Genomic DNA, 71,552 nt, shown 5'->3' with positions numbered 1-71,552 from the left:
CTGCAGCTGAGGCCGAGAATTCGATGAACCTGGTACGTACGGAGGCTCTACCATATCCAACACAGGAGAAAAACCTACCAGGGGGAAAAAAAATGTGACCAGGTCAGTGCAGACACTCCGGCAAGCTTGGTCAGGGATGCAAATGGGTAGAGGCAGCTCAGAGATGTAAACACAAAATAGAACCAAGCTCTAAATAAGACACTGCCAGACTTTCCAGTGGCGTTTATGCTTTCTGCCACGTTTCCGAGGTGAAGCAGGAGAGACGTGACTCTCTATGGGACCCTGTGGCTTCAGCCCTTTTTGATGTGACATAGAATCTTCGTTTCTGGGGGAAGGTAGAGTTTAGGGGCTAGAGTGGCCCCTGGCCCGCAAATGCTTTCTACGCTTGGAAGCTCATGAGAAAGAACGCTGACTGGGCTGTCTCCCTGGGGTTGAGAGGCGCGTGTTCACACCCGGTTGTAGGAACTAGTCCATGGCCAGTGTTCATCAGGGCTTACTGGGCAAGCCAGGCATGAATCTGACACCCCTTAACACTGATTCCCAGTTAAAGATAGTGATCAGGAGGTCACACAACTTGCTCAAGGGCCCTCAGCAGGAAAGTGCTGGAGCCAGGATGTGAACTGTGACAGCCCCTCAGACCCACCCCCAACCCGAGCTACCTCCTCCCACTTTGCTGGGCAGCTCCTCCAGGATTCCCTCCATCCATGATTTCAAATGACCTTTCTTCCTGAGCAAGTTGGTCTGGGATCAGCTCCTACTTCCACCCCACTAGCTGATGTGATCTTGGGTGAGTTAGTTAAACTCTCTGGATCTCAGTTCTCCATCTGCGAAGAAGGATAATGAAAGGACCTAACGGAGAGGATTGCTGTAAGATAAAACCACAGTGGGGCGTAGTGCATAAAAAGTGCTTAATAAACATCAGCTATTTATAATGCAAACCTTACCCCACCAACCTCTCCACCTACAGGAGGGGTGGAGGCTGGGTAGGGTGCTCAGAGACAAAAAGGGTCTCCTCCCTACTCCACCCCTGGAACCCATCTTCTTCATCCACAGTTCCCACCTTGGACAGGAACCTGTTGAGTCCAGGGAAATCCTCCGAGCAGGGCCCCCATAGCAGCACCTGAATACTTATCTGGTGTGCTGGATGGATTTTTGTTGGTTTTGGCTCTGTGTGGCAAGTTAACAGAAAGAAACAGTGATGGTGTTGGTGGCATTTCATCAGCTGTCTCTCGGATCACTGGGGCCAGCTTTCTGTCGCCGACGGTGGAAAGCTGATGAGCCATTAAGTCACCTCGTCAGAGGGTTCTTGCTCTTTCCCCAAAGAAGGCACAGCCCACAGGCTCCTTGCCATGGCCTGGTTCTCCTGGGTGTTCAGGAAGGTCACCGAGGCCTGGGGTGCACCAAGCAGAGACAGCAGCAGTTTGTGGTGGCCTGGAGGGCGGAGCAACGTGTGTGGCGGTGAGCTGTCAGTAAGGCAAGCTTGGCCATGGCAGAGACGGCTTTCTCTTACGATATCAATTTCTTTTAATTATTCCGTTCCAACAACTTTGAAAGTCACTTTGTAAGCTGACAGATGATTTATGTCTTGCATTAGCTCCTGGCAATGGCTGTTGAAGGCCTCGACTGCTCCCACCCTCCCTCCTGGCCACACACCCGGCATGTTCCTGAAGCCCACAGGGAGTCACTGTGCTCAGCCACCTGTGTCCAGAGTTCCCAGGGAGGTCTTTGGGATGACAGCAGGAGATCCCCTTGGTGATCCTAGGTGGCCACTTGAGATGCAAATTGCAAAGAATTGCCTGTGGTCAGTTCCCTGTAATGGAAGTAGAACCCGCTGATTTTTCCTTTCCTTCTCTCCTTGTCCTTCTTTGCTTCCCTCCTTTTTCTTACTATAATAAAGATCAGACATTTCTCTCCAGGGAATGAAGGCCGCTAGACAGAGCATTCTGAGATACTGCCATGCCCCATTGCAAGAGACTGCATGAGCAGCCCCAGCCAACAGGGAAAAGGGATGGGAGCCGCAGCCGGGCGGCAGAGGGTTACCCAAGTCCTGACAGCAGTGGCCAGAAGATACCCAACTGGCTGAGGAAAGAGGAGAAGCCATGGCTGTAAAGATCCACGCAGAAACACGCACAGCTTCAGCCTGGACGCCCCCCAAGAAGGAGGTGGACGACAGGTTGCCCTCCTCAATGGTGATAGCGCACCGTCATCAGCCCCAAAAAGGCTCCCTGCCCCGGAACAACCCCACATGAAAAGGGCACCCCCTGAAAACTCAGTCTCTCTGAAGGTCAAGACTGCATTTTGTGGGCCAAGGACATTTATAGAGCTATAAAAGGAATCATTTTTACTAATGCTATGAAATTATACTCCGAGTTGAATAACAACGGCCCACGGCAGGTACAGAAGTAATTTCCTCTTGTGCGAAATCTGGCTTTCAGAGAAGTCAGAGGCGGCCCCAGTTGAAGTTGACAGGGCCTCTTTTCCTGTGCAATTTAAGTGACCTAATGGGAGCTGTGACTTTGTAAATGTGTCCCTCTAATAAAGTCCCCTGGGAGGGGTAAACGATGCAGGCCTCACGAAGACATGTAATAGGAGTGCCAGGGCGGGAGGGAGACCTGGCGAGAAATTCTAAGAGGCCTCGTCCTGGGCCCATCCATAAATTCAAATGTGGCTGCATTCTTGAGCATGGGTAGGCCCTGTCCTTGTCACCGCGGGGTGGGAACAAGGATGACAGGCCCCTTGGGATGACAGCCTGGTGCCCATGGTGTGCTGAGGAGATGGATGCAGGAGGGGCTGCTCCCATCAGAGTGGTAACAAGGGCTTGTTTCCAGCGCTTTCCATCTGCCAGGCATGCTCCTGAGTGGCTTTGTGTGGATAAACTTCCTTAACCACCTCAGTAACCCTGTGAGGAAGGTAATAAGATTATCCCCGTTGGACACAAGAGGAAATGGAGGGCCGAGATCACCCTGCTGCCATATTCCCAGGCCTGGGTATCCCCGTGGGTGCGGACGTCCGCTTGCTGTGGACACAGTCGTGATTAGCCATGGCAGCTACCTCTGCCTGTCCACTGGCACCCCTGCAGACTGGAGGGTCTCAGTGCCACTCAGATACGCTTTTGCTGGGACCTGGGCGTCACCTTGGCTGTTCCCATGCTGTCAATCCAAACCTGAGCCCCTCCCCACTCCCCCCGACCCCACCCGCTCTTCCATCCCAGCAGGAATAGAAGCTACAGAGGAACATGAACGTTCCCGAATCCTCTTCCCCAGACCTGCCATCTTGACCCTTTCCCCCGTCTCCCATGAGCAGTGGATTCTCACCTCGAGGCCGGGTCCCCCTCCCCTGGTCCGGGGCCTCCCTCATTCCTGCTCTGCTCCCCTGAGTGCTGCTGCTGTGTTGATTCTGTTTTCCAGCCCTGCTCTTCCATTCCTTCCTGTGACCCGGCAGGCTGGGGTCTTCACAGGCCTCAGCGAGTCACACTCTTACCCCATGCCTCACCACCAAACTTCTTCAAAGGGTCAAAGGGCAGCTTAAGCCTCATGCTTAATTTCCACACCAGCCATTCCCTATTTCGTCTAGCACAGACTGATAATGAGATCACTCTGCCTAACAGGGGTGAGCCCATGCCCATCTCCTTGCAAATTCCTTCTATTTGGCTTCTTTGCCAAGGCTCCCACCACCTTCCTGGATCTCGGTGCCCTAGATTCTGGACACCACTTTCTTTTGGTTCTTCCTCTGCATGTGTCGTAAGCATCAGGCCAGCATTTCCACCTGCTCAAGAGCTCTCTCTCACCCTGCAAGACCTAGGCACATGACTTCCCCTCGCACCTGGAACTGGCTCCCTCTGTGCTCTGTGGTCTTTGCCCATCAACAGCCTTATTCCAAATCTCATAGAAAGTCTTCACCAGTCATGTGGTTCCTGGTGTGGAATCCCAGGTGATGTCGTTACTTTCTTTTTTTTCCTTACCCACCATGTCCAGGGGATGCTGCATGCTGGGGGCTATTTTGGGAAAGTCTCTGGGTTTCAGGCCTGTACCCACTGTGGCCCTGAGTCAGAGCATTGTTGTCTCTTCTCTGATCGCTCAGTGACTCTCCACTGGCTCCAGCCTCTCCTCAACCCAATTCGCTCTTTAAATTGACCCCGATTCTTCCCATACCTGCCCTTAACTCTTAGCTGTCCTACCTCTGGAAGAATGAAGTCAGATCACGAAGGATGAGAACACCTCAGCCCAGCCAATGAGGTCCTTTGTGATCTCAGGGGCTTTCCATTCCCCAAGCCCCATGTTCTTTGAATTGCACAAGATACAAACTGTGCCGAGAATGTCCATTCACCAGGCTTCTCTAGTGGGAGGGTGAATTAGTCTATTTTCATGCTGCTGATAAAGACATACCCAAGACTGGGCAATTTATAAAAGAAAGAGGTTTAATGGACTTACAGTTCCACATGGCTGGGGAAGCCTCATGTTGGAAAGCAAGGAGGAGCAAGTCCCATTTACATGGATGGCGGCAGGCAAAGAGAGTGAGCTTGTGTAGGGGAACTCCTCTTTAAAAAACCATCAGGTGTCGTGAGACTTATTCACTATCATGAGAACAGCGCAAGAAAGACCGGCCCCCATGATTCAATTACCTCCCACTGGGTCCCTCCCATGACCTGTGGGAATTGTGGGAGTTACAATTGTAGATGAGATTTGGGTGGCCACACAGCCAAACCATAGCAGAGTGGTTTCCCCTCATCCTCGAAGACCTAACCCAGCCTCATCTCCAGGAAGCCTCTCAACTTCCATGCCACCTTAGATGTGACTCTGCCCCAGGTACTGTGCCCTGGGTCCTGCCTTTCACTGGGGCTTCTGTGCCTTCCCTAACCTGTGAGTCCTGTGGGGAAAGAGGGCATGGAAACCCTCTTTGTGTCTCTGCAGTCTAGTTCAAGGTCTAGAACGCAGCAGATTTTTGGTGTTTGCTGGTAGACTTGTTAAATCAATGCAGTCTTCATTGATCATGCAAGAATAAATCTCAGACCATCCCAAGTGATTGTGAATTCCAGATGGGAAGAGTCTAGAATCAAAATTCACGAGGTCTTTTAAAAAACATGTAGAATGCCCTTTGATGCAAATGTAATCAGTTGGTCATTGAAGGTTTTAAAAAATGATGTCTTAAGGGTCTAGGGAGGTCAGAGAGATGGTGATGCACAGTTGATGTGGGCCAGCCAGGAGGGGCCAAGGCATAAGCAGGGAGAGGAGAAGGACCCTGCCCCAGGAAGGATGCCTGGATGGGTAGCTTCCCTTGCAGATAATGGGCTGGTAAGTCCAAGTGGTACCTTGACAGCCATTACATCCCACCTGTTATACCTCACCTATTCGGAGAGTCAAAAAGACCAGCAGCTCCAGCAGAAAAGCTCCCTTCAAGAAGTTGCCAGCTAGTGATCTGTGCTTTAAAAGGCAAGGAGTATCTGTAACCCAGGTTAGGCACCAGCATGTTTTTCTTATTCAGTCCGGCCGCCCAAATAGTTGTACTTGGATTAGGAAGTTAAGCTAAATGGTGTTATGCTGTATACTCTCCAATACAAAGCAAATGGTTCTTTGAAATTTGATTACTTGTTTGAAAATACTTTACTCAATAGAGAAATTGTGAGCAATTGAGCTTTTTTTTTTTTTCTTTTTCAAATCACATATTTTTTTTTAAATGCCTCTAGGGAGTGCCTGTTAAATGGAAAACCTTGTGGCTGAGTGCTCCAGGAAAGTAAAAAATTGCTCCCTGTGTAGAGTTTGAAAAAAATCGAGGATTATTTTTACCTATCGGTATTTCTTGTCTGGGGCTGTAGGCCTGTCTTTCTGGGACTCATGGCAGGGTTACTTCGTCCCCTAGCATGTCCCGGGATGAGGAGCTGAGCAGCTGGACAGGGTTCATGGGAGCCTGCCACGCCTGGTGAAGCTGGCCTTCGCCTTGCTCCAGATGGCCGTGTCCAAGTCTGAGATGCTCTGCTATTTGGTGATCATTCTGAACCACGCACTCTTGGCTTCCATCCTCTTGATGTTCTCACCATCTTGTCTTTCCTGTGGGCCACGCTTTCAGTCCCAAGGCTCTTAAAACAGTTTTGAATGGCAGCAATCTATTACATGGAGGTAGGTACCAAGGGGAGACCCCTCCAAGACCCAGCTCCTGCCAGTGGATTATGGCAGCAGATGAGACACTCCGCCAACCACCATCCCAGCCACCCACACCCTTTGAGGTGACTTTACAACAACACTGCCACATGTCAGGTGCTGGAATCAAATCACCTGACTTGGTGGAGCCAGAGAATGCAACCCCTACTGTTCTCATTGTCTCCCAAGAGTGCGTCAGCTTTCACAAGTCAGGTGAAGTGATAACAAGTACTTCCACCTGCCTCACACATAGTAAATACTTATACAGTGGACTTAAGGAATGCATGCTTCTGTTTTTATCTTTTTTTTTTTCTTTTTGCATCTTGGACATAATTTACTGCCAGCTCTGGTGCTCTTTCTGACTCCAGTGCCACATTTGCAAACTTAAAGACAGGCTGTCTACGAAATTAATTAGAGCAAAAGTTAAGTACCAGTCATTGGGTTCTTTCTCCCACCACATCATTTTTATAAGCCTGTCAGCATGAACTATGTTTCCTCTCCTGTCACTGCCCCTCCCCTCCCTTCCCAAGAGTTCTGGTTGGGGAGGGAAGGAGGGAAGCCGCCTAGATCTGTGTCCCCTCCTTCAGAATCACTGAAGAGTCCTGGGGGAAGAGGCAGCTGGCCAGAGTCCATTCTGGTTACTTTTAAGCTCTGATATCCCAGGACTGTACGAGCTAGAAAGAAAGATTTGTGGGTTTTTTTGTTTGTTCGTTTGGTTTGTTTTTTTGTTTTTTTTTAAAGTAAACATCATTATAAAGAAAATTTTAATCCACTGGAAATAATGCACTTTTAAAAGTCCTTGTTACTTTTTTTTGTGTACAAGTAGATCCTCCCAATTATAAATGAAACAGATTGGTTTTGATTGACTTCTTATAGCTGAGTCCAATAAAATTTGATGCCCCTTACACTTTCCTCTAATTTGACCTTCTGTTAATACCATCTCACATTTGGATGGCTTGATCTGGGAGGGTCTATACAACTTTCCGTCTCCCTTCATATCCTTCAATCCCTAGGGGCCTCCAGAGAGGCCAGGCCCTGCAAAGGGAGGGAACATGGGCCGGGAATGACATGCCTGAGTGATTGACAAGGGCCCACATCTCCTGCCTCCATGTTCATTGACATTTCCTCTACCAGGAAAGGAAAATACCCTTTGGCCTGCATGTGGCTTCTTCCATTAGGTGCTCATGGCAGACATCCCTAATCTACCCAGGCCCTCTTCCCCATGGTGCCTGGTGACATCCTAAGGGTCATTCCCAACTCCTACAGAGTCCGAGTTATTTCTCAGGGTGAGACTCACCTGTTCTTGCCTCAAGCCTTTGAAGCTCCAGCTTTCATCTGCAGAGCATGGTTTTCCATGATGTGCCACATTTGGGGTGCTTTAGAGAAAACCACACACGCCAGTGTCTGAACTTGTCCCTGCCGATTGAATTATTTGGAGTCATGAAGTTGTGCTGGGATTCCAAAGGTATAGACCTTGTGGCTTCTCCATGAGTAGCACTCGTACCTAGAGGGTTGGCTCTCCTTCTCAGTTCCAATTGATTAGTAAAAATAGGTTCTTAAAGAGAACTAGAGAAGGTCAAATTGGAGAGTGCCTTAAAGATCATCTAGACCAACCCCCTAAATTTTACGGACAAGGAAACCAAAAGGGCATTGGTCCAAGGCAGAATTGGAGATGAGAGCCCACTCCTGAACCCTCTTCTGCATCACGCAGGGAGATTCCCCATCAGCCAGTTCCATCCTAGCTGCCAGGATTACTTTTGACAGATGTGGGGGATACTGCCCACTCCCCAGGACCAGAGGCATCTATCTGTGCCCACTCCTCCATTATCTCCCTGTGTGAACCAGCTTCCACACAGGAGCATCAACAGCCAGCCCCCAAGGGGGTCCCCACGAGGCACGAGGCCATTTATCTGACAGAAGAACTTGTACTGTAAGAGCTGGTGAAACAGAAGCAGTTCTCTGTCCTGGGGTGACACCCAAAAATAGCATTAAAGAAACTGTCTAACATGACGCATTCGGCCATTCACTTTCTTGTCTCAGAAAACTGCTCTCCCTGATGTCTGATAATCTATCAGCGTTAAAAGGATGGGGACTTTGCGTGACCTTTTCCTCTGGCCAAAGGAAACAAAGCCATTTTTGAGCATTTTCAGCATAAAAAGACAATCTCTTAAAACCACTATTCCTCGACTCGCCAATGAGAAGGGTAGGCTGGGAGAGCCATCTTCACCTGCCTGCTATGCATCAAATTGATTTAGCAGGCAACAAATGTCAGGAGAAATTAAAAAGGGAGTAATAGCTCAAAGAAATTAAAAAGGCTGGCCAGCCTTCAGCAGTGTCACATGGGGCCAGCTTATGTATTCACGGTGGTTTCTGGTGTTTTATTTCCTTTTAATCTCTAGCCTCTGATGATGACCAGAACAGTCTCTTACATTTGTGATGCACATTAGCATACACTGAGCGCTTTCCCAGGCATTCACTTGCTTTATGGGTGTGTGCGCGCGTGTGTGTGCGTGTTCATCAGACCGTTTGCAACGGCTTTCCCTCTCTGTTTCTCCTGCCTTTCTGGAGGCCACTGTCGTGGTCAAATAATTTTGCAGTTTGGATTATTTCCCTGGACCACAAAATGATACACTGGCATCAGTGGGGAAAAGCCACTTTCCCTGCCAAATATAATTGGAATGGAGAAGAAGGACAGCTGTGTCCTCTGCGATCTCCTGCAGTTACTTGTGCTGTTCACCCACCGCTCTACCATGAAGGGACATCAGCCCCAGAGCAGGGGGGTTGTGAAATCTCGTTCCATTTCCTAGGAGACATCCTTTGCCCATTTCTTATTTCTAATTAAACGGAGAGGGGATTGGCCAAGGCCATAGTAACTGTCCCCGTTTTCCAGATGTGGAAACTGAGACTCCCTGTGGCTGCTAGAGCCTCGTCCTTGGCCAGGGATGTCACAACAGCAGAGACTGACAATGGAATTTTGACTTCCTGGTTCAGCCCCCAGTGGTAGTTGCCCTGCCTTCTGTTTGAGCGTGCTTTCTTTTCAGTGAAGTTTAAATCATTTGGTTTCGGACTTTCTTGTTCCCTGGCTAACCTCCCTGGAGTTCTGAGCCATGGCTGCAGTCCTTCCTCAGCAGTGAGCCCCACTGTGTGCCGGCTCCCTCGCCTCTCTCACCACAACTTCAGGGAGCCCCCCCAAGTTGTCTTCTCATGCTCCTGCTCTTGTCCCGCTCTGCAGAAACCTGTCCCCATCACTTTGCCTGTCCTTCCCTAGAAACCTTTCTTTTTCATCTTCCTGCCAGGGATTTACTTTATACTCCTTTGCCTCTCTCCTGCTTTCTCCCTGCCTCCAGGAAGCCACACCCACCCTCTCTCCTGTGCTTCCCTTCCTGCCATCTGCAGAGACTCCAGCACCTTCTCCAGTCCCCATATCCTCCATCTGGTTTGCTGGCCGAGTGTGAGTTTGGGGAGGCTGTGTGGCCATGGGGATGGGTGGAAACTCCTCCGCCCCCTCCTCCCTGCCGGCCTTGCCTCTCTAGGGCTTGGGACCTGTTCATTGCAAGGGGAAGAAAAAGGGCAGAAAGCAATAAAAAGCAGCCAAGGGGTTCCGGGCTGTGGCCACCTCATGAGATAGGCTGAGCAGAACCCCTACTCCTAGGAGCTGTCTTTGCAACTGCCAGCCCACTGCTGGGTGTGCTGAAGAGTATTGCAGAGTAGGTTATACCCTACTTGGTCTAGACCCCAGGCCCCTGAGGAGGAACCCCCCATAGTCTCAAACCAGCTGCAGAATCTGGCAAAGTGTGGGCCATTGGGGTTCCCGAGTGATGGAACTGGGAGAGGGTCTGCTGGTCATTGTTCCCAGGCCCACTACACACTTCCTCCTCACCCAGGGCCCAGACCTCCCTGCTGCTCCCCACCCCACCAGGCTTTCTCCTGTCTGGCCTGGGGCTCCAGACCTGGCCCCTTGGGATCAGGGAACACGACAGAGCAAACCCCCAGCCTGAGCTCAGACGCTGGTGGAAAGCACGTGGGACTGGTCATGGGGATGGGAATCAGTGGAGGAGATGGGCAGGGTGTTCCCAACTAAAATAGCTTCTGGGAGAAAAGGTCAAGGAGAAGTCCTGTATTATTGTGTCTTGCCAGGGGGTCCCCAAGACCCAGAATCCAAGAAGAGATGGAGCCTACTCAGGAAATTCCCATTCAGCCAAAAGCAACTCAGCCAAGGGATGCTGAAGAAACAGCTGGAGAAAGCCAGGAAGCAGGTCATTAAAAAGTAATTAGGAGACTTCATTAGAAGGAATGGGAGAGGAAGGCCGTGAGGTGGGTGCCTTTCACCCTTCCTCACAGACCAACTCTTAGCTGCAGGTAGAGCTGGCATGGATAAGGAGGGCCACATGGTTAATGTGGGATTATGTGCCCCTGGATCCACACATGGTGGGGGCTAGAGCTGGGCCTTGGGAGGAACACTCATGCAGGAGTCAGATCCTAGACTTGGATCTGCCACTTCTAAGAACACCCTTCCTTGCCCTCTCCCTGGTCTGTCTGTAGAACTGCAGGAGATTATTTATTCATCCATGCTTTTGCCCAAGCATTTGTCAATGCATACTTTGCTCTTTCCTCTTATCTGCCAGTCCAATCACTCATCCACCTAACTAACAATCTTTGCACCTACCCAACCAACCCTCTTTCCATTTTTTATCTTTCCTTTTTTCCTTGTGTCCAGTCATCATCTCTTGATCTAACTATGCTTCCTTCCTTATTTCCATCCATCCCTTTATCTACTCATTCACCCATGCACTCATCCATCCCCCCACCCATCCTTCAACCCACCCATCCATCTACCCACCCATCCATATACCCATCCATTCACTACCCCATCCTTCCACCCACCTACCTATCCACCATCCATCCACTCACCCATCCACCCATCCATTCACCCACCTACCCACTCATCCATCCACACACCTACCCATCTATTTACCCACCCATTTGTCCATGCATCTACCTACCCACCCATCAAACCACCTACTCATCCATCCCCCTACCTACCATCTACCTACACATCCACCCACCCACCCATCCACCCACTCATCCATCCACCCATCCATGCATCTACCCACCCATCCATCTACCCATCCATTCATGGCCTATCTTTCCATCCACCTACCTACCCACCCATTCACCCACATACCCATCTATTTACCCACCCATCTATCCATCCACTTACCTACCTGCCCATCAAGCCACCTACCCATCCATCCACTCACCCATCCGTCCATCCATTCACCCACCCACCCACTCATCCACCCACCCACCCATCCATCCATCCATTCACCCACCCACCCACCCATCCATTGACCCATCCATATACCCACCCATCTATCCATCTACCTACCTATTCACCCATCAAACCGCCTACCCATCCATCCACTCACCCATCCATTCACCCACCCACCCACCCATCCATTGACCCATCCATATACCCACCCATCTATCCATCTACCTACCTATTCACCCATCAAACCGCCTACCCATCCATCCACTCACCCATCCACTCATCCATTCACCCACCCATCCCTCCACCCTCCTCCATCTATCCGCCCACCCATCCACCCCCTATTCACCCAATCTACCCACCTCCCTACCTTCCCATCCTCTTTGCCCAACTGTGGAGATAATCACACATGCCCATTGCACTTTCTTATTCCCAATGTGGCTTCACATCGACTCCAATGTTTCCCCTCAATGCCGCCCCATGACATAGTCAGGCTAGGGCTCACCACTGCCATTCAGTGGGTGAGAAACCTGAGGCTTAGAAACAGAGCAACTTGCTCAGTGTCACACAGTGGAGACATAAACCTGGTACCTGTTCTACTCCACCAAGCTCTTCCCCAGCTGCACTGGACTAACCCTGCAGCATCTGTGTTTGTGTTAGTGCTGTGCACCTGCACTCATGGCAGGAGGAATTCAGGTGTTGTGAGAAAGAAGCCCGGTATTCCCCTGAAGATCGGTCCCTGAACACCAGAGTACTTGCCTTCAGTGCTCTTTGCAAATACAAGCTTGGGAAAAATAAACACATGTGCCGTCCTCAGCTTCCCCATCTGTCAAACCACGGAGTCCTCTATGGCATCCTCCTAGAACCTTCCAGCTGGTTGTGAGGAATTGTCCAAATTGGGGGTGGCCCACAGCATCCTCCTCTGCCTTCAGGACCTTCCAGGTCTACCACCCCATCTGCCAATTCTTCCACAACTTCACCCACCTGCAGGCCAGCCGGAGGTTAAGTCCTCACGTTCCTGGTGGACGTGTTCAACCTCTTTGGGTACTGACTAGGCCTTCACAGTAAGCAAACAAGCCCCGGGCCCATGCAGCTCCCCTCAGACTGCCAAGCTCAGCACTTTGGTTTCCTGGGAATCACTGCCCAGGGCTCTGGATTCATGGAATTTCCTTCTGCAATTTCCTTCTGTTGTTGGGGGCAGGGGCAGCCATTAGTTATCCTTAATAACCAGGCAGACGACAGGATAGCATTGCCCTCGGCTTTCTTAAAAGCAGAGAGTGGTCACTCTCTCTCTTTAGAATAGCAATTCCACTGACTCCATTACCGAAATGGCTCTTGCCTTCTGTGCCCCGTCCAAGTTGCTATGTTGTTGTTTTATTGCTTCTCTGAAAAGCTCCTACGAATTAAGGGGAAAGCTGGATACAAATCGGGCTGGGGCTGCGGTGCAAAGGACAGGTCCTGTGCTAAGCTGGCTACAGGGGCTTCTCAGGGGCCCTGCAGCTGCTGCCTCCTCCCTGTCCAGGGCTCCTGGTCTCCTTGAGAAGTCATTAAAGACTCCGAGAACATGAGATATTTGCCAGCCAGGATGGGGCTGGAAAGAGAGACCAGACTGCCTCACAATGCCCTAAGCTCGTCTGTGCTCAGTGGCTGGAGGTGGGATGCAGTGACCGTGGGGGCAGCCAGGGTTCCCTCCAGCTCTGGATTTCAAGGAGCATGTCTTGTTCTGTGTCTTGGGGCTCATGGAAGTGTCAAAGGCACCTGGACCCCTCAAGAGACTGAGAATGCCACTGAAGAGACAGGACATACATCTACTAACAACAAACCACAGTCCAAGCCAGAGTCCATCAGGGTCCTTGGGTCCTGAGGCCTGTCGGGATCCTTAGGTGCCAAATGGGTGACTGCTCTGCTTGGGGATGGGAGGGAAAGTCTGGAGGGTTTTCTGGAGTCAGGAGACATTGGAACGGGCCTTGAAGGACAGGAAGAGAGAGAGAGAGACAGAAACAGAGTGAGAAAAAAGATATATATATATATATATATATATATTCATAGATATGAATATATATATATACACACACACATACATGCGTATATACGTAGAGACAGAGGCAGAGAGAGGCAGAAAGAAACAGAGACAGATACACAGAGAGAAAGAAGAAATACACACATATAGGGACAGAGATAGAGAAACAAACAGAGAGAGAAAATATATATATATACACATACATATATATATACACATATACATATATATAGAAAGAGAGACAGACATAGAGAAAGAGAGACAGAGAGAAACAGAGACAGATACAGAGAGAGAAAAAAGATATATATATATACACACACACACACATATAGAGAGAGAGACAGAGACAGAGAGAAAGAGACAGAAACAGAGAGAGAAAAGAGGGGCCCTCCGTTCCTGGACGGTGTCCTGCTCTTTCTCTGCCTGGGCCAGCAGTCCTGAGAGCAGCTCCTTCCACCCTTCTGCTGCAGAGCTGGCTCTGTCTCATCCTCTGTGCCATCCTTCAGGTCTTGGCATAAAGGCTTTCCCCAAACCCCCAAGCTGACATACCCGGCCACTGCCTGGTGACTTCCTTTGCAACACTTACCACGATCATACCTGGCTCCCTGGGGGTCATCAGTGTCCTCCTACTCCAATGTTCTGTCTTCCTTCTTCACCCACATATCCTGAATACTTAGCACATGGCCTGCTGGAGAATGTGATTATTGGTAGAAAGGGTGGTGAACAGATGGGATCACTGTGGTGGCTGGGGCCTGAGGTGGATGGGGATGGGATAAATAGGGTATATCAGCTTTTGAAGGCATTGGGGTGGAGTGGAACATGATGGGATGGATGAGGTGATGGACAGGTTGGGTGACAGGATGGGGAGAGATGACATGGCATGCACAGATTGGATGGACCAGTGCCCCCTGGTGACCTCCTGGTGGTCCTCTGTGCTCCAGGTTCTGCCTCGTGCCTTTACTCTTGGAGCCGAGAGCTGTCATAGACTGGGTATGGATGGACACTGCCCTCGCCCTCTCTAACTGGATCCATCTGGGAAACCTGTGTGCAAAGGTCTTCATCATGAAGCACTGGCGGGAGTCTGAGAAGATGGGTGTGGGTGGGCGGCGTGGGGGTGGCAATTTTCCTTGCCTCAGTCCTGTCCCTACAGCAGTGAGACTCGTGTCTTGCCCAGTGTGCCAGGTGCTTACCTGGCAGCTTGGCCCTGGCTCCCAGGGCTCATGGAGTTTGTAGTGAATCCTCAGTAAAATGGCAGAGCCCATACTGAATTCTCCCCACCATCACCTGGGAGTGCTGAAAACCACCTGGCAAAGCAGGCATCCTTTCATTCCCATTTTACGGAGAAGGAGACAGAAGCTCAGAGTGGCTGTGTGTCCAAGGTCACACAGCTGGTTAGTAGTGGCATTGGGACATGACTCCAGCTCCCCCTGACCCTAGTGTGACATTCTCTGAATCACCCATCCTCCTCCAACTTTTAAGAGTGATTTGCTAACCTGCCCTCCCTTGAGTCCACGTCTGTCTGATCCAAGGCATGGCCCTGACCTGCCTGCCTTCTTCAGCAGAAACACCCCAGTCTCCTGAGCAGAAGAGGAGGCTGGCAAAGATGGAGTTGGGGGTGTCATCACATTTGCTTTGATCTTCCTTATGCGGATCCCCCTGGTTTTTATGTCCCTGTTGAAGACAGCAGGTGACATGACCAACTAGCCCCAGCACATGCCTGTCAAGATTGCCATTTATAGTTACAAGATCACCAGAGTGGAGGAAGGGAGGTGCCTGTCCGTGGTGCTGTGCTCGGTGGGGTGGGGGTGCCAGTGCCTGCTCCCCAGCCTGAAGCCTTTGCTCCTCCAGCTACGGTCCTAGAGGAGGACTCAAAGCTCAGACCAGCCTCTGAGCTTTTTTGCCTTATTATCTATTTTGTGTTTTGTCATGGATTTTTTTGAGGAGCAAATTTGGAACATTAAATGGGGCATATGAGGATGTGATGACGTTAATTGAAGGCTGAACAATATGTTTTCAACAATATGATAATATGCCATAACTTTTTATTGAGATGAAATTTACATACAGTCAATTCACAGATAAGTGTACAATTTTATGAGTTGTGAGTGACACAAATAACCATGTAATCACCACCTCAATCAAGACAGATATCATTGCCATTGCTCCGGAAAGTTCCCTCATGATTCTTCCAGTCCACACTCACTAGACTGGACTAGTCTAATTTCCATAATCATAGATCAGTCTTCTCTGATCTGAACTTCCTATACATGCCATCGTAGAATATGTACTTATTTATAGAACATGACAGTTTTGAGATTCATCTGTATTATTGCATGTGTCAGTTTGTTTTAATGCTGAGTAATATATCATCATATAAATATATACAACAATTTTTCATTCTTCTGTTAATAGATATTGGGTTGTGCCTGTTTTTGTGGACATACATTGTCTTTTAAGTAAACATGTAAGAGTGGAATTGTTTTGTGATGGGGTAGCTGTATGTTTAACTTTTAAAGAAATCTAGAAAGTTTCCAAAGTGGCTGCACCATTTTGCACTCTCACCAGCAATGTCTGAGAGTTCCAGTTGCTCCACGTTTTCACCAACAGCAGGTATCATCAATCTTTTGAATTTCGAACTTTCTGATAGGTATGACGTGGTATCTCATTGTGCTTTTAATTTGCATTTCCCTGATAACTAATGATATTGAGTAACTTTACATGTTATTATCCATTTGTGTATCTTCTTTTCTGAAATATCTATCCAAGTCTTTTTCTGTTTGTTGTTGTTGTTTATGTTGTTTTATTATTGAACTGTAGGGGCTCTTTAAATATTCTGGATACAAATTCTTTGTCAGACATACGTATTGCAAATATTTTCTCCCAATCTGTGGCTTGCCTTTTCATATTCTTAATGTTGACTTTTGATAAGCAGAAGTTTTTTATTTTGATGAGGCCAATTTGTTAGTATTTCTTTTTGTGATCAGTGCTTTTGGGGTCTAAGAAATCTTTGCTTACCTCACGTCCATAACGATATTTTCCCATGTATTCTGCAAGGAGCTTTATAGTTCTAGCTCTTATGTTAGGTCTATGATCCATCCATCTCAAATTAATTTTTATGTGTAATGTGAAGTAGGAGTCAAGACTCTTTCCTCTATATATGTTCCTAGTTTTTCTAGCCCATTTGCTGAAAAGATGCTTTTTTTCCTCACTTGGCGTGATACCTTTGTAAAAAATCAATTAACTGACTATGTCTAAGTCTATATTTGGATTCTCTATTATGATCTATTGATCTGTCTATGATTCCATCAGTTCCACGCCACCTTGATTACTGTAGCTTCTGATATATTTTGAAACCAGTAAGTTCTCCAACTTGGTTGTTTATTTTAAAGATTGGGTATTTTTTCTTTTTAACTATTCTAAGCCTTTTGCATTTCCATTTAAATCTTAGAAACAATTTGTCAATTTTATTTAAAAATTCTATTCATATTTGGATTAGAATTGTGTTGAAGCTAGAGAAATCTGTTCAGTCTGGGAAGAATTTGCATCTAAACAATATTGAGTCTCTAAGGCATACATGTGGTTTTTATCCATTTATTCAGATTTTTAATTTCTCTGAGAAATGTGTTCTACTTTTCTACATATAAGGCTTGTACATATTTAAAGTTATTCCTAAATATTTTATGGGCTTTGATACTACTATAAATGGAATTATTTTAAAATTTCATTTCTAATTGCTGCTAAAATTACAAATGTAATTGATTTTATATATGTAGTTCATATCCTATTACCTTGCTTAATGTGCTTATTAGTTCTAATGGTTATTGTTGTACATTCTTTAACTTTTTTTTCATGTAGGCAGTCATTTTTAAGTATAGGGAGGATTATTCTTTTTTCCCAGTCTATATGCTTCTTATTTTTCTTGCCTTATTGCACTAGCTAGACTTTCAGTGCATTGGTGAGGAGGAATGGTGAGTTCAGGCATCCTTACCGTGTTCCCAATCTTAGGAGAAAAGCCTTTAATGTTTCAGCAATAAATATGATGTTTACTAGAATTTTCATAGATGTCCCTTATCATTTTGAAAAAGTTCTCTTCTTGTCCAAGTTTGCTGAGAATTTGTGTCATAAGTGGGCACTGAATTTTGTCAGACACTTTTTCTGTATTTTTTGAAATGGACATATTGTTTTGCCTGCTTATTTTGTTAATATGGTGAATTATATTGGTTGATTTTTAAATGTTCCTTGGAAAAAACACTTAATAATAATGTATTATTATTTTGTATGTCACTGAATTCAATTTGCTAATGTTATCTTAGGGATTTTTTTGTGTCTGCTTTATGAGGCACATTGGTCTATAATTTTCTTATAATGTCTTTTTCAGGTTTTGGTATCTAGATTATACTAACTTTCTAAGATGATTTGAGAACAATTTTCTCCTCCATTTTCTGAAAGAGTTTATGTAAGGGTTGTATTATTTCTTCTTTGAGTGTTTGATAGTATTTACCAGTAAAACACTCTGGGCTGAAATTTCCTTGTGGAAAGGATTTAAAAACAAATTCAATTTTAATAGATATTGGAACAATCTGAGTCTCTTTTCCAAGTTATGCCAGTTTGGGTAAATTGTGTTTTCAAGGAATTTTCCCACTTCATGTAAGTAGTTGAATTTATTGGCATAGAATCTCTCATAATATATTTTATGATCCTTTTGATGTCTGTAGGATCTATAATGATACCCCTCCTTTATTTCTGATACTGGCAATTTGTGGGGTTTCCCCTTTTTTCCTGATCAGTCCTTCTAGGAATTTTAAAAGAGATTTATCAAGGTATACTTGTCATACAATAAACTGCACATATGTAGAGTATATAATTTGATAAATGCTGACATACTGTGAATGCTGACATCTGTGCAACTATCACCATAATCAAGATAATATTTTCATCACATATAAAAGTTGATTCATGTCTTACTATAATTCCTTTTTCTCTCCACCCCCGTCCCCATGCAGCCATTTTCTCTCTGTAACTATAGATTCATTTGCATTTTCTAGAAATTTATATAGATAAATCTACATAGTCTGTGCTATATTATTTAATCTGGCTTCTTAAGAAATACCAAAATTTTAGATCATATTGCTTCATGAAAAAAAAATCAAAATTTGTTTCTTTATCACATGGTGATGGACATTGGCGTTGTTTCCAGTTTTTGTCCATGAAAAATAAAACTGATGTAAACCTTCAGGTGTAAGCCTTTATAGGGATAAGGCTTTCATTTCTCTTGCATAAATGCCTAGAAGTGGAATGACTGGATTTTATGATAGGTCTTGGTGAACTTAAAAAAAAAAAAAAAAAAAAAAGATTCAACTGTTTACCAAAGCAGTTGTATAATTTTACATTCTTACAACAGTGTAGAAGAGTCCCAATTGCTCTACATCTTCTCCAATATTTTATGGCCAGTTTAAAAATTTGTAAGTATTCCAATGGGTGTGTAATAGTATTAGGTTATAGTTTTAATTTGCAATTACCTACTGACAAATGATGCTGAGCATCTTTTTATGTGCTCATTTGCCATCTACATATGTTTTTAGTGAAGCGTCTTCTAAAATCTTTAGGACATTTTAAAGTTGGTTGCCTGTTTTCTTATTAATGAATTGTAAGAGTCTTTATTGTGAATAAAAGTGTTTGTCAATTATGTTTTGCAAATATTTTCTCCCAAATTGTGGATTGCCTTTGCCTTTTCTTAACAGTGCTTTTTGGGGGAAACAGGGTGCTATTCTTTCTTTTCTCTCTCTCTCTTTTTTTTTTTTTTTTTTTTTTTTTGAGACAGGGTCTTGCTCTGTTGCCCAGACTGGAGTGCAGTGGCACAATCATGACCCACTTCAGTCTTGACCTCCTAGCCACCCAAGGTGCTGGAATTACAGGTGTGAGCCACCATGCCCAGCCTTTTGGTCTTTTTAAAAGAACTTAATTTTATTTTTAATTGACAAATGATAATTGTATATATTTATGGGGTAAAATGTGATGTTTTGATACACATATACATTATGGAATGATTAAATCAGGCTGATTAACATATCCAACACCTCACATACTTATCATTTGTGGTGAGAACATTTAAAATTTACTGTTTTAGTAATTTTGAAATATAAATTATTAACTATAGTCACTGTGCTATGCAATAGATCACTGGAACTTATTCCTCCCAAATGAAACTTTGTACCCTTTGACTAACATCTCTCCCTTCCCCAATGACTTCCCCCGCTCTGCTCTCTTGTATCCACCATTCTACTCTCTACTGTTTGAGTTTAACTTGTTCTGATTCCACGTAAAAGTAAGACCATGTGATATTTGTCTTTCTCTTAACAGTTTCTTTTGAAGAACAAAACTCTTTAATTTTGATGAAATCCACTCAGCATAATTATGTTGTGATCCATCCAAGTTGTTGCATAAATCAATGCTTCGTTCCTTTCCATTGTTGAGAAGTATTCCATGTTATGGATGTACCACAGTTTGTCCAACCATTTACCCACTGAAGTTCATCTGGGTTGTTTCTTTTTTGGTTGTTACAAATGAGGCTGCTATGAACATATGTGTACAGGTTTTTTCATGAACATACCTTTCCATTTGTGTTCAGCTGCTGGGTCATAGTGCGTATTTAATCTCACAAGAAACTACCAAACTGTTTTCCAGATTGGCTGTACCATTTTATATTTCCACTATCAATACAGAGTGATCTATTTTCTCTGTAAATAGTGATAATCGTGTTATTGCTATTTTTTATTTTAGTCATTCTGCTAGGTGTGTTAGTGATATCTCATTGTGGGTTTAATTTGCATTTCCTTAATGGCTAATGATGTTAAACAACTTTCCATGTGTTTATTTGTTCTCTGTATATCCTCTTCAGTGAAATCTCTATTCATGTCTTTGGCCCAGATTTCAATTCAATTGTTTGCTTTTTGCTGTTTAGTTTTGAGAATTCTTTATGTATTCCAGATACTAGTTTATTTTTTGTTGAACATATGGCTTGCAAATATTTTCTTACAATCTATATCTTTTCATTCTTTTAGCATGGCCTTTGGTAAAACAAAGATTTTAAATTTTGATGAGGTTCAATTTATCCGTTTTTCTTTTTATGGATCATGCTTTTGGTATTAAGTTTAAGAATTCTTTGTCTAGCCCTAGATCCTGAAGATTCTGTCCCACGTCTTTTTCTAAAAGTTTATAGTTCGATAATAACTCCATAATCATTTTGAGTTAATTTTGTGTAAAGTGTGGGATTTAGGTAGATGTTCATTTTCTTGCCTATGGATATCCAATTACTCCAATGCCATTTGTTGAAAAGATGATCTTTCTTCTGTTGAATAGCCTTTGTGCCTTTGTTAAATATCAGTTTTGAGCATATTTGTGTGGGTCTGTTTCTGGGTTCTCTATTCTATTCCATTCATTGATGTGGTTCTCCTCCACCAGTACCGTACTGTCTTGATTACTGTAGCTAAAGTGTAAACCTTAAATATCAGAGTGTGTCTTCTAATTTTATTGTTCTTTGTTGTTTTAGCTATCCTTGGGTGATGTCTTTCCATATATATTTTATTTTATTTTATTTATTTATTTTGAGATGGAATCTTGCTCTGTCTCCCAGGCTGGAGTGCAGTGGTGCGATCTTGACTCACTACAACCTCTGCCTCCCGGGTTCAAGTGATTCTCCTGCCTCAGCTGGGATTATAGGTGCCCACCACCACACCTGGCTAATTATTTTGTATTTTTAGTAGATATGGGGTTTCACCATGTTAGACAGGCTGGTTTCAAACTCCTGACCTCCAGTGATCCACCCGCCTCGGCCTCCCAAAGTGCCATATAAATTTTAGAAGAAGCTTGTCTATGTGTATTTTAAAACTTGGAATTTTGATAGAAATTGTATTAAACCTAAAGACCTATTTGAGGTGAATTTGCATCTTTATTATATTGAATTTTCCAATCCATGAATATGATATGTCTCTCCATTTAGTTCGGTCTTTTATTTCCTCAGCATTTTATAATTTTCAGCATAGAGATCATGCACATATTTTGTTAAGCTGATACTTATAGCATAGGCCTGTTTTTTTGTTTTGTTTTGTTTTTGCTTTATTACAGTAGCTGGGACTTCTTGGACTCTGTTGAATAAGACGGTGAGAGTGTACATCCTTGCCTTGCTCTTAATCTTAAGAAGAAAGCATTCCATAATTTACCATCAACCATAATATTAGCTGAAGATTTTTGTAGTTGCTCATTATTGGGTTAAGGAAGTTTCCTTCTATTCCTAATTTGCCAAAAATTTTAAAAATTGTGAATTAACATTAAATTTTGTCAAAGGACTTTTTCACACATGTTGAGGTGATCGTGTATCATTGATACATGCATTTCACTGATTTTCCAACATTAAACCAGCCTTTTGAATTCCCAGGATAAACTCCACTTGGTCATGAGTTACACACTTGGTCATGAGTTACACTCCACTTGGTCATAATATACACACATTATACAGACATATTTCAATACACATATATATTTAATTTATATATAAATATATATTTATAAATATGTCTATATTATTTTTGTTTTTACAATTTGTAAGTACATTGATAATTTTTGCACCTATGTTTATGAGGGATATTGTCCTGTAGTTTTCTATTCTTGTGATGTGTATGTCTCAGAGCAAAGCTAGATTCATAAAATGAGTCTGAAAGTGGAACTTCCTCTTCTGTTTTCTGGAAGAATTAGCATGGAATTGATATTATTTCTTAAATATTTGATAGAATTCACCAGCAAAGTCGTCTGGCCCTGGGGTTGTCTTTGTGAGAAGGTTTTAAAGTACAAAATCAGCTTCAATTCATTCAAATTCAAATTTAAATTCAATTTATTTAGTAGTTATATTGTTATTCAGGTTATATATTTCATCCTGAGTTTTTATTCTTTGTGTCTTTTAAGATATTTGTTCATCTGACCTGTTGCTAAATTTATTGACAAAAAGTTGTTCATAATATTCACTTACTATCCTTTTCATTCCTATATGATTTGTAGTAATCATCTCTCTTTAATTCTGTTATTGCTAATTTATATCTTTCTTGTTTCCTCTCTGATGAATCTGGTCAGAGGCTTATCAATTTTATTGATATTCTCAAAAAAAAGCTTTTGCAGCCAGGCATGGTGGCCCACGCCTGTAATCCCAGCAGTTTGGGAGGCCGAGGCAGGTAGATTGCTTTGAGGTCAGGAGTTCAAAACCAGCCTGGCCAACATGGTGAAACCCCATCTCTACTAAAAATACAAAAATTAGCCAGGTGTGGTGGCAGGTGCCTGTAATCCCAGCTACTCAGGAGGCTGAGACACAAAAATCACTTGAATCCACGGGGCAGGGTTTGCAGTGAGCTGAGATCATGCCACTGCACTCTAGCCTGGGCAATAGAGTGAGACTCCATCTTAAAAAATAAAATAAGTTTTGTTTTGATTGATTTCTCTATATCATTTCTCTATTTTCTCTTGTACTTTGGGTTTAATTTATCCTTTTTTTCTAGTTTATTAAGGTAGAAGTTTAGATCATTGATTTGGGTTCTTTCTACTTTTCTAATGTAAGCATCTAATGTTTGACATTTTCTTCTAAGCTTTAGCTGCATACCACTAATTTAAGTCTTGCATTAATTTTTATTTAGTACAAATATTTTATACTTGTAATTTCTACCTTAACCCATGAAATTTTTTTTTAAGGAATGCTCTTTAGTTTCTACACATTTAGTGAGTTTCCAGATATTTTTGCTATTAATTTTTAATTTAATTTCATTATGGTCAAAGAATATTATTTGTACAATTTCAGTTCTTTTCAATTTATTGAGAGGCTGGACATGGTGGCTCACACCTGTAATCCCAGCACTTTGGGAGGCTGAGGTGGGAGGATCAATTGAGGCCAGGAGTTTCAGACAAGCCTGGGCAACATAGCAACACATCTCTACAAACAAAAGCAAACAAACAAATAAATAAATTTATTGAGAGTTGTTTTATGATGCTGAATATGATCTATCTTAGTGAATGTTTTATGTGCCCTTGAAAATAATGTGTATTCTGCTGTTGTTGTTCAAGTCTTCCGTATATTTACTGTCTACCTGTTTTATTGAAAGATTTCAAGAACTCCAACTAACTGTGAATTTGTCTATTTCTCTTTTGAAATCTGCCAGTTTTTGCTTCATATATTTTGAAGCTCTATTATTTGGTGTATAAATATTTAGGATGATTTGGTCTTCTTCAGGAATTGTCCTTTTTATGATTCTAAAATTATCCTCCTTTTCCTTGTAATATTTCCTGCCCTTAAATCCACATTATCTTTATACTAACACAGCAACTCCAGATTTCTTTTGATAAGTGTTAGTATATGCCTTTTTCCATCCTTTTACTATTTCTTACTTTCAGCTTTTGAAGTGGATTTCTTGTAAACAGCTTAGAGTTGGGTATTGTTTCCATATCCAAGCTTATCATCTCTTATTTTTAACTGGTGTGTTTAGACTATTTATATTTATTGTAATATGGTTGAATTTAAATTTATTATCTTGTTATATATTTTTATATGTTTCATTTGTTTCTCATTTCCTTTTTCCTCTTTTTGCGCCTGAAAAGATTTTCTAGCCCACAGCACAGGGAGTGGGTATGCAAAATTCAGTGGACTCTATGAGTTGAACAGAGAGTCTGGAGTTTAGAGAAGCCAGAGTGGTGATAATTTGTGAATAAGAGTATTTGATACTGTACTTCATCTAAAATATATAAACATTACAACAATATAGTTCCACTTATCCCCTCTCACATCATCCTTTGTTCTTTGTTGCTACATGCTTTACATATACACATGTCACACACCTTGCCATATGATGTCATAATTTTTGGTTAAGCAGTCAGTTGTCTTCTAAGAAAATTAAAAAAAAAATTATTTTAAATAATCCATGTTTTACCATTTTAGTTGGTTTTTATTTCTTCCTTTAGATCTGAATTCTATCTGCTGTCATTTGCCTTCAGTCAGAACATCCTTTAGAATGAGCCTGTCCAACCCATGGCCCATGGACTGCATGCAGCCCAGGACAGCTTAGAGTGCGGCTCAACACAAATTCATAAACTTTCTTAAAACATTATGAGTTTTTTTGTGATTTTTTTTTTTTTAGCTCATCAGCTATCATTAGTGTGAGTATATTTTATGCATGGCCCAAGACAATTCTTCCGTTGTGGCCCAGGGAAGCCAAAAGATTGGACACCCTGCTTTAGAAGATCTTGTGGGGCAAGTCTACTAGTAGGAAATTCTCTGTTTTTTGTTGTTCCTATTGTTACTGTTTTCAACATTTGAAAATGTCACTATTGGCCGGGCGCAGTGGCTCATGCCTATAATCCCAGCGCTTTAGGAGGCCGAGGCAGGCGGATAACGAGGTCAGGGGATCGAGACAATCATGGCCAACATGGTGAAACCCCGTCTCTACCAAAAAAATACAAAGATTAGCTGGGTGTGGGGGCACACTCCTGTAGTCCCAGCTACTTGGGAGGCTGAGGCAGGAGAATTGCTCGAACCCGGGAGGTGAAGGTTGCAGTGAGCTGAGGTCACACCACTGCACTCCAGCCTGGTGACAGAGGGAGACTCCATCTCAAAAAAAGAAAAAAAGAAAATGTGGTGTGCCCCTGTAATCCCAGCTACTCGGGAAGCTGAGGCAGGAGAATCACTTGAACCTGGGAAGCGGAAGTTGCAGTGAGCCAAGATTGCGCCACTGCACTCCAGCCTGGGTGACAGAGCAAGGCTCCATCTCGAAAAAAAGAAAAGAAAAAAATAAAAGCAAATGTCACTATTTAATCCTCATTTTTAAAGATGTATTTTTTGTTTGTTTTTTTGAGACTGAGTTTCGCTCTTGTTGCCCAGGCTGGAGTGCAATGGTATGATCTTGGCTCAAAGCAACCTTTGCCTTCTGGGTTCAAGCGATTCTCCTAGCTCAGCCTCTTGAGTAGCTGGGATTACAGGCGGCCACCACCACACCCATCTAATTTTTGTATTTTTAGTAGAGACGAGGTTTCACCGTGTTGGCCAGACTGGTCTTGAACTCCTGACCTCAGGTGATCCACCTGCCTTGGCCTCCCAAAGTGCTGGGATTATGGGCGTGAGCCACTGCGCCCGGCCAAGATATTTTTGCTGCCTATAGGATTCTGAGTTGAGAGGTTTGGAAATTTTTTTCCTAATGCAGAAATTTGAAGATGTTGTTCTCTTATCTCCTAATCTTCATTGTTCCTGAGAAAAGGCGGTGTCATTTGTACTGCCACCCTTGATTGTAACGTCTTTTATCTCTGCTTTTGAAACTTTTTTATCTTGGGTTTTCAGCAACATGATTATGACCTTCATTTTATGGTTTTCTTTACATTTATCTTGCTTGTGTTTTTGCTGGTCATTCTGGATCTTAATTGATTTTTTTTCTACCAAATTTGGGGAATTTTTGGCTATTTTTCTTCAAATATTCTTTCAGTTCCATCCTCTCCCTCTAAATATATATGCGTGTGTGTGTGTGTGTGTGTGTGTGTGTGTGTGTGTGTGTAGCTGATTTATATTGTTTGAAAGTTCACTGGAACTCGATTCATTCTCCTTCATCTTTCTTTTCTGTGTTATGCTATTTACCTGTCTTTAAGTCTACTGACCCTCTCTTTTGCTGTCTCTGCTATGTTGTTAAGTACATTTAGTGAATTTTTCATGTGAGATATTGCAATTTTTTAGCTCTAGACTTCGCATTTAAACCTGACTTTTAAAATTTTTCAAAATGGTGGTACAATGAACATATAAAATGTATCTTAACCATTTTTAACTGTACAATTCAGTGGTAGTAAGTACATTACATGGTGTGCTACCATCACCACCATCCAACCACAGAACTCTTTTCCATGATGTAAAACTAAAACTGTCCCTGTTAAACATGAACTCTTTAGTGTCCCTTCCCCTATCCCTTGGAAACCCCATAATGCTTTCCATCTCTATGAATCTGACTAGGGAACTCATATAAGTGGAATAATAATAGTATTTGTCCTTTCGTGACAATCTTATTTTACTTAAGCATAATGTCTTCAAGGTTCATCCAAGTTGAACCATAAGTCAGAATTTCCTTCCTCTTTAATGCTGAATATACATACATTGTATGCATGTATCACATTTTATTTATCCATTCATCCGTTGATGGAGACTTGGGTTGCTTCTACCTTTTGGCTATTGAAAATAATGCTGCTATGAACATGGGTATGATGCTGATTTTTAAAATTAATATTTGAAATATTCATTGTTAATATATAGAAATACAACTGATTTTTGATATTGGCCTTGTGTCCTCTGGCCTTACTAAAATCACTTAGTATTCTAGAGACTTCTCTGTAGAATACAGTAGATTATAGCATTTTCTACACAGATAGTCATGTTATCTGCCTTTATTTCCTCCTTGCAAGTTCTTTTTTTTTTTTTTTTTTTAACTTTTTCATGCATTATTGCACATTCTAGGGCTTTCAGTATGGTGGTGAATAGATATCCTTGCCTTGGGAGAACTTTGAGTCTTTTGCCATTAAGTGTAACATTAGCTGTAGTTCTTTCGTAATACCCTTTACCAGGTTGAACACCTTTGTGTTTATAGTTTGCTGAGAGGTTTTTTTAATTTTTTAATTTTTTATTTTTTTTTTGAGACAGAGTCATGCTCTGTCACTTAGGCTGGAGTACAGTGGTGTGATCTTGACTCACTGAAACCTCTGCCTCCCGGGTTCAAGCAATTCTCCTGCCTCAGCCTCCCAAGTAGCTGGGATTACAGGTGCCTGCCACCATGCCCAGCTAATTTTTTTATATTTTTAGTAGAGATGGGGTTTCACCACCTTGGCCAAGCTGGTCTTGAACTCCCAGCCTCACATGATCTGCCTGCCTCAGCCTCCCAAAGTGCTGGGATTTCAGGTGTGAGCTGCTACACCCAGCCTGCTGAGAGGTTTTTTAAAATCATAAATGGATGTTGAATTTTCTCAAGTACTGTTCTCTCATTTATTGAAATGATCACATGATTTTCCTTCTTTAGCATGCTAACATGATGAATTACATTAATGTATTTTCTAATGCTGAACCAGCTTTGCATTCCCAGGATAAACCTCATTTGGTCATAATACATTGTCTTTTTGTATATTGCTGGGTTTGACTTACCACTACTTTGTTGAGGATTTTTGTAGAGATATGTATGAGTTATCGATCTTTAGTTTCCTTCTAAGGTCTTTGTTTTTGATATCAGGAAGGATAATGTTGGCCTCATTAAATGAGTTAGAAAGTGCTCTCTTATTTTCTGAAAGAGCTTGGATATAACTGGCATTATTATATCATTAAATGTTTAGTAGGATTTGCCTATGAAAGCATCTGGGCCTGGAGTTTTGTGTATTGGAATGTCTTAAAATAAGAATTCAATTTCTTTAGTAGAAAGGCATATCAGGTTATCACTTTCTTGTTGGGTGAATTTTGGTGTTTTGTGTCTTTCAATGAATCCATCATTTTATATAGATTGTTAATTTATGGGTAGAGTTCTTCATAGTATCACCTTGTTATTCTTTTAATATCTGTAGTGTCTGTAGTGATATCTCCTTTTTTATTTCTGATATTTATAATTTGTGTTTTCTCTCTTTTTATTACAGTCAGTCTCCCTAGAGAGTTATCAAGTGTATTAAATATTTTCAAAAACCTAGCATTTGGTTTAATTTATTTTTCTATTTTTCTGTTTTCAGTTATACTAATTTCTGCCCTTATAATTTCTTTTATTCTATTTTCTTTGGGTTTAATTTGTTCTTTTTCTAGTTTCTTAAAGTATAATCTTAGATCATTTGGAACTTTCTCTTTGACATACAAATTATTTAGAGGTATGTTGTGTAATTTCCAAATGTTTGTGAATTTTCCAGATATCCTTCTGTTGTCAATTTCTAGTTTAAGTCCTTGATGGTCAGAGACTATACATCATATAATTTTTAATTCTTTTAAGTTTGTTAAGCTTTTAATGGCCCAGAATATGATCTATTTTGGTGAATGTTCCATTTGTACTTGAAAAGAATACATGTTCCATTACTGTTGGCTGAAGTGGCTGATAAACATCAATTAGGTCAAGTTGGCAGTGTTATTCAGGTCCTCTATATTTGTGTTGAATTTCCATCTATGTATTCTATACTGAGAAAGAAGTGATGAAGTCTCCAAACATAACTGTGGATTTCTTGTTTTAGTTCTATCAGTTTTTGTCTCATATAGTTTGAAGCTCTGTCATTGGGGAAATCTACTGTTTAGGACTGTTACATCTTCTTGGTGAGTTGATTATTTTATTATTATGTAACACCCCTATTTGTACCTGGTAATTTTTTGTTGTTCTGAAGTGTTATTTATCTGATAGTAACATAGCCACTTCTGCTTTGTGTTGATGAGTACTTGCCTGGTATATCGTTTTTATCCTTTTACTTTTAATCTATCAATTGAGGGGCCAGCAAACTTTTTTCTGCAAAGGGCCAGTTATTAATAGTAAATATTTTAGGTTTTGTGGCCATATATGGTTTCTATTACCTCTTTCTTCCCCTCCTTTTCTTCTTCACAACCCTTAAGAAATGTAAAAACCATTCTTAAAAACAGGCCATGGGCTGCATTTGGCCTCTGAACCATAGTTTACTAATTTCCAGTCTATACAATTATATTTAAAGTGTATTTCTTATATATAGTGTATTAGTCTGTTTTCATGTGGCTGATAAAGACACATCCGAGACTGGGCAATTTACAAAAGAAAGAAGTTTAATTGGACTTACAGTTTCACGTGGCTGGGAAAGCCTCACAGTCATGGCACAAGGCAAGGAGGACAAATCATGTCTTACATGGATGGCAGCAGGCAAAGAGAGAGCTTGTGTAGGGAGACTCCTGTTTCTCAAAACCATCAGATCTCATGAGAATAGCGCAGGAAAGGCCTGCCCCCATGATTCAATTACGTCCCACTTGGTACCTCCCATAACATCTGGGAATTCAAGATGAGATTTTGGTGGGGACACAGCCAAACCATATCACGTAGCATATGATTGGATCCTGTTTTTTTTTTTTTTTTCAATCCAATGTGACAATTTTTTTTTCATTGCTATATTTAGACTGTTTCAATTTAATGTCATTATTGATATAGTTACATTTAGGTCTATCATTTTATTATTTTTCTATTTTCTCTTTTTTTTCTATGTTCCTTTTTCTGGCTTCTTTTGAATTATGTGAATTTTTTAACATTCTATTTATGTTATTTATTGGCTTTTGTTGCTATATCTCTTTGCATTACTTTTTAGTTGCTGCTTTAGGGATTACATACATACCTAACTTTTCATAATCTATTTAGAGTTAGTATTTCATCGTAGCATGTAAAATATAGAAGGCTTATAACTATGTGGTTATCTTTACCTTCTCTGTGTCATACTTTACCCTCTTTATGTTATACTTTTAACTTCTCTGTTATAATTGTCATAAGTATTAAATCTACATACATTTAATCCCCTTGATAATGTTATAATATTTGCTTTTTATAGCTTATATACATTTTAGGTACTTTGGAGAAGAAAAGTAGCCTATTATATTTACCAGATATTTACCTTTTCTGTTGTTCTTCCTTCATTCCTGAAGTTCCAAGTCTTATACTGGTGTAATTTCTTTGTCTGAAGAACATCTTTTCTTTTAGAGTAGGTCTACTGGTGTTTTTTGTTTTTTTTGTTTGTTTGTTTATTTGTTTGTTTTTGAGACAGAGTCTCTGTCTGTCACCCAGGCTGGAGTGCAGTGGCGCGATCTCGGCTCACTGCAAACTCCGCCTCCTGGGTTCACACCATTCTCCTGCCTCAGCCTCCCGAGTAGCTGGGACTACAGGTACCCGCCACCACGCCTGGCTAATTTTTTGTATTTTTAGTAGAGACAGGGTTTCACCGTGTTGACCAGGATGGTCTCGATCTCCTGACCTTGTGATCCACCCGCCTCAGCCTCCCAAAGTGCTGGGATTACAGGTGTGAGCCACTGCGCCCAGCAGGATTCTTCAAGTCTTTTCTTCTTCTTCCTCACAGTGTGTCTTTTTTTTTTTTTTGCTTTCATTCTTGACAATTTTTGCTGTATGTAGAATTCTGAGTTGACAGTTCTTTTGTTTCATGTTTTTAAAGATGTGTTCTCATGTCTTCTGACAACCATGTTTTCTGGTTAATCTTCAGTCATTGTTTCTTCAGTTATTGTTTATCACTGTGGTAGGTATGTTTTTTCTCTGGCTGCTTTTTAGATTTTTCTTTGTCTTTGGTTTTCAGTAATCTGATTATGATGTGTTCGGGTGTGCATTTTTTTGAATTAATCCTGTTTGGAGTCCTCTAAACTTCTTGAACCTGTAAATTTATGTCTTTACCCATATTTGGAAAGGTTCTGCTATCATTCTTTCAAAAAATATTTATCTCCACCAATCTCTCTTCTCTTAGGGATTCCAATTATAAGAGTATTAGATGTTTTGATATTGTCTAACAAGTCCCTGAGGCACTCATATTTTGAAATCTTTTTGTTCTGTCAGTTCTTCAGTTAGAATAATTTCTATTGATCTGTATTCAAGTTTACTGGCTCTTTCCTCTGTCATGTTGATTCTTTAGACTTTATTTTGTAATAATTTTCCATTTGCAGAAAAGTTGCAAAGATAAAACACAGAGCATTTCCGTTTACTTCTCACCCGGTTTTCCCTAATTTTGACATCTTACATTAACATACCATGGAATATTTGTCAAAACCAATAGGCCAACATTGGTAGGTTCCTACCAACCAAACTCCAGATTCTACTTAGATTTCACCAGTTTTTACATTAATGTCCTTTTTTGTTCTAGGATACCACATCACATTTAGTGGTTCTTTTTTATAGCTTTTCTTTGTCAAACTCCTATTTTTCCATCCGTTTCAATGTTTTTAAGTTTTACTTCATGAAGGATAGTTATAATCATTTCTCTGAAGTCTTCGTCTGACAATTCCAGCATCAGGGTCGTCTCAGGATTGGCATCTTTTGATTGTATTTTCCCTTAAGAATTGGTCAGATTTTCCTGATTCTTGGTCTGTCAAATAATGTCGAGTTTTCATCCTGGACTTGTTTTTGTATGTTAGAAGACTGGATCCTGTTTAAATCTTCTGGAGAATGCTAATTTATTTCTCCTTCTTTTCCACCTTTCTCTTCTTCTTTCTCCTCTTCCTTCTCTCCTCCTTCCCCCACTCCTCATCATCCAACTCCTCCTCCTCCTCCTTCTTTTTAGCAGGCAATGAATCCAGTGAAATTCACACTGCACGTTCTTTCTCTCCCATGAGCAGTGGTTCAGATGTCAGTTCTCTCTTAAGAGCTTTGGCTGTGTGACTTGCAGGTGCCCAGTGTGTGTGCAGCTCAGAGGTGAGCCTGGAGCTTGAGTGCTGTTGTATATGGCAGTTCAGACCTCAAAGCCTTTGCTGTGCTCCTGCCTCTTGGGAATGTGGCCTGTTTGGGTGTTGTGTGAGTGGTCCTTGTCCCTTCTGCACCTTAGGATGGTTCCTTCCCTAGCTTGGGGTAGTGTCCTCCTCACACATGCTGAGCAGTACTCAGTACTCCGTGAAGACTCAGGGGAACCCCCTGCCCGTCTCTGGATTTCTTTCTCTCCGTGCCACTCTCTTCTTCCGAGTTCTCTGTCCAGCAAACTCCAGCTGCCTTGGCCGTCCTGGATGTTCAACTCTGTCTCTTGAGCTCATGGAGCCCACCTGCCTGGGCTTGGCTTGGGTTTCTCCTCCCTGGGCCACACCTGGAAACTCTCCCCAGGCAGGGAGCTGGGCTGGTTGGAGGCTCATCTCATTTGTTCCATTTCTCGCAGGCATCACTCTGGGGCTGCATGTTTCTTGTGTCTGAAACAATGCTTTCTATATATTTGTCTGGCTTTCCAACTCATCTAAAGCAGTAGTTAAATGCAGCCCCTGCAGCTCTACCATGACCAGAAACAGGAGTCAGACCAAGCTTCAAGGGGCTCTGTCTCTTGCCTTGCAGGACATTCTCACTTCCCCCCATCCCTGGGACTTCCCTGGGCTCTGACAGCCCAAGTTCCACTCCCTCACTCTCAAGCCAGTAAGCCTGTGGCTCCTGTGGGAATTCCAGCCACCCCGTGCTGAGGACTGGGGCATCCTCAGGGAAATGGTCATATTCACACAGCACTCTCTTGTGACCTGCAAGGCCTGTGTCCACCTCTCCCACCCCATCTCACTCCCCCATCCTCATGCCCCCCTCTCCTTTTCAGCAGCAGTGGCCTCCTTTGCGTTTCTGTAACTTGTCACAGCCCACTCCAGCCCTGGGCCTTTGCACATGCTGCACCCTGCGCTGGAACTGATTTCTCCCATCTTCTGCACCATTGAGTACTCACATCCTTGCGCTCTCAGCTCAGATATCTATACCTCCAGGGAGGTGTTCCCTACCTGGTCCCCTCCCCAAGCAAGGACAGGCCTCCCTTTAAAATGTCCTTATCCCACCACCTGCCCATACTTCACAGCAGTCATCCCAGTTTGCGGTGTATTTCTTTGGGCAATACTGTGATGAGCACCTGTCCTCCTGGCGGGACTGTGAACCCTGGGAGGGCAGGGGCCATCTCTCCTCAACTTCGTCTCTCAGCACCTGACACAGAGCAGGAGCACAATGAATGTTCATTGAATGAGTGACTGAATACAAAACTACACACGGAGGCGAGGTGGGGGCCTGCAGTGTTCCCTGACACCATTCCCTCTGCCTAGAACTGCTGTCTGTGAGTCGTTTATTTATAGCATGGGGAGGAAATGGGACTGTGCCATCTCCCAGCCATAGGAAGATACCATGTCTTCCTTCGCAGGCCCACGAGTTTGCACAGGAGTGGGCAGGAGCCATGTGCGTCTGTCTGGAATTTTCAGGGCCAAGTGAGGATTATTGGATGGAGGAAGCAGAGCTGAGAGGGCAGAGGGTGCAGGGTGCAGACTGGGATGGGGAAGGAAGCTGGGCCTGAGCATCTGGGGCTACCTTTGTTTCTCCGGATCTGCACTTGGCTTTTCCTTCCCCAATTCAGGAATGAGTCTCTGGTCATGAATGTGGAAGCAGCCGGAGAGCACATGGTGTACTACGTGGATAAGGAAACTCGAGACCCACTGGCCTGCACGCTCACGCACGCCCGAGAGAGCCTGTAGGAGCCCCTCCTTGCTCCAGCAGTGCCCTGGCACAGAGGGTTTTCTGCCAAGCACAACTGTTGCAGGCTGGGGTTTACCACGTGACCAAAGGAGTCGTCTTTTGCCCATTTACGTGGCACTTTCATGGACATATGTCCCCCTTGCACAGGTGAAGAATCTGGCTGACCGACACCAGGACTCAAAGCTACAAAAGTGGCAGAGTCGGGATTTGAGCCCATTTCTGCTGACCTGGGCATGGCACACAGAGCCATCCTGCCTCCCGGGGCACAGGTGGCCGGAGGAGTCCAGGGCCCATCTATATTTTTAAAATGTATTATCTTTTTATTGTGGTAAAATACACATAACATAAAATCTGCCATCTTGCCCATTTTTGAATGTATAGTCAAGTGGCATTAAGTGCATTCATAATGTACAACCCGCACCACCATCATCTCCACAACCCCTTTCATCTCGTAAAATGGAAATTCTATCCCCGTTCAACACTAACTCCTCACTCCCTCCTCCCTTCAGCTCCTGGCAACCACCCTCCTACTTTCTGTCTCTATGATTTTGACTGCTCTAACTTACCTCGTAAAAGTGGAATCCTACAGTGTTTGTGTTTTTGTGACTGGCTTATTTGACTTAGCGTAATTCCTCAAGGTTCATCCACGGTGTAGCCTGTGTCGGAACTTCCTTTTTAAGGCTGAACATCCACACCTTGTATTTGTGACATTTGATTATTACTCGTTCATCCACTGATGGATATTTGGGTTGCATCCACATTTCAGCGGTTGTGAATAATGCTTCTGTGAACCTGAGTGTGCAAATATCTCTTCGAGGCCCTGCTTTCAATTCTTTGGGGTGTATACTCCGAAGTGGAGTTGCTGCATCATGTGGTCATTCTATTTGTAATCTTTTGAGGAACCGCCGTACTGTTTTTCACAGCACCTGACCCATTTTCCATTCCCACCGACCGTGCGCCAGGGTTGTGATTCCCCTACATTTTTGCCAACACCTGTTATTTTCTGTTTTTGTGATAGTGGCCCTCCCAATGAGTGTAACGTGGTTTCTCACCGGGGTTTTAATTTCTATTTTGCGAATGATGGTGATGCTAAGCATCTTTTCCTGTGCTTATGAGCCATTTGTGTACTTTTTTATCTATTGAAGTCCTTTGAGTGTTTTTGAATCATATTCTTTTATTATTGTTGTTGCACTTTAGGAGTTTATATGTTCTGAATATCAATGCCTTATCAGGTATATGATTTGTAAATGTTTTTCCCATTGTGTGGGTTGCCTTTTTACTCTATGAATACTGTCTTTTGATGTGCAAAATTTCTTCATTTGCATGAAGTCCAATTTGTCTATTTTTTCTTTTGTTGCCTGTGCCTTTGGTGTCATAGCCAAGAAATCACTGACAAATCCAAAGTCATGAAGGTTTTTGTTTTGCAAGGCCCATCCATTTTACACATGAGGAGACTGAGGCCTGGGGTATTCAACAGTAATGAGTCCTTTTGGCCTGGCTGTATGTCTCTGTCTGGCCATCTATTTATTCACTTCCCTCCCTCCCTCCCACCTTCATCAGTCAGCATACGTGAATCTGCTGGGCCATCGGGGTTTGGATGCCCCCTTCCCTTTCACAAACAACCTGTGCGACCCGGGGCTTCTGCACCTGCTGGAATGGGGGAAAGATAACAGCACCTCCCAGGGGCTGCATTGCATGTGGCAAATTGCTTATGACACATTAGCTCTTCTGGTAATGGCTAATAACATCCCGATGGGGGGAGTCCTCAGTCACCCCCGCCCCTGTGGGTGCCCGGGACACAGCCCTCCTCCAGCCTCCTGCAGGGCCATGCCGGCTCCTCCTTCCAGAAGCCGCTCCACTTGCGGGCTGGGAAGACACACCTGCAGGAGGGATCTGCTTTTCAGGGACTGCATGCCAGTAGTGCTTAGCAAATATTATTGGACAAGGAAGCTGGCTTTGGGCCTTCATGCACTGGAACAAGCTGGGTCATGGATGCCACAGAAACGTATCCAACTCGTTAGGAGAAAGGGGGTCTCAGGCCCTCAAAAGAACTCACGGTTGTGAAGTTGGGGTAACTGCCCTGGTTACTGCTAAACTGATTTAAGGGAGGCGAAGGGGTCCATGACATCACTGAGTTTCTTATGCAGCCAATGGGAACAGATCGTTTCAGCTGGAGGCTGCCGTGGGTTCTAACTGTGCCATCGGTGAACGTAAACCAGGCTTCTATGCTTTGTAATTGTGGGTTTTGGTTTTCAATGTTGTTTTCCTGACTGCAGAATGCTGCCTGGACTGATCCCCAAAGCCCTCGGGACTCCAGCAGGCACTGAAAGCAAAGATGGCCCATCGGTTGGATGTCAGGAAGGACTGTCACCTCCCTGAGGGTGTGTTAGCATCTCATCTGCTGCATCCTTGTCCCCTTGGCCCTGTGCAAGGGAAGAAAGCAAGCCCAGGCCATGGGGAGGGGCACAGGTCTGGGCTTTGGGGACCAGCTTAGCAGCAGGGTTGCATGAAGGCAGCCCCACCCCTCCTGAGCCCTATTTGTGAAGCCGTGGGGAAGAACCCCCGCCTGGGCCAATGTTCCCCAGAAACTGAGCCTAGCGTGGGTGAGGTGGGAGCTTTGTGTGCTGCCGGCCTTGCCTCCGAGAGCTGCACAATGACAATGCCGTCCATGTGCGCGGGGCCTGGGCCGTACATGTGCGCGGGGCCTGGTACTTTTCCAAGGGCTTTTAAATGCATTATCTTGTTGAAGGCTCATTTGAGGCAAGGACTCGAAGCAGACGGGAAAACAATCAATTTACTGAATCCTGAACGGAGAGGAAGCTGAATGCAGTGTGTGTTTTTGCTGAGTCTCAAACCAAAACAACCTTTTGTTAAAGAACAAACAAATAAACAAAAATGCTGAACACTAATTCGCCAGGGAACACAGTCTGGACCGAGGCTCTGGGCAGAGAATCAGGGCAGCGAATTCCACAGCCACTTGGGTTCTGGTGGGGGCTGTGGATGGCAGGCGAGCTCATGAACAAGAGCTTTTGGGGACCTGGCAGCAGGAGCGAGGCAGGAGATGCTGGTGGGAGGGGGCATTTCAGGTGGGGGACCTGAGCCTTGAGCGAGGCAGGAACGAGGAGCCTGTCAGGGGCCTCGGGTCCTGGTGTGCCAGAGTGGAGGTCCCGTGTTGGGAACAGCCTGGGACAGCTTCAGAGGTTTCCTGGGGGGTCACCAGCCCGACTGGAGTTGCACTTAGAGTAATTAATCTGCAGCAGGAGTTGGGGTGGCATTTTCTAAGATGATTGAACGTCTGAGCATTCCCCGATAGAAACAATTTCATTCCATTCGAGTTGCTTCTTCTAAGTGTCTCTCTTCCGTTTTTGGTGGCACAGAAGGGGAAGGCACAGATGGGTGTCTGTGTGGCACAGGGAGGGCCCAAATGGGAGGGGACGTGGAAGACCCTCCACCTCACATGGGTCCTAGTGGAACTCATGCACCACAGGCCACAGACCAGTGCACACGCATGCACGCACGCACCGCCATGGTGACACACGATCACAGAGATGTGCACTTGGCCTGGAGTTCCTGCTGGAGACGGACTTCCCGGAACCCAGCTCACAGGAGTCTGCTCCCTTGGGCAGCAGGGGCCAGAGGATGGGTGGTGAGAAATCCTCCTCCTCACCACCAGCCAGAGGCCGAGTCCACAGGGACCAACACCCAGTCCCTTCTGAATGGGTCTCAGTGGCCTCTCCTGCACTCCTGAGAGTCAGGTGACCATCGACCCCTTCCTTAAACATCCGTCACAGCCAGTCAGAGGCAGCTCCCCAATGTGGTCACCCTGAGTGGCCCTGGGTCTTCTGAGGTCATTTCAAATGTCTCTGGGGCCTGGTGCCGCCGCTCCCCTGGTTTCCCACCTTTGCTGACAAAGACCTGGCCTCTGGGGAGAGACTTTTCCATCAGTTCTGGGGGCCTGCATCTGGGTCCCCTCCCAGGCCGGGGCCTGCACCCCTCACACAGCGCACCCTCGTAGGCTGCAGGATGTGGACTGGCCAGCCTTCCGCAACGCCATTGGCTGGCTGCAGCAGCTGAGGCCAGCCAATGCCCTGAAGACGGCTCGGTGGCTAAGTGGTGGGTGGTGCAGGAGGATTGGTGGCCCAGCTGTGACCAGAACCGGAGCTGTGGCCACGACCTGGAAATGGTCATCTACAATGACACAGCCCCAGAGCCCAGGCTTCCTGGCGGATGCTGGTAAAGCTCTCTTCAGCCTGGAGGTGCAGCCTTCAGCCGGGCTTTCCACAGCCCTCTGGCCCTGCTCACCTGTTCTCACAGTGGCCTTGAGTGTGTATGTGCAGCCCTGTGTGCCCTGAGCCCCAGGTGTGCACAGGCCGCTGGTGGCCAGATCTAGGGCTCCCTTCTCTAACATGGAGGGAGGAGGGGGCCTCCCTTTCCTTCGCCTGCTCTGCTCATCACCTCCAGCTCCTGCAGCCTTTTTCCCAAAGAGACATTTCCATCCTCTCATCTGTCGTCCCTGTCTCCGGGATAACATCACCCAGGTGGGCCCTGGGATTCCAGGGAGAGGGTGTGGGTGGGGTCCTAGCCCCGCCTACTTTCCCCAGCATCCCTGCGCTCCGCGTGGCCGTGGTGATGCTCTCGGCCAAGTTCATCCGGGAGCACTTCCTCGGGGCTGTGCGCTAGCCTGCCTGTGGGGGCTCTGCACCAAGCTCGTCTTCCTGCACTGCTCCCCGGAAACCATGATCAAGTGGACCCAGAGCACCCACCTGCCTCCCAGCACTGCCAGCTGCCCCATGACCCTGTTGCCAGGGCTCTGGCGGGGCCTGGGGAAGCAGCCGTTGCCTCCTAGAGCCCTTTGGCCCCGGAGAAAGCCAGGCCTCTGGCTCACCCCCGTGGGTACCCCCGACGCCGGCAGGCAGGCCAGGCCAGCCAGCAGCTGGTGCCCAGCTGGGTCCCTGGTCCTGAGGCCGCCTTTGTGCCTGCACAAGGGAGACTCAGTTCCTCCCCTGCTCCCTGACCCTGCATCCTGTGTCCATGTGGGTGCAGCCCTGGTAGGGGGGGCAGACGGTGCCAGCTGCCCTGGAGAAGGAGCCAGACCACCTCGTGACCTCTGCCTCCTCTGGGTGTCTCAGGGGAGGCCGGCAAGCGGGGCCTACTGCAGCACCATTAAGCAAGCTAATGACCCGTGAAGGCTCCCAACCCCGGCTGCGGCCGCCCCTGCTCGGGAGCTCCGGCTCCGTCTCCCCGGCTGCTGTCCACAATTGCTGTCATTGTGTTGGGCGACAGTTTCCTCAGACAGGGCCAGGACCTTGGAGCCAGTTCTTGCCTTTTCAGGCCCAGCCAGGGCTGTGTACACAGCAGGCAGTTAATAAATATTTGCTTGGGATCAGGCCCAGAAAGTCACCTTGATTTCCAGGGCTGTGGGGGCACATGGAGTCTGGGGACCCTTGGGGTGGGGTGGCCAGGGGCTCAGGACACAGCCTAGGGCCACGTGTCCCACAGATCTGCAGCCAGGTCCTCATCCTCGGCCCTAGCTGAAGAGAGGTGGGCACTGTCCCCTTCCCTGTGGGGCCTCAGACCCAATCCCTTCCTGGGGGGCCCCAGGCAGCCCTGCTGCGACTGACAGCAAAGGGGATGCATGGCAGGGACAAGGTCCTGGCCTGCACTGTCACCCAAGCCAGTGGGAGCCTGGCCCCCTGGGTGCCTTGGACCCGCCTCACCTGCTTTTCCTGGAGCCCAGGTTCAGGGGTTCCCTGAATCCTGGCAGGGCTCCCGGGAAATCCGAATTGGCTTCGGGGCCCTGCCCTTTATCACCTAGGACAGTGCCCAGGGGCGCGGAAGCACAGTCGACCTCGCACAGCACAGGCTCCAGGACCCTCAAGAGACGGAACAGCCTCCGTGCAGGCTGCCGGGCCGTAGAGAGTTCAGGAGCCCACAGCATTTCCACCTGGAGTCTGTGCTGTGCGCACCAGAAAATCAAAATAGTCAGGAAGGCCAGGCCTAGGCCCAGCGGCCGCCTGTCCTCCTCCCCAGGTCCTGGGCGCCTGTCATCAACACTGGGTTGACCAGCTGGGGCTCAAAGCCAGAGCCGGTCTGGGAGAAGCAGGAGGCAGCCCTGCACTACAGTCCCTAGATGGGCTCCAGGACCCGTTTCTAAAATGGAGGGGGAGAAAGAAGAACGAGGCCAGGTGAAGGGGTGGTGTGACTGTATTTAATTGAACCTCAAGTGAATTCTGAGAGGCCAGAGTGTGACTTCTCTTGCCCTATCAATCGGGTCCCCTGCAGTAAGTCAGCTCCATCTTTCACAGGGCTGGGCTGGCTGGATGCGCTGGCAGCCCCGGCTGGAGTAAGAGCCTGGCCGTCAGCCACGCGGGTGCCCTGCACGGGACCTGGGACTGGGACAGGGCACCAGGCAGGCAGGAGGCCTCACCCCGGGGTGCAGAAGGCCCCAGGGGTAGCAGTTTACAGAAGATGTCTCAGTCCTGTAAGTAACAAACAGAAACAAGCCCCAGCGCTTCCTGGTCCCCTCCCCGTGGCCCGCACCAAACACTAAGCTGTCTCCTAAAACTTCAGCTGTTTCCACCACCACGCTGACGACCAGAAAGACAAACCAAAACCCATCTGAAGGGCAATCTTTCAATTGCTTAAAAGTAATCAGTGCAAAGTGAGGTAAAAGATCCCCGTTTGTCAGGGCCGAGGCAGGAGGCTCACACAAGCCTGCGTCTCTTGGAGTCCCTCCCCACGTCCCCCTCCTCGACATCCACCTCACAGCCCAGCGGGGACACCAGGTTCAGTAGAGGGTCCTCGGAGGCACGGCCGAAGAGCGCCAGCAGGAGGGCCACGCCGAAGCCTGTGGCTCGCTCACCCTGTAAGCAAAGGGCAGGACACAGACCCTGGGCGTGGGGCTGCAGCACAGGAGGGGTTCCTGGGGACCCTCACCTCCTAGGTCCCCTCCACGTGCCCCACAGTCCCCTTCTCAGGAAGGAAATCCTGAGCACCAGCCGGAGCCCAGGGCCTTCCGTGCTGCTGGCTGGACACATTCAGGGCCAGCAGGCCAGGCATAGGCAGTGCGCGAGGCCCTGTGTGCTCTGCCTCTGCCCCGGGAGCTCCTCAGGGTGGGGATGGGTGAGACAGAGGGCCCAGGATCCCCTATGGAGGACAGGCTGGTTGGGGAAGGGTCACACACAGCAGCCACTCTGTTCCCAGGGAGGGTGAGACCTGGTGGGGTGGGGGGACAGCGGGCTGGAAGCTGGGTCACAGACACTTCCTGCCTGCCTTCACGCAGGCGGCCTCCCACTCAGCGCTGTTGGTGAGCACCATGGCATGGTACTTCCTGTGGCAATGCCCTGGGCGGGCAGGAACCCGGGAAGCGTGTGGACGGGACGGCAGGAGAGAAACACCCAAGACAAAAGAGGGACCAAGAGGCAAACAGAGAAAGAAGTTTCTGATGAGCTCTGCCAGCAGCTCCAGAGCCAGAGGGGTGCTGTTTGGACAAGAGGGCAGGAGCAGCCAGGGCCAGTGGGGAGGGGGGACACTCACGGCATGCACCGGTGCAGCAATGTCCAGGTGGACCCAGACTCCAGGCCAGTCGAAGCCGATGTGTGAGGCGATGAAGAGGCCAGCACAGGAGCTGGGGCTGTTGTCTCGGTCCTAGGGAGGCCAGGAGGACACATTGCCTGTGGGTTCCTCCAGCCGGGCCCTCTCCACCCTGTCCCATTGCCTCTCACTGTTGCTGTCTGCAAGGAGCCCGGGGTGGCTGGGAGGGAGCCAGTGTGGGGAGGCAGCTGAAGCTGGGCTGGGAGGGCCTTGACCATGAGCCAAGGAGTCTGCCCCCACCATAGGCCAACAGGGAAGCCAGCAAAAGGCCTGAGGGGGCAACTGAGCCAGACCCAAGACTGGGGGAGAAACCCCTGGCTGTGTGGCAGGGAAGCCAGTGAGTGGCCCATGCTGTCTGGGATGACTCCTGTGCCCTGACGCCTGCCTCTCAAGCCCTCGTCTGCACTGTGGCTGCTTCTGGGGGTCCCCAGCTCCCTGGGTGCACCAGCACCCTGAAGGCAGGGCTCTGCCTGCCCGGCTCCACCCACGTGGCAAGCTCCAGGCTTTAGGCTCCAAACCTACCGCCACTGAGTTCTTCATGTCAGCCACGGCTGAGGTGAACTCGCTGAAGTGCAGCTCAGGGCAGTAGACCAACGGGTGCACCAGGTCCCCACACTTCCTGCCTGCCTTCACGCAGGCGGCCTCCCACTCAGCGCTGTTGGTGAGCACCGCGGCGTGGTACTTCCCTGTGGCAATGCCCTGGGCGGGCAGGAACCCGGGAAGCGTGTGAACGGGACGGCAGGAGAGAAACACCCAAGACAAAAGAGGGACCAAGAGGCAGACAGAGAAAGAAGGGAGCCAGAAGAGAGAAAGTTGAGAAAAAAAGAAAAAACACAGGCAGGAAGGACCGTGGCCATGAAGCAGGCAGGAGGCGGTTCCCGGCTCTGCGTCCAGCCTGGGCCTCGGCACTGCCCACACCAAGCTCGATGGGCAGCTCCTCCTGCCTCCTTGTGCCCAGTTATGAACACTTCCTGACGGCAGCCCCCACTCGCTGCCTTCCCCACCTCAAGGTCAAGAGGTGGGTGGGGTTTCCTGGGACCACAGCTAAGGGGTGGATCCAGGGAACACTCACCTGAGCCCCGGTCAGGGTGGCCATGTCCAGGATGATGTCGGCCCCCAGGTCCTTGCAAGCATAGGACACGCCATCTGCCAGCACCAGCCTGCCCTCGGCGTCCGTGTTGTTGATTTCCACCGTCCTGGGGCATGGCAGAGATCCCCGCTCAGGGACGGCATTTCCTGGGACACTGGCGTGAGCCCCTTTGAAGCTGGGAAGACCCCATTTGGAGCTGCCCATCCCTGTGGCTCCCTGAACCTCAACACGTTCCCCCACTGGGAAGGCCGGGATGCCCCCAGTCCCTACAGCAATGCAGTGCCTGGAGCAAAGGGCTTCCAGGTGACATCCCTGCCCCACTGCTCTTGAGAGCCAGGGACCAGCCATTTGGCTCCCCCATGCCTCAGTTTCTTCATCTGTAAAGTGGGTGGCATGAACCGGCTGGGTTGGCCTTCAGCACACTGTGCCTGGCACCCGGCAGATGAGGAAGAGCAGGAGATGCGGGGAGGCGCCCACTCAGGCACCAGCTCATGGGGCTGGGGAGAGGGCTCTTCTCTTCTGAATTCTGGAGCCACTTGCTCCTCAGCTGCCAGCTCAGCTTTGACTTTCCAGGGTCAATCTCAAGGGGGAGATGCAGGAGGTGTCCCCGAGCAGGGAATCTGGGGGTCAGAGCTTCACACACCCAAAGATTTCAGGCCTAAATTTTGGAAAGGCCTGTCCTGGTAATGCAGGGTGGCCCATGAGCTCCTGGGCCAGGCACTGCAACGGAGCCTAGCATGTCATCCAGGTGCCATGGGCGCCTCAACGTGAGGTGCACCTGCTACCTAAGCTCCCCAGCCCTCCGGGAAGCAAGGAGCCTGCTGCCCAGGGAACCCCAACGCTGGGTTCCCTCCCGATATGCCTGGAGTGCGCTGGCATTGCAGGCCGGGAAGGGTCGCGAGTTCCAACAGTGGGCAAGAAGGAGCGGGAGGGCCAGACGTACTTCCCTGAGTACAGCAGGTGGATGTCATCTGGCCTTGTCGCGTTGGGCCCCACCGAGTTCTCAGCCAAGCAGAACACAGCGTGGAGGTTGTCTTTGAACCCCTGGAGGGAGAAGTGGGCAGAGGCTCCAGTTGTAGGTCATAGGTTTGGGGAGCGGGGAGGACGAGCTGGGGGCTCTCAGACCCACAGACAGCAGGAGAGAGACAGATGGCTCCAAGTTGCAGGGACCAGAGCTCGCCCTCCCTGCCATCCTGGGCACAGTCCTGGCAGATCCCAAGGCCAACACACACACACACACACACACGCACGCACGCACGCACGCACGCACGCAGGAAGAGCTCAGTCTCGTGGAAGTTTAGGTGTGAAGTTATGGCTTTCTGAGGCCAAAACAAAAGTTATTTGTTCACTGAGAAACATGTGGCCAACAGATGGTGGCAGTTCCTGCCCTGCACAGGTTCTAAGGGTGCCCCCTGACCCCCAAGCAGGCCATGCCCGGGCAGCAATGTCAAATGGAGTAGAGCTCCCAGACCCCTGTCCCTGCCCTTTGGTCCCAGAGACGAATCTTTAACCAGAATACATCCTCCTAGCATGGAGCATGCTTCGAGAGTGCGGACACACAGCTCTGTAGGATCCAGGGTCTTTCTCATCTCCTGGAACAGCCGACTCTTCCATCATGGGCGCAGAGCCCTCACCAAAGGCAAACACTTGGGATGGTGGGGCAGGGGCTGCCAGCAGGGCAAGGAGTGGCCAGTGGCAGGAGCTGCAGCAGTGGTGCTGGGCACAGCAGCTGCGAGTCCCTGAGACCTCCCTGGGCCCCCACTCAGTCCTTGAGCCTCACAGATGGCCCCGCACCCCCACGCAGCACAGGGGAAAGAACCCCACCAGCCTCAGGGTGATGATATCGGGGCCACCTGTCAGCTCCACAAGGGCCCCGAGTCCCCCGCTCCCAATCTCGCAGCCCAGCCTGTGTCAGGGACATGGGGCAGGGGCTTCAGGATCCTCAGCCTCCTCCTCTCAGAGCTCCTCCCCAGATACCCCAGCACTGACATTCCATCTGTGTGTAGTGACCACGGCCTGTCCCTGTGCTGAGGCCTCCTGCAGTCATTCCAAGGGGAAGTGGGTGTTTGGGAACAAATGAATAAATGACAGCATGACCCTGAGGTCACAGGATGAGGCCATGGGGCTCCAGGCCACGGATGCCACAGAGATGAGCTCCACCAACAAAGGAGGGGAGCCCTGAAGTCCTCCCAGAAAGCAGGGTTCTGGATCTGTGGCCTGCTGGGGCAGAAGGAGAAGGAGGAGAAGGGGGGGGGGCGAGGAGGAGGAGGGAGGAAGGAGGAGGGGAGAGGAGGATTCCCAAATGGATGCTTTCAGCCTCCCAGGGAGGGCTGCTACCCCCTGAAGGCTGGGCCCTGCCCCTAATTTCTGATCCAGCAGGTCTGGGGCGGAGCTGAGAACCCACATTACTAACAACAGGGGGACCCCACTTGAGAAGTGCCGGCTTAGAAGACGAGTGAGCTGCAGTTCTGGGGCAAACAGTGCTGAGGTCTGCATGGCTGGATGACGTGACACAGAGACAGCACAAGCACGGCCCTGCCCTTGCGGCCCTCATGGCCAGTCTGCGGGGGGTCTCCAATCACCAGGAGTGACTGAAAAAATCCAGGACTCAGCAGAGCTGGAGGTGAGCCCTGGAGCTGTCAATGTTCACACACTCCCTGGGTGTTTCCTGGCACAGTCGGGACTTGCTGGTCTAACAAAAGAGGGTGGCCAAAGATGGGGCTGGACTGTGAGTGCTTCAGGGACAGCGTGGGAAGGGTCTCCAGTGCTACGCCAGGGCTTGGGCCTGGTCCCCCAGGGCGGCCAAGGGTTTTGGGTAGGTAAGTGGGGCAGGGGCTTTTTTTTTGGTGCCAGGCTTGGAGGGTCGCTAACACCCCCAGAGCCCAGGGCCACCGAGCTCCTGGCGTACCCTTCCATCTTTGAATGGTACATCCTCTTTTTAAAAAGTTCAAAACATTTCACGTGAAATAATTTCAAACTTACGAAAAAATTGCAGAAATAGTCTCAAACAGCCAGGAGCAGTGGCTCATGCCAGTAATCCCAGCACTTTGGGAGGCTGAGGTGGGTGGATCACTTGAGGTCAGAAGTTCGAGACCAGCCTGGCCAACAAGGTGAAACCCTGTCTCTACTAAAAATACAAAAATTAGCCAAGTGTGGTGGCACACTCCTGTAATGTCAGCTACTCTGGAGGCTGAGGCAGGAGAATCACTTAAACCTGGGAGGCGTTGCAGTGAGCTGAGATCGCACCACTGCACACCAGCCTGGGCAACAGAGCAAGACACCATCTCGGAAAAAAGAAAAAAAAAGAAAAGAAACAGCCACAAACAATTCCTCAACACCCTTCACCCAGATTCTGCCAGTGTTAGCATCTTGTCCAGTCATGGGACAATGGGTAGCAGGGGGTAGTAATCACCAACACAGGACCATCACCTCTCGGGACCATCCAGATTCCATGTGCTCCTCAGACGTCCAGATCGGATCAGGCCATACATCATGCCCGGCCTGCTTGCTCTCCTTAATCTGGGCGACTGCATAGTCTGGCTTTGTCTTTTGTGGCCTTGGCACTTTCAGTGCTGGGTTTGTCTGACGTGTCCTTGTGACTACAGGCAGGCCATGCATTTTTGGTGGGAATCCTGCAGAAATGCTGTGTCCTTCCCTGCATACTGCCTCTGGAGGCATGTCAGGTGGCTCTGTCCCTGCCCTGGTGACATGCCCTGGGACACCTGGTTAGGCTGGGTCGTGAATGTCACCACTATAAAGCTACCAGAGGCACTCTGAGACCATTTTACTGTCCTGTTGCCGTTCCAGCACTGTGGGTCACTCTCACCTGGAATGAGGCCTGGCTGTGGGGTGACGACTTCCTGTTTCCATCACTACCTCTGCAGCCTGAAACTGGGATTCAGTGTGAGAAATGGTTCTCCCCCATTCATTTATTCATTCAGTGATCTATTCCTACCAGTGTGGACACGTGGATGCCGATTTTATTCTCTGGGTAAATTCATTACCCTGAGGATTGAGTCTGTGGCTCAGACAGAGACATATTCCTTTCTAAGAGGCCAACAAGGATATGTGAAGGCCAAGCAGGACATTCGAGTTCACAGTGGAGCCTCCAGGCTGGAGCTCTTGTGGGAGGGGGATCTTTGTCTAGAGTGGGGGTGGGGTGTCCTCAGCACCCCTCAAATCACAGGCCGCAGCACCTCTAGAGGTGGAGGAGTGCTGAGAACACTCAACGGCTGCTGCCTGATGAATCTGTGATAATTGTCAAGTGGCCTCCTGTGAACAGGGAATTCAGGCTCAGAAGAGTCTTCCTGCTGGGCCATTCCCAGCCAGCCTGTCCCAGAGGCAGGACAGACCCACTGTTGGAGGAATAACCAGGGGTGAACGGCAAAGACGGCCACAGAGGGCTGGCCACACGGCTCCTCCAGAACCACTTGCCCACTCCTGCCCCCGTGCCACCCCAGAGCAGCAGCTGCTCCCTTCAGAGAGAGCTGCCCAGCGAGCACCGCACAGCTGGGCCCGTCCGCCTCAGCATTCTTCCGGTGAGCCCATCTGCCAAAGCCACGGGGCCTGGGCAGAGGCAAGGAGGAGGGCCAGGTAGGGGGAGCCCAGAGCCACCCCGCCCCTTGGCCTGTGATGCTGGGCCAGTCAAGACCCTCCTTGAGTGCCGGCCATGTCCCTTGGTAGTTTATAACCAGTGAAGGAGTAGAGCACAGAGGACACATGCTCCTCCTCCAGCGTCTTCCGACAGGCTCTGCAGTGGACGGGCCACGGCAGGTGCTCATGGAGGCATGGGGCTTGCAGGCTGCGTACAGCCCCAGCTGTGTGCTCAGCACGAGAGAAACAGCCGTGAGCCCTAAGAGGCCGTTTCCAAACCTGTGCAGAGCACAGGTAAGGGCCTGCCAGCCCCTCCTGCCCAGGCCACCTCACCCCCGCACCCCAGTATCCCCACTGGCTGGCCCTGTTAGCAGAAGCCCATCACACAGTCTGCAATGTGCACGGCCAGCTGGGAAGCCCCGGCAGAAGGAGCTCCTTCCTCCTGGGATTCCTCCTCCTCCCTCACAGCCAGGAGCAGGACCCTCCAAATTGGAAACTACTTGCCAAGGCCTTTTTGTTTTTCCATTTCAAGTTTACCCCAAGGAACTGGGTTGCTGGCCTGAGAAAGCTAGGCTAAGGAGGTAAAACCTCGGCTGATGAGTCAGTGCACACTCTTCATTGGCCTGTTTCTTTAGACAGGGTCTCGCTCTGTCTCCCAGGCTGCAGTGCAGCAGTGGGATCTTAGCTCACGGCAGCCTCAACCTCCCGGGCTTAATCAATCCTCCACCACCTCAGCCTCCCAAGTAGCTGAGACTACAGGTGCGTGCCACCACGCCTGGCAAATTTTTAAATTTTTTTTTGTAGAAACGGGGTCTTGCAAGGTTGCTATGGGTAGTCTTAAATTTCTGGCTTTCAAGCCATCCTCCTGCCTCCGCCTCCCAAAGTACTGGGATTACAAGCATGAGCTGGCCTCTTCATTTGTTTAATAAGCACTTTTTATGGCCCCAGGGACATCTGGGCTCCATGGGAAGGTCATTCAAGGTCACCCCGCATCCCCCCCACACTCCCCCGAGTGATTGCTGCCACTGAGCAAGGGCTAAGCTTTGGGGCGCCTGCCCACGCAAGAGAGGAAGGGGGCCCAGCCAGGCCTGGGGGTTGGAGGTGGTGACTTGGCGAGACCAGTCACCAGAGGCAGCTCTGCTGCAAAGAAGGGTTGCGGGAGGGGTATGCAGAACAACGCATGCCCCTGCCATGAGCTTCTGCCTGCCACATGCCTTGCGGGTCTAGGCCAGGCTTCCTCATTGATCCAACCACTCTGGGGCTCTGAAGCCAAGGCAGGCCCTGAGCAGAGAACATGGCTGCACCTTGCCCTCGGGGCCTCCCAGAGCAGCTCTGATGAAGGTGGGAAGCTCTGGGGGCCCCAGAAGAGCCTGGGGGCAGAGAGGGGAGAGGCATCCGCTGGGGAGACTCGGGTAGGACCCTGGTGGGGCCTGTGGCGGGACGGACGGGGAGAGGGGAGCACCCACGAGGCACACCCAGGACGCCCCTGCAGAGGGCGGGCAGGGCCCACTCACCTGCTTGATTGCGGCTCTGAAGGCCCCCAGGACAGCCGCGGCACCCCCGCAGTCTCGCTTCATCCCCGGCATGGTAGTCTGCGGGTGGTACAAAGGGACCTGTGAGCTGTGAGGTCCAGGCCTGGCAGTGGCAGCCCCCCACCCCCACCCAGCCCCACGCTAGCCCCACCTTCCCCAGCTCTCAGGCCTGGGCAGCCCCCACACCAGGCCTCCTGGGCACCCACAGAACTCATGAACTTCCTATTGGCCAAGCGGGATGTTCTCCAGAAGCAACAGGTAGTCATGGCCATAGATGGTGAGGTTCCCTTTTGTTTTGACAGAACTTTGGGGTTATCAAACAGTAACTGCATGGAGGGGGAACCCGAGGAGATGCCCGGAGCTGCAGAATTCGCTGTGGCCGGGCTCTGACATTGCTACAGGGACCCTGTGCTTTGAGGCCGGGCACCCTGACCTCAGTCCCGGGCTGCCACGCCGCCTGGGGGTCTGTCTGCAGGGCCACTCTCTCTCCACTCCTCCGCACAGCGTGAGAAGGAAGCTGAGGTCCAGGGAGCCTCTGGGGCTTGCTGGAGGTCCCTGGCCAGCACCTCGGGGATCTGGGTGGGCTCGCGTGCTTCCTGCACCCATTGCACATTTCTACTGTGCTTATGGCAGGGAGGAAGACTGAGGAGCTACTGCCACAGTGCAAACCTGCCCCGGCCACCTGTCACCCCCCAGAACAGGGCCTAGCTTCCTCTCCCTGGCATTTAGAGGGCTTTACCACCTAACGAGACTTAGGCTCAGCACTCTCTGCCCCTCATCACAACCTTGAACGATGGTGAGGGTCGATGTGAACTCTTCGCCAAAATCAGTCACATCCACCCCCACTGACTTCCATCCACCCCCACTGACACCACCAGCAGTGAGGACACCCGTCGCTCCTTCATGTCACTGCCAGGTCTACCGCCAGAAGAAGGGGCCACCTCTGCCCTCCTGCTAGTTCACACCTCCTGGTTAATAGTTCACACCTCCCGGTTAACCTGGGTCTAAAGAGGGGCCACCCTTCTCCCGCAGTGTCCACACTGTTTCCTATACGCTGGTTGAGAGTGTTACATATTTTTACATTTTATAGGTTCCCAAATCGAATTCACAAGTTCATATTTTAAATTAACAGCAGGTCCTCAGAGGTAAAGGTTTGGGTATGAAATTTACTGAATCATTTTTGAACCCTTATCTTATTACACAAGCCTTGAATTTTAGTGCGAAGTATTTTTAGACGTAAATTGAGCTGCTTTTATAATTGAGTGAAAATGACCCATCTTGTACTACTGAAAATAAGCCATCTCTTCTGAGCTAATCTGTGAGAAAGCACAGGATTGTTTAAATGGAAAAACAGGGCCTCCGATCTGGAATCAAACCATGTGCAAAATGGGTCACACAGAAATGCCTGGAAACGGCTGCTCACTGTACACCATGTCTCCCCCGTCACAGCTGCCAGCTCCTTCCCAATTGCAGGTGGAGCCAGGACTGGGCTTGCAAATACAGCTCAATTGATTGTGCAAAGTTTCACCAGCCCCCATATGTTGTTTCTGTTTTTATAGAAGAAACCATTTTCGCAGTGATTTAAGACGGTCTCTGCCTTTTTCACTGGGCTGACACTTACACCCCCTGTGCTGGAGTATCAGGCCACAGTCCCAAAGAGGTCGGGGAGCCGCTGTATTCGTTTCCATGCCCTCTGGGAAAATGAACCAATGCCAATTTCACGTTAGAATTTCCTTGCTGAAGCAGTAAAATTAATTTTTAAAACTCTCAACCCTTGGGTACAATACATTTTCCATATTCCGTGTGACTCATAATGCACTCCTGCTGCTGCTGACGGGCAGTGGTCGGTCAGAGCAGAAGCTCAGCTGCGATTGCTGGGGGAGTTCTGAGCTCCATGAGCCACTTTGGCCACGACACCATTTTTACTTGAAAGAAAAACTGACAGACAAATGGCATTTAATTGGATTTAGGTATCTGGCAGATATTTCCCAGAAAAGGAACAAACTGAGCCTCTTACTTCCAGAAACAGCTGACATTATTTATTGCCAATGGTATACATTTGAGCTTTTAAGCAAAAATCAGAATTTTGAAAAACTTTCTCCTATCACCATGACAACTTCCTCATACTCAATGACTTTTCTGATGAGATGGATGGTGATATTAAGTGATTTTTTGATACTATATAATGTAATGTGTCAAAAATTTGAATTTCTGCAGAACTCTGTGAATCAACATTTTTCAAGTGAACATTCGTATTTCCATGAAAAACCACATGTTCAAAGTGAGAGAGAACAGTGGATTTAACTGCCACGGAGCACAAAAGTCTACTCATGAGGCTTCAGATTGCATGTTATAACCAGCCTTTAAGAAGCTACCACTTGTTGAGTTTTGGTGTAATAGCAAAGAATGTTCATAGTTAGCTGAAAAAGATACTAAAATTCTTTTCCCTGTTTCAACTATAAAATGCGTGAGGCCAGATTTTCTTGATACGGTTCAACTGAAACAACACATTTCCATAGACTACATCAGAAGCAGACGCAAGGTGCCTAGCTGTCTTCTATTAAGCCAGACACTGACAGGATTTGTGAAAATGTACAACAACGCTACTCTCTCAGTAAATTGTTTTTTCATTTTGGAAAATGCTTATCTTCATAAAATTATATTATTTATGATAACATGCAATGGATTTATATGTTATTTTTAATGAATTATACATGTTATAAATTTCTCACTTTTAATTTCCAGTAGAGTAAATATCAATAGACATCATTGTTATACAAAAAGCCTCTTTGGGGTCGGTACTTGTTAAGAGCGTAAAGGGGTCTCCAGTAATGCATTTGAGGCCTGCTAGTCCAGGCTGATCTTGAGCTGCCCTTGAAATCTTTGAAAATGGAGCTGTGATTTTTCTTGCAAAACTGGGAGCTGGGCTGGCTCCACTCAGCTTGCTTTTTGAGGAGTGACCATTTCTGCACCATTTGCTCTAGAGGCAGCCACCGGGGAAAATGCCTGCTGCGTTCGCGTTTCACACCAGGCCCTTGGGGTGAGATTGTGAGCGCCTTCAGGTCAGGATTGGGGTCTTTTCATCAATGGCTGGAGCCTCAGTGCCCACTCCACACAGTAACAGCTCAGGAAAGGCCTGCTGGTTGATCCCAAATCCACGTAGAACAGTTCCAACTGCAGCGGGGAAGATGGGCTGGTTTAAAATAAAAAACCAGGTATTGTTTCACTGGTGCCAGAACACATAGCTGAACACCCAGCTCTTCCTTGTATTATGGGGTCTGCAGACCAGTTGGACCCCGGGAATAGGCAGGGGCTATAGTCTCATTTTCAGAAGGTGATCTGGAGCCATGGAAAATGCCCTACTCTCTGGCAGTTCGACCAGCCACCCTCAGACCACAGCTTCCCTGGAGGCTGTGCAGCTGTGGCCTCTAGGAAAGGCCTATGTGGTCAGGTTTTTCCTTTGTGTTAATTTCCAGGCCAGGAGCTGACTAACTGCACAGGTGTACCCACAGCCACATGAGATGAAGTCAGGTGCAACGATATCTTCCCTAAGTGACTAGAGTTAGTGCCACAAGCAAACGAATGAATTCCCAGGAAGCTCATCTTCTCACATTGGTCCACAACAAGCCGACATCAAAAACAAGCATCTGATCCAAGGAGAAGCGGGTCCACGACTCTACCAGCCAGAATGTAGCGTCTTCCAGGGTGACCGTGGGTATTGAGGGTGCGTGCGAGGGTGGGAGCAGCCAATACCAGGTGCAGGCAGTAGGGGGCGCGCTATCTGTGGCGAATTTAGGAATCATAATAAACCGACTAAAAGTCAGTTTGCTTATTACCACCATGTGCTGGTATCTCTGAACAAAGTCAGCAATAACATATTCCTCCTCCAAAAAAATGTCGTTGGTTGAAGTTTAAAAAACTGCTGTGGCTACGGTTGCGTTTTAATCACACAAACAAAAGCTTCAAATTCACGTATCTTTGTTACTTATCCTGAAAGTAACATTACATGGATGTTAACAATGACCCAACACAAAATTGGCCCTGACACTCACGGAATCTACTACCCAAATTCCTTCTGAGAATCGCTCTGATAGTCAGATCCTGTGGGCTGGCTCTGGGCACAGTCGGGGCCTCCAGGGCCCATGACTTCCTACCTCCCGGTGTCGAAACAGAGGACCCAAAGTAAAACACGAGAGCGCGGGATGGTCAAAACGAAGACGCAGAACCTGCGTGCCTTCAGTTCCCGCATTCCATGTGAACACTTGGAGTTACTGTGTCCAAAATGTTTTTGTTCCACAGACATCTGAAAGCCACAAGAATCCACCCTGAAGAGCTGAACACATGGTGGGTGTTGTGATTGCTGGAATTTACTGTGAAATGGAATTTTTAGGAATCTCTGCCAAATGATACCGTATTAAAGACTTTTCCTAAGTATCTGTGTATCCGTTGCCTCACGTGATTGGAGCTCTTCAAAATCAAAATTAACAGATAGTATTCTGGGACCAACTATGAGTGAAGACAGCTGACAACTCTGCCTACTGAACATACATTAGTAAAGAAGATCAATTTAAATGAAACCATTGTCAAATGTGTAGATGCTAAGACCCAAAGCCAGAAACATTCATTCCACCATGTATTACCCCAAGAGACTCATAGGGAGGCATGTTTTTTCTATTAAAAAAAAAAAAACCTTTTTATGATTAGTGTCATTTCCTGCTAGTTCTAAACAGTTTTGTGGTTTAGAGGAGGGATGGGAACTGCTCATCCTCTCCAGGTATGAAATAAACTAGGCGTGCTAGAGAGCGCGGCGAGCTGCACCAGCGCCACCCTGAACAGCAGCTGACACTAGGGCTCAGTGTCAGGAAGGCAGCAGCGAGTGGTGGGGCCTGCCGCAAACCAAACTGGAGAATGGGCGACACCAGGGGCAGGCCCACTGGCTGCAGGGCAATGCTGCCAGGCGGGAACAGAACGCCAGCCCTGGCAGCCCTTCCAAGTTCACAAAAGGCCAGAAATCCAGGCTTTGATGAGAATCCTTCCTGGTTTCAAATATTGGTAGCTAATTCAAATTTTAAAAACGCCAGGCCTCTGTGAGCCTTGCGGGCTGCTAGTTTGCAGTGTCTGCTGCGGATGCACTCCCTGCTCCTTCCAGACCTCCTGAGGTACGTACTTCCCGGTCTGCTCCCTCCCTGTCCTTCCCAGCCCAGGCCTGAGCACAGAGGCTGCTCACACAGGTGTGTAGGATGAATGGACGGAGATGGTGCAGAGGAGGGCAGGTCTTGCTGGGGCAGGCCAACTCGGCCACGACGGGCGCTCCACAAGCACCTGTTCTCCCGGGATGGCAGGACAGAAAGCCATACCACGGGACAGGCGTCTAGGGCCACCTCACAGGGGTGTTCCTGGGTGACTCGCTTCTGTGCTGTGTCCAAATTCCCCTCGCTCTTGGGGTTCACGTGTCTTTGGAGGGTCTTGTGTGGCCACTCTGCGCGTTTTCTCGGTGGGGACCATGGGCAGACTCAGAGACACAGGCGTCCCCTCGCCCCTCCCTTCTTCAGACAAAGCCCCCAAGCAGCAAGTCCTGCCTCCCTGGCCCTGCTTGCCATTCCTTCGGTCATTTCCGGGGCTGCTCTCGGGCCCTGGCCAGGCTTTTGTTTCCAGACCCTTCTGAAGGGTGGGCATGCAACCCAGGGGGCCACGTGAAGCTGTTGCCTCAGCATATGGGAACCCGCCCTGTGCACTCTCCCCGAACCCACCCCAACCCAGAACCCCCAGAAACCTCGCTGCCTCCCACCCCATGACACCTCTCAGAGGGCTGGCTGGACCCAAACTGGGCCCCTCCCCACCCCCAGGGCACCCTGGAGAGCCTGCCGCACCTCACCTTCCCCTCCTCACCCCACCTCACCCCCAAGGCACCCTGGAGACCTGGCCCCGCACCTCACCTTCCCCTCCCCACCCCACCCCACCCCACCCCACCCCCAGGGCACCCTGGAGACCCGGCCCCGCACCTCACCTTCCCCTCCCCACCCCCGGGGCACCCTGGAGAGCTGGCCCACACCTCACCTTCCCCTCCCCACCCCACCCCCAGGGCACCCTGGAGAGCTGGCCAGCACCTCACCTTCCCCTTGATGCTGAGGCCTCCAGTGTCATAGACGATGCCTTTGCCCACCCAGGCGATGGTCTGCGTGGCTCCGTCTGGGGTGTGGCTGAGGACGGCCAGGGCTGGGGGATGCAGGGCGGCTTTGCCAACCCCATAGATTCCTATGGAAAGCGTGGGGAGAACTGGGTTAGGCTCGGGCTGAGCTGAGCCGGGAACTCCCAGAGGCCCCTGGAAACTCTGGCCAGCTGGTGTTTCTCCTGGAAAGCCGCCTGCCCAAGCCTGGGGCTCCCTGTCCCTTCTCCTACCCCTGGCCAGTGTGGGATTGGGGAATGCAAATTAGCTCCAACGCCTGAGATTGCAAACAAATTCTATGCAAAGTATTGTTAAGCAAGAAAACCCACTAAGGGAAAAAAATATTGTATTCTTTCCAGAAAGAAAAGAACAGGATTGCAGAATGAAATGATGTTTGGATAACGCCTCAAGGCTGCCCCAGCCCATGCTCGTCCCCACTTCCAGAATCCTTTGAGCACTCAGGGACTGCACCGCCCTTTCACACTTGCTCCCACAGTCCCTGCACCACTGCCTCTTTGCTTTACATGACACATCTCAAGAAAGCTGTGGCCCGTGTGTGTGCAGAGTCTATGGCTCAAAGTCCTGCAATAATTGAGTCAAACAATCATAGCAACAATGACAAGAGCGAATCATGGCTGCCTGACAAACTCCAACTTATCCTGTAAGATCCACAGCAAACGCCACCTCCTCTGTGAAGCTTTTCCTGACACAAGCGGCCTCTCCCTCCACTTGTAAATGACTTCTGTCTAGGTAGACACCACCAGGATGGCCCCTGTGGCCCCCACGTCTGGGTATTCATGTCCTTGTGCAGTCCCTCCCCCTCATGTGAGCAGGTCCTAATGTCTCACCTCTAACCAAAAGAAAAAGGTAGAAGTGATGAGATACCACTCCTGGGATTAGGTCACAGAAAAAGATGGGGGTTTCCATCTTGTTTGCTCACTCTTTATCCCTATCTTTCGCTCAGAGACCTCGCTCGGAGGGCGGCTCACACAGCAAGGAACTGCTGTCTCCAGCTAATGGCCTGTGAGGCCCTGAGACCTGCCAGCAGCCTGTTGTGAGCCTGCCTGGAAGCACATCGCCAGCCCCAGGCAAGCCCTCAGATGACTGCAGCCCCAGCCAACAACCTGACAACAGCAGGCAGAGACCCTGCACCAGGGGAAGATCCCCAACCCACAGCACGGGGAGGGGATAAGTGGTGTTGTGTTCAGCTGCTATCTTCTGAGTAATTTGTTTTGTAGCCATACATAACAGAGACAGCCACCTTCCTCTTGCCAGTCTACAAGCACCACGGGGCAGCTGAGTCATACTTATCTGCCCCTCTGGTTCCTGGGCAGTGGGGAAAGGTGGGTCTGGGGACTTGGGGAAGGCCTCTCTGAGGAGGGGGCATTGGTTGAGATGGCCTCCACCAAAAATATATCTTGGGGGAAAGTATTCCAGATAGGGAGAGCCATCCGCACACAGGCCCTGCCTGCCGTGATGTGAACTTGTGTATTCAAGGAACAGAAAGGCCCTGCTGAGCCAGTCCCAGGAGTAAGGGTGTGCAGCGTGCGAGGACGCTGGAGAGGCTGCAGGCAGGGAAGGACTTGGATCTAGCAGCTTCCAGAATCCAAATCAGAATCTGGATTGCCTCCCCTTCCCCCCCGCCCCAGGGATGGCTGCTTCCCAGGGTCCGGCACTGGGCTTGGACACAGGCTGATTCCTTTCAGGTCACAAGCAGGATGAAGTTTGGGACAATGTGCCATGTGGCCCGCCGACCCCCTGCCACCCAAATGCCCCCGGCCACTGCCTGAGGCCAAGACCTGCAGGGATGCAGCCCCCACCCACCTCCAAATCCTCTCGTCTTCAGTTCCTCATCCCGGATGATGGTTGGGATGATCCCCAGCTCCTTTCCAACTTTGTTAATCTCCTGGACATGTTCATGGAAAAAACAACAACACAACGACACATGAAATGGCTGGAAACAGGAGAGGCCGAGGCTGGGGCCAGGGATGAACTGCTGCCTGTGCGGCGTGGGGGAGCCGGGCTTGGGAGCCAGCTTCACGTGTGATGAAACCCAGAAGAGGGGGCTCCCCCTCCACACGCTCTCATTTCCTGCAGCTCTGGCTGCGGTCCTGCCAAGGGGCCTTGAAGAGGAGGCTCTGTCCTCCCCACACACCCTTTCCTGAGGCTTCCTGGAGCCAGGCGGACAGCAGCACTCCACCGAGGGCAGCCCTGAGGTTCCCTGGGCATGTCAGGGTATGGACAGCCCCAGGTTTCCTCTGGCTCTCCTGGGGGTCTATGACACCCACTGCAGCCTGGTCCCACCCCCGGCATGATGACGCCACAAACCTCGAGGAAGGTGTCGGTGTTCATCTCATTGCAGGGTGTGTCCACGATGCGGGCTGCTAGCCGCACGCCGTCTGTGGCATTTGCTAAGCACTAGGGAGAAAAAGGCCATCACTGGGGGCCTGGGACCAGGTGGGAGGGAGACAGATGTTCTCCACTTGTCCATCCCCCAGGAACAAAAGGCATCAGAGGCAAACACCACCCACAGGGCTACTGACAGGGAAGCAAGGGGAGGGGAGAGGGGGAGCATGGCTCTCGCTGCCTGCCCCACCCCCAGCAACCCAGGGCCACCAGCCACCTGTAGAAAGAACCTTCAGCACAGGCACCACCCTGTGCCTCCACAAATATACAGGAGTCCCCAGCCTGGGGTCCTGCCCTTCCATATCTGGATCCTTTCCAAGCCCTGTGTCCTGTTTCTGCCCTGATTCCAGCTACAACTGAAGGTAGGTGGCCCTCATGCCAGCCCCTGAGTATGCCCTGAGCTTCCCACCCCTTACCTCTGCAGATCCCACAGTCCTTTCCCTCCCACCAAGATCCCAGTCATCCTTCGAGGCACTTCTCATAGGCCGTATCTACCAGTAGCTTTTCCAGATCCTCCCCACCAAGCAGAAGCACTCTACATCCTGAGTGCTTGAACCTGCTGGCCCTCCCGGACGCCTTCCCTCTGGGCCGCTGCTTTCCTCATGAGTCCCACGCAAGTCCCTCATGAACCCTGCAAGACAGATGGGAGTCTGGCTGCCCTGGTGTTGTCACTTGACACAGCACAGTTCTGGGCACGGAGGGGAAGGACACAGAGGGAGGTCTCGCCTCATGGAACTGACGTGTCCACCCAGGAGCTGAAAACATGGGCCCTGCTGGCCTGGCAGGGCTTCAGAGCCCACACTCGAAGGCAGGGCAGAGAGGGGCACATGCACCAAAGCACAGATCACATGGGTCCCAAAAATGTGTCCTTCAGCCCTGGCTTGGGCCATTCTTTGCCTTCTCATGTGTGCCTCACGTCTGCCTTCTCATGTGAGCCTCACTCTCTCTCAGCTGAATCTGCGGGCACCCCTTCCCCACCCTGTCCGCCACCGTGCATCCCCAGGCACAGAAGCTTCAGACAGCTGGCTGCTTGCACGGCCTCCCTCGCTCACCAGAAAGACAATATTAAGAGAAAAGCAGCGCTGTTTTGCGGGGGTGCAGGACAGCAGCGAGTTTATCATCCCTGCCTCTAGTCTCATAATGTCAGGGCAGCAGGCGCCGGGTCGATACTGCAGCCCGGCCACCTCCCCCGCCCTGCCGAGGTAATTAAACCCCAAAGCCTCAAAGGTAGAAACCTGGAACTTGACAGCTCTGATATGAATGTGCCTGAGCCGTCCCTGCCGCCTGTCAGCGGGTTCTCTGTCTGTGAGGGCATGTGGGGACTCGACAAGGACTGTCTGAGAAGTGCGTCAATGCTGTGTGACTTGCCTCCAAGGAGGCCAGGTGTCACCTGGAAGACCCCAGACCACGGCAAGCTCGGGGCTCTGACGCAAGAGCGCTTCTGTGGGAGGGAGGGCAGGGCTGCGGGTGCCCTCCACCAACACACAGCCATGCTGCGCTGGGGAAGAGTGTCCCTCACCATGAGAGGAGGACCACTCATTCTGTCCACATGTGCCAGGCATCATGCAAGACTCTGAGAATTCAGAGACGCCAGAGGGAGGCAAGCTCAGCAGAGACTCACAATACACAGTCCCAGTCCCTGCTACAGAAGAGGATGAGGCCACAGGGTGCAGAGGGGACAGGGTCCTGGGTGGGGACTGGAAGGTTCCGGCAGGGGAGAAAAGGGAGAAGCTGAGTACAGGCCACGTGGGTGTGCTCAGGACCCAAGAGGGCTGAGTGCTGGTGGCTGCAGCTTAACACCTGGCTCTGCCCCTTGCTGGCGTGGCCCCGGTGAGCCACTCAATGTCGGCAAGCAGTTTGCTCAGCCCTAACCTGGGGACAACAGGATGTATCTCACAGGGCTGTAGTGAGAATTCAGCGCACCAGCACGTGCTGTGTGCACACTCCTGCCTCAGTGCAGGGCCTGACAGCTGACAGCACTCAGAAGATGCCACCTTGCACACACCCAGATGCGCCTTTGGAAGGCGAGTGAAGCAGGAGCTGGAAGGAGGCCATCTGTGGCAGGGTGACCAGCAGACTGCTGCCACAGCCCAGGAGAGCACCTCAAGGCACGGCACTGGGCAGAGCAAAGACAAGAAACAGGACACACTAGCTAGTTGGGACCAATGGGGTCGTGGGCCATGGGGACTCACTGCCCCCACTGGTTCCATCACCAGATGTTTATTGGGCCTTTCTCATGTGTGGGGTCGGGTGCTGGGATCATTGTGCACAAGACCAGGTCCCTGCCCTCTGGGGAGCACAGGAGATCAACAAAGATGTGACATGTCTGGTAGTGATGGTTTAGCTGACAAATGGGAGGGTAGTGTTAGCCAAGAGGGCCAGGCCTCCCTGGGGAGGGAATGTGGCCAGAGGCCAGATGGAGACCACGCTGGGCTGGAGAGGGAAGGACCCCGGCAGAGGAACAAGAGCAGGAGTGGGCGTGGCCAGTCTAAGGGACAGCAGGAAGTCCACAGGAGGGGAAGGGACCGAGGGCAGCAGAGGTCAGGGTGCCCTGCTGTCCTCGGAAATAAGGGTGATGCTTGAGCCCGCAGGTGGGCTCTGCGGGCACCCCTGCCCACCTGGATGGCAGGCCTGGAAGTCAGAAGAAAATCCCTAAAGACAGAGAGACGAAGCGGATGCTGGTGTCTGACCCGGAGAGGGCTGAGCAGGTCGGAACCCTGGAGAGGCCATGAAGGGGATGCCGAGAAGTGGCAGCAGTCTGGGGAGCAGTGAGAGGGAGGGAGACCTCTGGAGGGGGCAGATGCACTTCAAGGAGGGACGGCAACGCCCCACCCAGCAGTCCTTAGAAAACAATGTCAGGACGGGGGCAAAAACTATGTCTCCACGGGTTAAGAGGGAAAAGAGGATTAAGAAAGGCAAACCAGTTAGACTTTTTTAAAAGCTCAGAGATGAAGGAAAAAAAGGGGAGCTATCTCATGCTGGTGAAGATGGAAGAATTTGGGTTGACGGGCGGTGGTTACAGGCCTCAGAGAGGACACAGTGAAACAAATGAGGTGTGGCCCAAGTGCCGGTGGTGTGGGAGAGCTCGCCTGGGTGAAGGTGACAGCCTTCCAGAGCCAGAAGTGAAGAATGAGCTCTGACACATGAGAAAAGACAACCTGGGTGGCGCTGTGGGCTCGGGGACTGGAGGTGGCAGGCGCAGAGGCTGGGACCGCTGCCGTGGGGAGGGAGCCTGATGTCAGGCCCATCCAAGGATCTGGAGCTGGGAAATCACTTCCCGCCTTGCAGCCTCAAAAGGATCATTCTCAGCATCGAGTGAAATAACACATGTAGAAGTGCTCCCTGTAAAGGGTGCAGCAACACACGTGCACACACACCACACACACACCACTCATGCACACACCAGCACTCATACACAGCAACACACGCCACACACACACCACACACACACCACTCATGCACACACCAGAACTCATACACACAGCAACACACGCCACACACACACCACACACACACACCACTCATGCACACACCAGCACTCATACACACAGCAACACATGCTGCTCATGCACACACCAGTACTCACACACCGCAACACACACCACACATGCACACACCACACACACACCACTCATGCACACACCAGCAAACACACACAGCAACACATACCACACACACACCACTCATGCACACATCAGCACTCAAACACAAACAGCAACACAAACCACATACACACCACACACACCACTCATGCACACACCAGCACTCACATATACACAGCCACACACACCACAAATACACACCACACACACACACCACTCATGCACACACCAGCACTCATACAAACATAGCAACACCCGCCATACACACACACCACGCACACCACTCATGCACACACCAGCACTCATACACACACAGCAACACACACCATACACACACACACCACACACACCACTCATGTACACACCAGCGCTCAAACATACACAGCAACACACACCACACACACCACTCATGCACACACCAGCACTCAAACACACACAGCAACAGACACCACACACACACCACGCACACACCACTCATGCACATACCAGAACTCAAACACACACAGCAACGGACACCACGCACACACCACTCATGCACATACCAGAACTCAAACACACACAGCAACACACACAACACATACACACCACACACACCACTCGTGCACACACCAGCACTCATACACAGCAACACACACCACAAACACACACCATTCATGCACACGCCAACACTCATACACACACAGCAACACACACCACACACATACACCACACACACACCACCACACACCACACACACCACACACACACCAGCACTCAAACATACAGCAACACACACCACACATACACACAGCACACACACACCACTCGTGCACACACCAACACTCATACACACACAGCAACACACACCACACACACGCCACTCATGCACACACCAGCACTCACACAGCAACACACACCACACATAAACCCACCACACACACCACTCATGCATACACCAGCACTCATACACACGCAACACACATCACACATGCACACACACCCCACACACACATACAACACACGCACACACACTCACACACGCACAGCAACACACGTGTGCACGCACGCACAACACACACAAGTGCATACATCACACACGCACACACGGAGCTCACATAAGCGGGCAGGGTTATTTGGAAAACAGCATGGACGTTCCTGGCACTGATCACGTGCTCAACAAACACTGCCTGTATTCAACAGAATCCTGAAGTCACAGACCACGCTGAGGCAGAGGCAGGGGGCCTGAGTTTGGAAAAGCCTCTGCCGCTTCTCAGGAACCAAAGCAGCCACCCGCCTCCTGCCCCCGCAACAAGCTTTTCCCTCTCCCGACCTCCCTCCCACCTGCCCGATCTTGCCCGGGGCCCAGGGGCAGGGTCTGCCCTTCCAGACACCCACCTGCAATGTGGACACCTCCACCGGCCCGTTGTCTTGTCCCACCAGGAAAAACTCCACGGTGACCGTCTTCTTCTCCAAGCGCCGAGAGGCACCTGAGCGGTGGGTGAACAGCGGGAAGGCCCGGGCCAGGGCACAGGCGGAAGCAAAGACCTCCGGCTGCTCGCAGACCATCTGTGGCACATGGGGAGACGGCGTGAGGGGTGCAAGGGCCGCCGCCAGGGAGTGCAGGGAGCTGCTCTTTGAACGCCTCCGGAACATCAGCTGCCTGGCAGATGACATCTAGACAGAGATGTCCCACAGCAGCCGCCACCCCATCCCTCAGGTCATCCCCGGAACCATGGGACCACCATTGGTCATGCTCCAAGAGAAATAACACATTGGCCACCAGATGTCAACAGCCTGACCAGCCAGGAAAATGAGGGACAGAGGGACAGACACTAAGTGGGCCTCAGGAAATCTAGGTTTCAGTCTCTGATTTGCCACCAAAACTGATCTGGGGCAAATCCCCGCGTCGCTCTGGATCTGTTTCCCCGTCTACACAGCAGGGATTATAATGTCCACAGCCCTCTGGGCGTGCGCTGCAGTCTGTGTAGGGCTGTGAGCTCCCCAGGCCCGAGCTCACCGCTGCCCGACTAGGAGCACCCTGGCTGCCTCCTCTCGAAGCACTCACCACAATGCAGCGATGCGCTCCGGGCGGCAGGCAGGTCCGCACCAGCCGCGTGATGAAGTGGGCGGCCGAGGGGCTGTTGTGCCGGCTCACCCTGCAGGGCAGGGCAGCCACGGTGGCGTAGTTCAGGTAGAGGGGACAGCTGTCCGTGGGGTTGGGGTTGAGCGTGCTCAGGGCAGCCTGCCAGAGCTAGATCAGAAGGGAGAGACAAGAGACGGAGGCTTCAAACAGCGGCCACGTGCCAGGAGGCCCTGCCCTGCGGCCACGGCCACAACAACGCCTGCAGTCCTGGAAGGGCACTGCGCAGCTCCCGGCCACCGTTTTCCCATGCTTAGGGAGATGTGTCGCCTCTCTGCAGAGCTGTCTCTAGGCTGGCTCGCATCCCCCTGGTGGGATGAAGCCACCAAGACTGGAAGGGCCAAGCTGGGGTCTGCTTTGCTTCCAACACTCGGATAGGGCTTAGGCGGCTTCCACCAGAGAGGGGGCAGGGGCCAGGTGTCCCCAAGGAAAGGCAGCTGGGGAAACTGCCATGGGAACTTCTGGAAGCCAGGGCCTGTCGCCAGGCAGGGCCGACGCTCGGCCCTGGGAGCGGCCACGTCTCCCCCCGCCGTCCGCAGGTGTCGCGGCCTCGCCGGGCGCAGGGCTGGGCTGACAGGAGGACCACCGCGCCGCACCAGCGACGGGGCCTGGGGCTGGGCCTCCGCGGGCGAGGACTGGCCTGGCGGCTGAGCCCTTCAGGGAGGCGGCCCGGCCTCGTTGGGCCCGGCCCGGCGGCGGCGGGGGTGCGGCGGGCGAGGCGGGGCCTCCGCGGGCCGCCCGGGCCTGGGCTTCCGCGGCGCGGGTCGCATGGCGGCCGGCGGCCCGCTCACCTCCTCGGTGACCCGGGGCTGCAGCTTCCCGCGGACGTGGCTCCAGGGCACGCGGTGCAGGTGGTGCAGCTGCCCGAGCAGCAGCAGGGGCCGGCTCTGTGGGTCCGAGTCCCCCGCGCTCGCCTGGAACTGCAGCCCCACGTTCGCCATCTTCCTGCCGGCCCGCGCCCCGGCCCTGCCCGGCCCGGCCCAGCCTGGCCCGCCGCTCGGCCCCCTTCGCCCCGCTCCGGCCCGGGCTCGGCGCCGCCCCGGCCCTGCCCGGCAGCCCGCGGGCCCCGCCTCCCCCGCCGCTCCGGGCTGCTCGCGAGACGTGCAGGGCCCGCCCGGGGCGCGAGGGGGCGCCGGCCAGGCCGGGCGGGAGGGTGCGGGCAGGCCCGAAGCCAGCCCCGAGCAGGCCCGGCCGAGTAGGGCCCGCGCGCCCGGCCTCCAGCGGCGCCGCCCCTCGGCCCAGCGGCCCGGGCGGCCCTGCCCAACACGCGGGGCGACGTGGCCCGCCAGGCAGCGCCTCCTGGACGGGCCCGGCCTCCAGTGGGGCCTGGGCCGACGTAGGCCCAAGCCCACCCGGCGCAGTTCCGCCCGATCAGGCCTCAGGCCGGCCCCAAGCAGGTCCCCCGAGGTCCCTTAGCAGCCGCTTTTGATCCCCAAGGACCCCGCACCCTGGCCACCCATCAGTTAGGCCGGAGGGGCCCAGTGACTCTTGGACTTGAGTCAGGTCCTTTTGTCCCACTGCCTGGCATGGTGGGTACAGCATGGACGGTCACTTCCTCCTCACCTAATCGGAGGTTCCCTGGCGTTTATCAGACCCCGCTCTGCCAGGCACTGCCCTGGACGTGAGAGGGTGACAGGGACGTGGCTTTCCATCCAGGGCACTGCTGCTGGGATGGCCAGTTATAAATCCAGGCACTGCCCTGGACGTAAGAGGGTGACAGGGACGTGGCTTTCCATCCAGGGCACTGCTGCTGGGATGGCCAGTTACAAATCCAGGCACTGCCTGGCTGCATGGGGGGCCTTCCCGCCCACCCCTTTGCAAGAAGGGTCATCTGGCACAGTCTAAGCAGGAAAGGAGGGAGGAGATGAGACGAGGAAGGAGCAGGGTGACCTGAGTCACCTCAGTCGCCTTACAGGGGAGGAAAGGCCATCAGGGGGTGTGGGGCAGGAGCCTGGTGGTGGAGGAGCCAGGGGTGAGCCGTGAGTGGATGGTGGAGGCGGAGGGTCCCACCCACAGGGTCAGATGCGAGGGTCAGGGAATGACGATGCATTGGGGAAGCTCCACCCAGAGTCATTTAAAAGCAAAAATCTGTTACCCAACATCCTGATTGCTCAAGGGCCTTTGGTTGGTACCCTCCTCTGTTACCTCCATGTAGTTCCATAAGCCACTCCTGTTATTTTGAGTTTTTTCTTCATAACCAGCCTAAAAATGAAAAAAAAAGAAAAAAGAAAAAAGAAAAAAAAGCACTGTCACCTCCCTGGCGTGGTGTGGGAGGTTTTCCACCACTGACCTCCCAGCTGGCCCCCTAGCTCCCTAACTTGTAGCCCAGCCACAAGCCACGCTTTCACCTTCCCTATCCACAGGCTCCAGGACTCTCTGCTCAGCTCTGAGCCATGGTCCCTGGCCCCTCGGAAACAGCACATAGACTAGAACTTCAGCATCCTGAAGGCAGGTATTTTTGTCTTTTTGGTTTTCTTGTTTTTTTTCCTCCAGTGCCTGGCACAGAGCAGGCACTCAAAAAAAAAAAAAAAAAAGCTGTTGAATGACTGAAAGGAATTCCTTTGAAACCCTCAGCTTTCCCGACATAAAAGTCAACGCTAATTGGATCTTATTTTCTTCAAAAGATTTTACAGCAGCTGAATGTTTTCACACATTGGTAAAGGGTACTAACAGTGTGTATGAAGATCTCTCACTCTTTTTTCTGTTTGCAAATACGTTGCAGACAGGCACACGGCACTCCAGAGGACTGAGACAGCTGGAGGATCTTCCTAGAGGGTGGGAGACTAAGGCCGTGCCCTGACAGATGTAACAGGACTTCCACAGGCGAAGAGGTTGAGAAAGAAGGCCTTCCACGTGGGAGAAGTCCTGGGAGGAAACACAGACGCAGAATATGTCCAGCAGGCTCTGAAACCTGTGTGGTTAGAACAGAAGGTTCCTGGAAAATAGAAGAGTGGGTGAGGAGATCGACTGGGGAGCCTGGCTCACTCTATAGAATTTTGCAAACTGAAGAGGAATCCAAGAAGCATTTCAGAAAGCCAGATCTAGCAGGTTTGTGTACAAGGAGTTGGAAATGAGATAAACTGTTGGTGGAGAGGTCATTTTGGAGATGTTTTTCTTTTAGAATTCTTTCATATTTAAGAATAGACTGAATAACCTTGACAGCCCCCAGAAAGGATGAACAAAATGATTCAATTCAACCAACATTTGTTGAGCACTTAGTGTACACAAAGCAAAAGAAAACGTTAGATGCTTGTTAAAAGCAAATATTGGTGATTCTGGTTTTAAGCCACCCCCGAATTGAAGAAATCCAAACTAAACAGAACGCTAAGGAATTATTCCACTTCAAATGCCTGCCAATTTCCTCAAGATTCAGCTTGTGACAGATACAAATACATTCCAGGAAAGTACTTTCCCTTTTTCACTGCTGACTTTACAGACTTTAACATAAATAAGACAGGCAGCACTTTGTTTAGATAAATTTTTATGAAGGTATTAATCCATGGCTTAGTATATATTTCACTGTCAATGAAAAATTCAACTCTACTTAATTTTCCTTAAAAAATGAAAGTTTAAAACAAATTACCAGATCTTTAATGCAACCCAAAAATCAACTTATGTTTTTGATGACTTGAAACCTATTCCACATTCAATTGGATGTTCAGACTTTGCTCAAAAGTTGAAGAAAAGATTAAAAACTTCTGGGACAAATCAGAATAAAGCTCCTAGAATTTACTAGGATGTTTTTTGGTACAGTTCACATCCTAGGACACATTTCTGAAATCCTATCTTGTAAGATGGCTCTAGGTGTTTGAAATGTGCATTTATATGTTAATTTCATGTCAGACTTCACCCGTATAAAACCTAATGCCTGCTTAGACTCAGCTGATCGCCACGAGGCTCTCAGATTCCATTATATCTGATACTTCAAAGAAACACTCATTTCCTTGGTGCATCTGCTTCGTATTTTCTAGCGTTTTCATTCATTCATTCATTTGACATACATTTGTTGAACATCAGTTCTGAAAAGCTCCAGGACCCGTGAGGCTTTGGGGATGCAATAGCGTGTGTGTGTGTGTTTGTGTGTGTGCACGCATATGTGTGTGTGGCCAGGAAGAGGAAGGGGAAGCAAATAGAACAGTAAAATCCAGAGATCCAGTCACTGGGAGAAGATTGAGTTAGGGAAGGCCCCTTGGACTACGATGAGACTTTTGGGTTGGGTCTTGAGGGATGGGTTAAAGTGTGTCAGGCAGTCTGATCCCTGACCAAGGAATTGTTCATGCAAAGGCCTGAAGTAGTAAAGGACATGGTTCATTCTGGCACTGTCAAAAGCTCATGTGGAACTAGGCCCCGTGGCTCAGGCCTGTAATCCCAACACTTTGGGAGGCTGAGGCGGGTGGATCACTTGAGGCCAGGAGTTTGAGACCAGCCTGGCCAACATGGTGAAACCCCATCTCTACTAAAACTACAAAAATTAGCTGGGCATGGTGGTGCCTGCCTGTAATCCCAGCTACTTGGGAGGATGAGGCACGAGAATCACTTGAACCTGGGAAGCGGAAGTTGCAGTGAGCCGAGATCGCACCACTGCACTCCAATCTGCACGACAGAGACTCTGTCTCACCAAAAAAAAAAAAAAAAAGAAAAAGAAAGAAAGAAAGAAAAAAAACAAAAGAAAAGCTCCTGTGGCCAGATATAAAGTGTGCATAAAATATACACTGACCTTGCAGGTTGTACCTGACCTTGCAAGTGACTGGAGACCAGTGGAAGTGCCTCAGGCAGGCCTGAAGTGGAATCAAGGAAGGGCTCCTTCCTGCTTCAGAATGACCTGCTCGTGAGCCCAGAGGAAGCAGAGGCAGGCTCAGCTCCAAGGACCTCCCTCCACCACATGGTCCTGGAGCAGCTGGCTAAGAAGTGAGCCCACAACCAATGAAAACTGTGACAGCCGCACGACCCGCGTTGAATGCTGCCCTGCGTTGTGGATGTTTGTGCTGTCTCTTGCTACAACCTGAGTGCCTGCACAGCAGGGAGGGCCTCTGTTCCCTTTTGCAACTGGCACCAGACATGCCACCTAGATTTGCACTAAATGTTCCCTGAAGGGAGGAAAAAGAACTTGTTGCCATGAAAACACATTTCTCTAGAAACTTTTTTGAAAAGTTCATTAACTTTTGGAAAAGATGAAAAACTAGTATAATGAACACTTGTATACCTGTCACCTAGATTCATACATATATATACAGATACAAACACACACACACCACACACACACATACACACACACCACACACACACACACATACAGGCACACCTCGGAGATATTCTGGGTTCAGTTCCGGACCGCCACAATAAAGTGAGGTCTGCCTCTATATACACAAACATGCATATATGTGTATGTGTGTGTATGTATATATGTAAATGTATATATGTATATGTGTATATGTATATGTATGTATGTACACATATTTTTCCCTGTACCATTTAAAGTAAGTTGTATACACCCCTACCTCATTGTGTATCTCTTAAGAACAAGGACACCAGCCAGGTGCGGTGGCTTATGCCTGTAATCCCAGCACTTTGGGAGGCCAAGACGGGCAGATCTCCTGAGGTCAGGAGTTCAAGACCAGCCTGGCCAACATGGCAAAAACCCGTCTCTACTAAAAATACAAAAATCAGCCAGGCATGGTGGCATGCGTCTGTAATCCCAGCTACTCGGGAGGCTGAGACAGGAGAATCGCTTGAACCCGGGAGGCGCAGGCTGCAGTGAGCCGAGATTGCGCCATTGCACTCCAGCCTGGGCAACAAGAGCGAAACTCCATCTCAGAAAAAAAAAAAAACAAGGACACCAGCCAATATAATCATGATCATATGCTGATCTTACCCATGAAATTTAACGTTGAAACAATACTATTATCCAGTATACAGTTTGCAATGAAACTTTAATTGTCCCCTTGTCCTTCATGGCTTTTTCTTTTTAAATCCAGAATCCAAATAAGGCACTGCATTTGGTTGTGAAGCCTCTCTGGCCTCCTTTAATCCAGAACAGTCCTTACCTTTGTCTTTCATGCACTGGTATATCCTACAGAAGCTCTCACCATCTGGGTTCGTCTGTTTTATTAGATTTGGGTTGAACGTTTTTGGCAAAAATACAGGTTATGGTTCCCATCGAACCTCATCAGGAGGCACATAATCTAAGTGTCCCCCATCATTGGGCAAGTGGGGTCTGCCAGATCTCTTCATGGTAAAAGTGCATTTCCCCCTTTTATAATCAATTGAATTAAAATAATTCCTCTTTATAATCCATGGAGTGACGCTTTGAGACTAAGAACCATCTGGGTTCCAACCACCTTTTCCTGAATGTCTGTAGTATCCAGTGATGATTTCTGCCTGAATCAAGTATTGGTTGAGTGACTTTCCAGCTCTATCCTCCCTTCTACACTTACTACCTGGTGTTCTTCAGCAAAGACCTTCCTGCCTCCCCAGGGCTGGCAGCGTGATTTGTGGAGTCCAGTGCAAAACGAAAATGCAGCACCTCTCTTTCAAAACACAATTTCAAGATGGCAACAGCTGAGCACTAAACTAGGCACAGGGCCCACGTGTCCGTGGTGGCTGCACACCCTCGAAGCCAGCCCCGCCACAGCCCGTATGTGTGTGCATCTCATCAAATGTCACTGCTCCCAAGTGTCCCCACTTAGGCCAATGAGAGCTGCATCAGGCGGGCTCCTTTTTGATGTGTTCTTATCCGTTTTCAAAGACTTTGTCCTTTCTGGAGCAGTAAGATGATCACAGGCTCACTTTGTTCCTTCCTTGACCCAAATCCAGAGTCAGTCATTTCTCCAAGAAACCCTAGCTCCATTCAGTGAGGGGAATGGTTGGTTAGAGCCAACAGCTTCAGAGTTAGAGACCAAGCTTTTGTGCTGGGCATGCTCCCTGCCACTTGGGCATCATTGCTCCTGGTCCTCTTGGATCTGTTAGGATCAGGTTTTCTTTAACATCATGAGTTGATACTGATTCCTCCCATTCAAATCCACATGACAGGGCTTTTCCTCGCCTGCCCGTCTTCCATAATTGCATCTCCCTCTGCCACAGTGAGGACCCTGGTTCCCAGCCCCTCCTAGGGTTTCTCACTCTCTGTTTCCTACAACACCCACCAATAGCCTCCGCTCCCAACAACAAACCCACAACACAGAGTTCAAGATGTTTTAACTTTTTGTTCCTAAGAGTATATCCTGGCGATATATTCCACATATGCTTGATTTTTGTGCAGCTTACTGATTTGATGTACATTTAGGTTCATAAATCTGTGCTTCACAGAAAGGTTTGCCATTTTCCCTTTTTCTACATTTTCTTTTTTGACTACGTATAACATTTTGTATCATTCAAGTCACACCTATAAAAAGGAAATGTTCAAAGTTCTCCCCATCCTGCCCTTCCCCCCACTTTTCTCAGTCATCTTTCATTTTTACCCCCACAGGTAACCATTTTTATTAGCTTTTGTTTTATCTTTCATGATTCTATTTGAAAAAAATAAGATTATTCATGGATCTTAAACAAAAGGTAGCATACTACACGCCATCTTTTGCACTTTGCTTGAGAAGCACATTTGGTAGCCTCATCTGCATGTACTGTGTCTATACTTTCTGGGATCAGTGGGATGAGAAAATGTGTTAATAAAAATGTACCAGCAGAATCATTTGTTAACAACAAAAAACGTCTCTTCTAGCATCAGTTTTTAGGACCTCTCGATAAAATGAGGGGGCTGGGGCCAGGCACGGTGGCTCACGCCTTTAATCCCAGCACTTTGGGAGGGCTGAGGCGGGCAGATCACCTGAGGTCGGAAGTTCAAAACCAGCTTGACCAACACGGAGAAGCCCTGTCTCTACTACAAATACAAAAAGCCAGGCATGGTGGCACATGCCTGTAGTCCCAGCTACTTGGGAGGTTGGGGCAGGAGAATCACTTGAACCTGGGGGGCAGAGGTTGCAGTGAGCCGAGATCATGCCATTGCACTCCAGCCTGGATGACAGAGCAAGACTCCATCTCAAAAAGAAAAAAAAAAAAAAAAAAAGAGCGGGCTGAACTGGTTGCTCTCCGAGGTCCCTTGCCATTCTAGCAGCCTAAATTATCCTCCCAGGAAGGGCACAGTGTAATACAGCAATAACCTTCATGTCTCAGGAACTAAACTCTATTTACTTCTGAACACCAGCAAAATTATTTTTGTAGTTGCAAAAGTTTTCAAGGGCATGTTGAAGACCTGGAGCCTTTGGACAGGGAGGCTGCGAGAAGGAAAAGAGAAATAATTAACAGACCAAATGTGGTTCCACATTCCTTTAAGCAAACTCAATATAAGAAAATAGAGACTTATAGAAAAGCAAAATTAGGGGCTAAATGTTTATTTTGATCAAGGAATCTTTTGTTAGGAAAACCTTCACTTATAGGATCCTTTTAAATAGTATGTTTCTCCAGAGCATTGAAAATGATTCAATCTTCAAAAACCTGAGTCACCTTTTTTCCAGAAACACCCTTGTGTTTATTATACAACTATCTGTAGTATCTGAATGTAGATCTTTTAAAAAGTAGAAAGAATTGACCTGGCATGGTGGCTCACGCCTGTAATCCCAACACTTTGGGAGGCCGAGGCTGGTGGATCACCTGAGGTCAGGAGTTCGAAATTAGCCTGACCAACATGGTGAAACCCCATCTCTACTAAAAATACAAAAATTAGCCGGGGGTGTATTTTTAGCAGGGATGGGGTTTCACCATGTTGGGAAGGCTGGTCTCGAACTCCTGACCTCAGGTGATCTGCCCATCTCGGCCTCCCAAAGCGCTG

The 71,552-nt window shown here is 49.1% G+C and overlaps 1 protein-coding gene across 2 annotated transcripts; it reads right to left on the bottom strand.

The window, feature by feature from the left end:
* Positions 1-39,816: 39,816 nt before the first annotated feature.
* On the bottom strand, positions 39,817-63,779 carry NPEPL1 (aminopeptidase like 1). 2 transcript variants are annotated; one of them, XM_054466832.1, is made up of 12 exons: positions 63,523-63,779; positions 62,657-62,842; positions 61,987-62,157; positions 56,933-57,022; positions 56,429-56,510; positions 54,551-54,693; positions 48,421-48,498; positions 43,257-43,357; positions 42,296-42,419; positions 41,746-41,922; positions 41,167-41,277; positions 39,817-40,493 (listed from the first exon to the last, which is right to left on the bottom strand). In XM_054466832.1, the coding sequence occupies exons 1-12, from the start codon at positions 63,670-63,672 to the stop codon at positions 40,335-40,337; spliced, it is 1,572 nt and encodes a 523-aa protein (XP_054322807.1). In that variant the 5' UTR covers positions 63,673-63,779; the 3' UTR covers positions 39,817-40,334. The 2 variants fall into 2 exon arrangements, with proteins under 2 accessions (XP_054322807.1, XP_063515135.1); XM_063659065.1 differs by having other exon boundaries at positions 39,817-41,277; positions 63,523-63,768.
* Between the last annotated feature and the right edge of the window lie 7,773 nt (positions 63,780-71,552).

The sequence above is a fragment of the Pongo pygmaeus genome, chromosome 21 (genome assembly GCF_028885625.2).
Source record: "Pongo pygmaeus isolate AG05252 chromosome 21, NHGRI_mPonPyg2-v2.0_pri, whole genome shotgun sequence".
Classification (NCBI taxonomy): Eukaryota; Metazoa; Chordata; class Mammalia; order Primates; family Hominidae; genus Pongo; species Pongo pygmaeus.
Note: the sequence above shows the minus strand (reverse complement) of the source record. Positions and strands in the feature narration are given on the sequence as shown.

Coding starts and splice junctions, on each gene's coding strand:
- NPEPL1 (XM_063659065.1), bottom strand. CDS start 63,672: ATGGCGAACGTGGGGCTGCAGTTCCAGGCGAGCGCGGGGGACTCGGAC. Junction 62,843..63,522: donor AGCCCCGGGTCACCGAGGAG/GTGAGCGGGCCG, acceptor CTTCTGATCTAG/CTCTGGCAGGCTGCCCTGAG. Junction 41,923..42,295: donor CCACCCTGACCGGGGCTCAG/GTGAGTGTTCCC, acceptor CTGCCCGCCCAG/GGCATTGCCACAGGGAAGTA.